Here is a 72089-nt window from a genome sequence, read left to right as displayed (position 1 = left end):
GGTAAGAACTTCTCACCCAAAATAGGCTGCAGTCTTGCTTCTAAGACATAGAAGGGCAGAAATACTGAGAAAGTCTCACTTTCAATGCCAAAATAAAAACTGTCTACCTATGACTGATCATATATGGTCATGTATGAATGTGAGAGTTGGACTATAAAGAAAGCTGAGCACAGAAGAATTGATGCTTTTGAACTGTGGTGTTGGAGAAGACTCCTGAGAGTCCCTTGGATTGCAAGGAGGTCCAACCAGTTCATGCTAAAGGAGATCAGTCCTGGGTGTTCTTTGGAAGTCCTGGAAGGACTGATGCTAAGGCCGAAGCTTCAATACTTTGGCCACCTGATGCGAAGAGCTGACTCATCTGAAAAGACCCTGATGCTGGGAAAGATTGAGGTCAGGAGGAGAATGAGACAACAGAGGATGATATCACTGACACAATAGACATGGGTTTGGGTGGCCTCCGGGAGTTGGTGATGGACAGGGAGGCCTGGAGTGCTGAGGTTCATGGGATCGCAAAGAGTCAGACACGACTGAGCGACTGATCCTGTGACTGATGCTGCTGCTGCTAATTCGCTTCAGTCGTGTCCAACTCTGTGTGACCCCATGGAATGCAGCCTACCAGGCTCCTCCGTCTGTAGGATTTTCTAGGCAAGAGTACTGGAGTGGGTTGCCATTTCCTTCTCCATGACTGATGCTAGACAAGCATACAAGAATATCCTAGTTTTGAAAGGTTGTTGCTGAATCACGCAAAGACGCTGGGGTTCTTGGCCTCCGGAGGAGAAGAATTCAATCCAGGGCCTGGACGAGGCTGGATCACTCAGAGCTTTTGTGTAATAAAGTTTTATTAAAGTATAAAGGAGTTAGAGAAAGCTTCTGACATAAACATCAGAAGTGGGTAGAAAGAGTACCCACTTGCTAGTGTTAGCCATGGAATTATATACTCTCAAATTAGTTATTACAGTGAATCAAAAGAATGTCTGGAGGTTGTAAAGACCTCACCAGACCTACTCCCATAATTTACAATTTGAGATAACAGAATTAGCCAGAAGGTTTTTTAGAGACTGTCCTCAAGCAGGATACATTATTGTTATATAATCCTAAGGAATGTAGAGTGGGAAAAAAGTTTGTCCTTTCTTCCTCCTTGAGAATTCCAGATCCCTCTCTCCATGGGGACCCCTAGACTTCTTATCAACCTGCCTAGGAATTGACTCTCTCAGTTTGCTTCCACAACAAACCTAGTACTGATTAACGAGCTACATCTGTCTGCTACTGAGGGGAAGGAAAAGAGTGTGGAAAGAGACTTCCACTTTGGCAAAGATGAGAAGGAATCACTGAAAGCCTATGTGAGGAACAGGAACATAGAGAAAAACCCTCTTGCATCTCAGTCTACACATCATGCACAGGGTAACAGGAACCCTAGTGGCTCAGACAGTGAAGAATCTATCTGTAATTCAGGAGACCTGAGTTTGATCCCTAGGTCAGAAAGATCCCCTGGAGAAGGAAATGGCTACTCACTCCAGTATCTTGTCTGGAGCATTCTAAGGACAGAGGAACCTAGTGAGCTACAGTCCATGGGGTTGCAAAAAGTCGGACATGACTGAGCAACTATCATTTTTCACTTTCAGTTTTCTTCACCAGCAGCCCACCTCTAGATGACTTTGAAACGTATAGTATACTGGAAGTTTTGCTAATAACAGCAAAGCAGCACAACTCTTAACTAGATTTACTCAACACTCTGAAAATAAAGTCCTGACCAAAAAATAGAAGTTCCTTTTACACAAGTAAATACTACTCACTTCAGTTTCTATTGTTCAGTATTTCAGCCTGTAATGTTCAGTATTTGATTTAAAATAAAAAATTACAAGGCGCACACAAACACACACAGAGAGAAAGAAGGAAAAAACCCATAATCAAGAAATAAATTAATAAACAGAACTGTACACAGAAGTTGGAACTATAATACAGGGTCTTTAAGCAAATTGGAAAAGATCCTAATGCTGAGAAAGATGAGAGCTGGAGGAGAAGGGGGCGACAAAGGTTGAGATGGTTGCATGGCATCATTGACTCAATGGACTTGGTTTGAGCAAACTCCAGGAAATAGTTAAGGACAGGGAAGCCTGGTATGCTGCAATGCATGGGGTCACAAAGAGTCAGAAATGACTGAGTGACTCAACAACAACAACAAACAGATGCATTAGGCAAAATTCTAAGATGACCCCTAATGATGCAAGCTCTTATATAATCTCTTCTTAAGTGTGGGCAAGACTGGTTGATTTGAGAGCATGACACACCCTTGCTTATTACATGTTTCCATTACATGGAAACATGAATTTTTTTCCAGATGTTATTAAGGTCTCAAACCAGCTGATTTCATCAAAAGGAAGATTGTTCTGGGTGGGCTTAACCTAATAAAGTGAGTTCTTAGAGGTAAGTCCAAACTTAAAAAAAGAAACAAGAGATGCAGTGCTGCTGGCATGAAAGAATATCATCTTGTGAACAGTCAAGGAACTGAAGGGGTTAAAAGACATTAAAAAGTTAATGATGAGAATGTTACAAAAGAAGGGAGGGAGAAATTGAAGTTATACTATGTGAAATTTTTTACACTATGCATAAAATACTGTATTATTTGACTGTAGATTTGATAAATTGAAGGTTCAGTTCAGTCGTTTAATCATGTCCGACTCTTTGTGACCCCGTGGACTGCAGCATGCCAGGCCTCCCTGTCCATCATCAACTCCCAGAGTCCACTCAAACCGGTGTCCATTGTGTCGGTGATGCCATCCAACCATCTGATCCTCTGACATCCCCTTTTCCTCCTGCCCTCAATCTTTCCCATCATCAGAGTCTTTTCAAATGAGTCAGCTCTCCGAATCAGGTGGCCAAAATATTGGAGTTTCAGCTTCTACATCAGTCCCTCCAATGAATACCCAGGACTGATCTCCTTTAGGATGGACAGGCTGGATTTCCTTACAGTCCAAGGGACTCTCAAGAGTCTTCTCCAACATCACAGTTCAGAAGCATCAATTCTTCAGTGCTCAGTTCTCCTTATAGTCCAACTCTCACATCTGTACATGACTGCTGGAAAAATCATAGCCTTGACTAAGACCTTTGTTGACAAAGTAATGTCTCTGCTTTTTAATATGCTGTCTAGATTGGTCATAACTTTCCTTCCAAGGAGTAAGTGTCTTTTAATTTCATGGCTGCAATCACCATCTGCAGTGATTTTGGAGCAGTGATTTTGGAGCCCCCAAAAATAAAGTCTGACATTGTTTCCACTGTTTCCCCATCTATTTCCCATGAAGTGATGGGATCAGATGCCATGATCTTAGTTTTCTGAATGTTGAGCTTTAAGCCAACTTTTTCACTCTCCTCTTTCACTTTCATCAAGAGGCTTGTTAGTTCCTCTTCACTTTCTGCCATAAGGGTGGTGTCATCTGCATATCTGAGGTTATTGATATTTCTCCCGGCAATCTTGACTCCAGCTTGTGCTTCTTCCACTCCAGCGTTTCTCATGATGTACTCTGCATAGAAGTTAAATAAGCAGGGTGACAATATACAGCCTTGACGTACTCCTTTTCCTATTTGGAACTAGTCTGTTGTTCCATGTCCAATTCTAACTGTTGCTTTCTGATCTGCATACAGGTTTCTTAAGAGGCAGGTCAGGTGGTCTGGTAGTCCCATCTCTTTCAGAATTTTCCACAGTTTATTGTGATCCACACAGTCAAAGCTTTCGCATAGTCACTAAAGCAGAAATAGATGTATTTGGAACTCTCTTGCTTTTTTCATGATCCAGCAGATGTTGGATTCCTCGCTGTGGCTGTGACGGCATACCAGCGCGGCCAAAAGGAGCTACCCCAAGTCCAAGATAAGGAGCAGCGACTGCACTTTGCTGGAGCAGTGGTGAAATATACCCCACGTCCAAGGTAAGAGAAACCTAAGTAAAACCATAGGCACTGAGAGAGGGCATCAGAGGGCAGACGGACTGAAACCACAATCACAGACAACTAGCCAATCTGATCACATGGACTACAGCCTTGTCTAACTCAATGAAACTAAGGCATGCCATGTGGGGCTACCCAAGACAGACGGGTCATGGTGGAGAGGTCTGACAGAATGTGGTCCCCTGGAGAAGGGAATGGCAAACCACTTCAGTATTCTTGCCTCGAGAACCCCATGAATAGTATGAAAAGGCAAAAACAGGACACTCAAAGAACTCCGCAGGTCAGTAGGTGCCCAATACGCTACTGGATCAGTGGAGAGAGAACTCCAGAAAGAATGAAGGGATGGACCCAACGCAAAAACAACACCCAGTTGTGGATGGGACTGGTGATAGAAGCAAGGTCCGATGCTCTAAAGAGTAATATTGCATAGGAACCTGGAATGTTAGGTCCATGAATCAAAGCAAATTGGAAGTGGTCAAACAGGAGACAGCAAGATTGAACATCGACATTCTAGGAATCAGCGAACTAAGATGGACTGGAATGGGTGAGTTTAACTCAGATGACCATTATATCTACTACTGTGGGCAGGAATCCCTTAGGAGAAATGGAGAAGCCATCATAGTTAACAAAAGAGTCCAAAATGCAGTACTTGGATGCAATCTCAAAAACGACAGAAGGATCTCTGTTCGTTTCCAAGGCAAACCATTCAATATCACGGTAATCCAAGTCTATACCCCGGCCAGTAACGCTGAAGAAGTTGAAGTTGAACGGTTCTATGAAGACCTACAAGACCTTTTAGAACTAACACCCAAAAATGATGTCCTTTTCATTATAGGTGACTGGAATGCAGAAGTAGGAAGTCAAGAAACACCTGGAGTAACAGGCCAATTTGGCCTTGGAGTACGGAATGAAGCAGGGCAAAGGATAATAGAGTTCTGCCAAAAGAACGCACTAGTCATAGCAAACACGTTCTTCCAACAACACAAGAGAAGACTCTGCACATGGACATCACCAGATGGTCAACACCGAAATCAGATTGATTATATCCTTTGCAGCCAAAGATGGAGAAGTTCTACACAGTCAGCAAAAACGAGACCGGGAGCTGACTGTGGCTCAGATCATGAACTCCTTATTGCCAAATTCAGACTTAAATTGAAGAAAGTAGGGAAAACCACTAGACCTTTCAGGTATGACCTAAATCAAATCCTTATGACTATACAGTGGAAGTGAGAAATAGATTTAAGGGACTAGATCTGATAGACAGAGTCCCTGATGAACTATGGACAGAGGTTCGTGACATTGTACAGGAGATAGGGAGCAAGACCATCCCCAAGAAAAAGAAATGCAAAAAAGCAAAATGGCTGTCTGAGGAGGCCCTACAAATAGCTGTGAAAAATTGAAGGTATATATTGCAAATCTTAGGTGAAACACTATAAGAAAATTTATTTAAAAATACACAATTAATAAGCCATTACTAGAGTTGAGTAGAATTACAAAATATAATGTAACATAAAGCAGGAAAAGAAAATAAGCAAATAATCAATCAGTACACAGAAAACAACTAGCAAGATGGTAAATTTAAATATGATCACATTAATAAATATAGCCAACGTGAATAGTCTAAATGCATCCACTAAAGGAAGAAAGAGATTGAGGATCACAGAAGAAAGCAATACTCAACATTATACCATCTATGCACAGCTATATACAAGAAAAGCACTTAAAATATAACCATAATCACAAATATGGCAATTAACATATTAAAATACTGATTCAAATTACTGAGTGAATGAATGAATATTTCTTTTACTTCTTCTTGTTGTCTGCTTGCTGTGGCTAGGATTCCCAAAACTATATTCAATAAATGTGGTGAGGGTGGGCATCCTTGTCTTGTTCCTGATCTTAGAGGACATGATTTCAGCTTTTCAATATTGAGTATGATGCTAGTTGTGGGCTTGTCATATGTGACCTTTATTATGTTAAGGTGAGTTTTTTGTTTGTGCAGGCATGCTCAGTCATGTCTGACTCTTTGTGACCCCATGGACGGTAGCAAGTCAGGTTCTTCTGTCTGTGGAATTTTTCAGGGACGAATACTGGAGTGACTTGCCATTTCCTACTCCAGGGATCTTCCTGACCCAATGACCAAACCCGCATTTCCTGTATTGGCAAGTGGATTCTTTACCACTGCATCACCTGAAAGGCCCATTATGTTGAGGTAGGTTCCACCTATGCCCAATTTCTGGAGAGTTTGTTATCAGAATTTTATCAGAATTTTGAATTTTATCAGAAGTTTTTTCTGAATCTCTTGAGATGATCATATGTTTTATGCTTCAACTTGCTAATGTGACATGTCACAGTGACTTGTGGACATAAAATCATTTTTGCATCTCTGAGTTCAGTTGAGTTCAGTTCAGTCACTCAGTCGTGTCTGACTCTTTGTGACCCCATGGACTGCAGCATGCCAGGCTTCCCTGTCCATCACCAACTCCTGGAGCTTGCTCAAACTCACGTCCATCCAGTTGGTGATGCCATCCAACCACCTTATCTTCTGGCACCCCCTTCTCTACCTGTCTTCAATCTTTCCCAGCATCAGGGTCTTTTCCAATGAGTCAGTTCTTCACATCAGGTGGCCAAAGTATTGGAGTTTCAGCTTCAGCATCAGTCCTTCCAATGCTAATATTTTGTTGAGGATTTTTGCATCCATGTTCATCAATGAATTGGCCTGCAATTTTCTTTTTATGTGTGATAACTTTTTTGGTTTTGATATCAAGGTGATGATGGCCTAGTAGAATGCATTGGGAAGCATTTTGAAGGGTACAGTTTGAAAAGAATTTGTGTTAACACTGCTATAAATGTTAAGTGTAAAATTCCCCTGTGAAGCCATCTGGCCCTGGACTTGTGTTTGTTGGGAGTTTTTATTTATTTCTTTATTCATACTGATTCAATTTCATACTGGTAACTGTTCTGCTCATATATTCTATTTCTTCCTCATTTGGTCTATGGAGCTTGTACATTTCTATGAATTTTTCCACTTCTTCTAAGGTTATTCATCTTATTGATATATATATATGTAGTTTTTCATTGTAACCTCTTACGATCCTTTGTATTTCTTTGGTGTCTATTGTAACTATTCCTTTCTAATTTCTAATTTTATTGATGTTGACCTTCTCTTTTTTCTTGATAAGTCTACTTTAAGGTTTATAGTTTTTCTTGTCTGTAAAACTTGAAAGAACCAGCTCTTAGCTTCATTGATCTTTTCTATTTTTTTTCAATCTTTATTTCATCTATTTCAGCTCTGATCTTTATGATTCTTTTTCTTTTACCAACTTTGGGTCTTATTTGCTCTTTGTTTTCTAGCCCCTTTAGTTGTCAGGTTAAGTTGTTTATTTAATTTTTTTATTTCCTGAAATAAGCTTGTATCACTTTAAACTTTCCTCTTAGAACTGCTTTTGCAGCATCCCATAGATTTTGGATCATGTTTTTGTTTTCATTTGTATGTAGATTTTTTTCTTTCCTCTTTGATTTCTTCAGTGATCCTTTGATATTTTATGTAGCCTCCACATGCTTGTGGGCTTTTTTGCAAGTTTTTATTGTAGTTGATTTATAGTCTGATATCATTTCAATTTTCTTAAATTTACCAAGGCTTGTTTTGTGATCTAGCATGGAGAATGTTCCATGTGCACTTGAAAAGAATATGTGTTCTGCTGCTTTTGGATAGAGTGTTCTACATGTATTTATTAATTCTTTTGTCTAATGTGTCACTTAAAGCCAATGTTATTTTATTGATTTTCTCTCTGAGTGATTTGTCCATTGCCATAAGTTGTGTGTTAAAGTCCCTTATTATCATTGCACTACTGTCAATTTCTGCTTTTTGTTCATTAGTATTTGCTTTATGTATTGAGATCCTCCTATGTTGGGTATATGTATATTAACAATTGCTATATCTTCTCCTTGGATGTATCCCTTAATCATTATGTAATGTTCTTCTTTGTTCCTTATAACAATCTTAATTTTTAAAGACAATATTGTCTGAGATAAGTATTTCTACTCCAGCTTTCTTTTGATTTCCACTTGCATGAAATATCTTTTTTCTTTTTATGATTGGAGTATAGTTGCTTTTGATGAAGTTGGATGAAGCAGAAGCTGGAATCAAGATTTCCAGGAGAAAATCAATAACCTCAGATATGCAGATGACAACACCCTTATGGCAGAAAGTGAAGAAGAACTAAAGAACCTTTTGATGAAAGTGAAAGAGGAGAGTGAAAAAGTTGGCTTAAAGCTCAACATTCAGAAAACAAAGATCATGCCATCCAGTCCCATCACTTCATGGCAAATAGATGGAGAAACAGTGGAAACTGTGTCAGACTTTATTTTTCTGGGCTCCAAAATTACTGCAAATGGTGACTGCAGCCATGAAATTAAAAGACACTTACTCCTTGGAAGAAAATTTATGACCAACCTAGACAGCATGTTAAAAAGCAGAGACATTACTTTGTCAACAAAGGTCCGTCTGGTCAAGGCTATGTCTTTCCAGTAGTCATGTATAAATGTTGAGAGTTGGATTACAAAGAAAGCTGAGCACTAAAGAATTCATGCTTCTAAACTGTGGTGTTGAAGAAGACTCTTGAGAGTCCCTTGGACAGCAAGGAGATCCAACCCGTCTGTCCAGTCCTGAATATTCATTGGAAGTACTGATGCTAAAGTTGAAACTCCAAACTTTTGGCCACCTAACACAAAGAGCTGACACATTTGAAAAGACCCTGATGCTGGGAAAGATTGAAGGCGGGAGGAGAAGGTGATGACAGAGGATGAGATGGTTGGATGGCATCACCGACTCAATGGGCATGAGTCTGAGTAAACTCCGTGAGTTGGTGAAGAACAGAGAGGCCTGGTGTGCTACAGTCCATGGGGCCGCAAAGAGTCAGACACGACTGAGCAACTGAACTGAACTGAACTGATACTTGCTTTAAATGGCTGTGTCTGTTTCTGCTGTGCAGGGAAATGAAGCAGCCCTACATATCAGCCCGTCTTTTTTGTGTTTCCTTCCCATTTTGGTCACCACAGAGCACCGAGTAGAGTTCCACATAATGTACAGTACCTTCTCATTTTATACATGATAAATATATATATATATATATATATATATATATATATATATATATATATATATATACCCATCCCAATCTTCCAATTCATCCCACCATTCCCCTAACCCCTTGGTGATCATACATTTGTTCTCTATGTCTGCCTCTATTTCCCCTTTGCAAATAGGATCATCTGTACCATTTTTCTAGATTTAACATATATGTGTTAACATATATGTGTTATATAATATGATAATTTTTTCTCTTTCTGACTTACTTCACTCTGCATGATAGTCCTAGGTCCATCTATGTCTCTGTAATTGATACTATTCCATTCATTTTAATGGATAAGTAATATTCTACTGTATATACACACCACATCTTCTTTATCCATTCCTCTGCTAATGGATATTTAGGTTTCTTCCATATCCTGGCTAATGTAAATAGTGCTGAAATGAATATTTATATACATGTATATTTTTGAATTATGGCTTTCTCCAGGTATATGCGCAGTAACAGGATTCCTGACTCAAGATAGTCCTATTTTTAGTATTTTAAATATCCCCCATACTATTCTCCCACTGTTTCAATTGTTTCCCCATCAGTTTGCCATGAAGTGATGGGACTGGATGCCATGATATTACTTTTCTGAATGTTAAGCTTTAAGCCAACTTTTTTGCTCTCCTCTTTCACTTTCATCAAGAGGCTCTTTAGTTCTTGTTCACTTTTTGTCATAAGGCTAGTGGCATCTACGTATCTGAGATTATTGATATTTCTCCTGGCAATCTTGATTCCAGCTTCTGCTTCACGCACCCACACATTCCACATGATGTACTCTGCATATAACTTAATTAAGCAGGGTGACAATACACAGTCTTGATGTAATCCTTTCCTGATTTGGAACCAGTCTGTTGTTCCATGTCCAGTTCTAACTGTTGCTTCTTGACCTGCATACAGATTTCTCAGCAGACTGGTCAGGTGGTCTGGTATTCCCATCTCTTTCAGAATTTTCCACAGTTTATTGTGATCCACAAAGTCAAAGACTTTGGTGTAATCAATAAAGCAGAAGCAAATGTTTGCTTCCAGAAAAACTTCTTGCTTTTTCAATGATGCAACGGATGTTGGCAATTTGATCTCTGGTTCCTCTGCCTTTTCTAAATCCAGCTTGAACATCTGGAAGTTCATGGTTCACATACTATTGAAGCCAGCTTGGAGGATTTTGAGCATTACTTTGCTAGCGTGTGAAATGAGTGCTACTGTGCAGTAGTTTGAACATTCTTTGTCATTGCTTTTCTTTGAGATTGGAGTGAAAACTGACCTTTTCCAGTCCTGTGGCCACTGCTGAGTTTTCAAAATTTGCAGGCATATTGAGTGTAACACCTTCACAGCACCATCTTTTAGGATTTGAAATAGCTCAACTGGAATTCCATCACCTCCACTAGCTTTGTTCATAGTGATGCTTCCTAAGGCCCACTTGACTTCACATTCCAGGATGTCTGGCTCTAGGTGAGTGATCACACCATCATGGTTATCTGGGTCATGAAGATCTTTTTTGTACAGTTCTTCTGTGTATTCTTGCCACCTCTTCTTAATATCTTCTGCTTCTGTTAGGTCCATAACATTTCTGTCCTTTATTGTGCCCATCTTTGTGAAATGTTTCATTGGTTTCTCTAATTTTCTTGAAGAGATCTTAGTCTTTCCCATTCTCTTCTTTTCTTCTATTTCTTTGCATTGATCACTGAGGAAGGCTTTCTTATCTCTCCTTGTTATTCTTTGTAACTCTGCATTCAAATGGATATATCTTTCCTTTTCTCCTTTGCCTTTCTTTTCTCTTCATTTCACAGCTATTTGTAAGGCCTCCTCAGACAACCATCTTGCCATGTTGTGTTTCTTTTTCTTGGGGATGTCTTGATCCCTGCCTCCTGTACAATGTCATGAACCTTCATCCATAGTTCTTCAGGCACTCTATCGATGTAATCCCTTGAATCTATTTCTCACTTCCATGGCACAATCATAAGGGATTTGATTTAGGTCATACCTGAATGGTCTAGTGGTTTTCCCCACTTTCTTCCATTTAAGTCTGAATTTGGCAATAAGGAGTTCATGATCTGAGTCACAATTGAAAGGCTGTTGCTGAACAATAAGATGCCGGGATTCTTGGCCTCCGGAGGAGACGAATTCAATCCTGGGCCAGAGACGAGGCTGGATCACTCAGAGCTTTTGTGTAATAAAGTTTTATTAAAGTATAAAGGAGACAGAGAAAGCTTCTGACATAGGCATCAGAAGGGGGCAGAAAGAGTACCCCCCTTCTAGTCTTCAGCTGGATGTTATATAGTCACTCACAGTCTGTTAATGAAAAGAAAGGAATGTCTTAGCATTTAAAATGGCACCAGATAATTCATCCCAGGCCATAAAACAATTGACTTGAATCTTGTAGAAGGGCAGATTATCAAACAAATAGTTTCATTTACATAGATTAGGGGAACAATATCTGAGTAAATAGGTTAGGCTATTTGGCGGAACCAACTTGAAGACAGAGTCTGGGGTACATTAACATAGCTTAAGACAAACATTTCCATAAAAAAGAAATGTATTGGTTAACGCAAGTTGAGAATAGTTAGCTTCAGGTGAAACCAGGTGTCATGGCAACACAGCACTTTAAGAGAAACCTTTTAAATTTGTATAGAGAAGAAAAAAATATCGCTGGTTTGTTTCCTCCTGCTGCTTAAGAGAGATAAAAATGTCTGGCACTTGCAGCCTATTTCCTCTGTTTGGAGACCCCTGGCCTTCCTGCCTGTTACCCTCTCACAATCAACTCCTGATCTTGTTTCTGCTGATTGTATAGAGCTTCTCCATCTTTGGCTGCAAACAGTATAAGCAATCTGATTTTGGTATTGACCATCTGGTTATGTCCATGTGTAGAGTCTTCTCTTGTGTTGTTGGAAGAGGGTGTTTGCTATGACCAGTGCGTTCTCTTGGCAAAACACTATTAACTTTCATTCTGTACTCCAAGTTCAAGTTTGCCTGTTACTCCAGGTAGCTCTTGACTTCCTACTTTTACATTCCAATCCCCTGTAATGAAAAGGACATCTTTCTTGGTGTTAGTTCCAGAAGTTCTTGTAGTTCTTTCATAGAACTGTTCAGCTTCACTTTCTTCAGAATTACTGGTTGGGGCATGGACTTGGATTACTGTGATACTGAACGGTTTGCCTTGAAAATGAAAAGAGATCATTCTGTCATTTTTGAGATTGCACCCAAGTACTGCATTTTGGACTCTTGTTAACTATGAGGGCTACTCCATTTCTTCTAAGGGATTCTTTTTCACAGTGGTAGATATAATGGTCACTGAGTTAAATTCACCCATTCCAGTCCATTTTAGTTCCCTGATTCCAAAAATGTTGAGGTTCACTCTTGCCATCTCCTGTTTGACCACTTCCAATTTGCTTTGATTCATGGACCTAACATTCCAGGTTTCTAGGCAATATTGCTCTTTACAGCATCTTGCCTCCATCACCTTGCTTCCATCACCAGTCACATCCACAACTGGGTGTTGTTTTCACTTTGGCTCTGTCTCTTCAATCTTTCTGTAGTTATTTCTCCACCTTTCTCCAGTAGCATATTGGGCACCTACCGACCCAGGGAGTTCATCTTTCAGTGTCCTATCTTTTTGTCTTTTCATGGTGTTCATGGTGTTCTCAAGGCAAAAATACTGAAGTGGTTTGCCATTCCCTTCTCCAGTGTACCACATTTTGTGAAAATCACTGCAGATGGTGACTGCAGCCATGAAATTAAAGACGCTTGCTCCTTGGAATAAAAGTTATGACTAACCTAGACAGCATATTAAAAAGCAGAGACATTACTTTGCTGACAAAGGTCTGTCTTGATTTTTCCAGTAGTCATGTATGGATGTGAGAGTTGGAGTATAAAGAAAGCTGAACACCAAAGAATTGATGCTTTTGAACTATGGTGTTGGAGAAGACTCTTGAGAATCCCTTCAACTGCAAGGTGGTCAAACCAGTCAATCCTAAAGAAATTCAGTTCTGAATATTCGTTGGAAGGACTGATGTTGAAGCTGAAACTCCAATACTTTGGCCACCTGATGGGAAGAACTGACTCATTTGAAAAAAACCTGATGCTGGGAAAGATTGAAGGTGGGAAGAGAAGGGAATGACAGAGGATGGCATCACCAACTCGATGGACATGAGTTTGAGTAAGCTCTGGGAGTTGATGATGGACAGGGAGGCCTGGTGTGCTGCAGCCCATGGGGTCACAAAGAATTGGACACAACTGAGTGACTGAATTTGAACTGATACTGTTCTCCATTGTGGTTATACCAATTTGAATTCCCACCAACAGTGTAGAAATTTTCCCTTCTCTCCACACCCTTTCTACCACTTATTGTTTATAAAATTTTTGATGATGGACATTCTGATGGGTGTGAGATGACACCTCATGGTAGTTTTGATTTGTATTTCTCTATGAAATACCTTTTTCCATCCCCTCACTTTCAGTCTAGTGTGTCTTTAGATCTGTAGTGAGTTTCTTGTAGGCAGCATGTATATGATTCCTGTTTTTATGTCTATTCAACCACTCTGTCTTTTGATCGGAGCATCTAGTCCATTTACATTTAATTACTGATTTCTATGTTCTTATTGCCATTTTGTTCATTGCTTTGGAGTTTTGTAGGTCTTCTTTTGTCTTCTTTTGTTCTCTTGTGATTTCACAACTGTCTCTAGTTTTATGGATGGATTCTTGGATTTCTTTTTTGTGTATTACCTATTATAGACTTATAGTTTGTGGCCACCATGAGATTTTTGAATAACAATCTATATTTATATGGGTTTGTTTTAAGTTGCTTATCTCTTAATTTCAAAAGTATTTTAGCTATCTTAAATTTGTCCTCATCTTTCCTCAAATTTAGTGTTTCTGATACTGTGTTTTATATCTAATTATTTTGTGCATCTCTTAACTGTTCATTGTGAATATTCATGATTTTACTACTTTTGACTTTCCAACTAGATTTGTGTGTGAATGCTTTCCTACCCTCACTGCATCTTTGCTTTTACTGATGAAGACTTTTCTTTCATAATTTTCATGTTTCTGATTATGGCCTTTTCTTTTTTTATTTAGAGAAATTCCTTTAGCATTTCTTGTATAACTGGTTGTGATGCTGAACTCTTAGCTTGTGTATGTCTGTAAAACTTTTGATTTCTCCATGAAACCTGAAGGAAAGCCTTTCTGGGTAGAGTATTCTTGACTATAGGTTTTCCCTTTCATCACTTTAAATATATCATGCTGTTCTCCTTGAGCCTGCAGTTTCTGGTGAAAAATCAACTGATAGCCTATGGGAATTCCCTTGTATGTTATTTGTTTCTTTTCCCTTGCTACTTTTAACATTCTGTGTTTATCTTTAATTTTTCTCATTTTGTTTGCAAAATGTCTTGGTATGGTCCCTTTGGGTTAATCTTATATAGGATTCTCTGTGCTTCTTGGGCTTTTATGACTGTTTCCTTTCCCAGGTTAAGGACATTTTTAGCTATTATGTCTTGAATATGTTATCAGCCCATTTCTCTCACTTTTCTTTCTGGGACTCCTACCATTCAAATATTGATGTGCTTGATGTTGTCCTTCAGGTGTCTTAACTTGTCTTCATTTCATTTTTTTTTTTTTTTTTTAAATTTATGTCCAGCTTCAGTGGTTTCCACTACTCTGTCTTCCAGTTCACCAATGTGCTCCTCTATATCATTTAGTCTACTGTTGATTCCTTTCAGTGTATTTTTCATTTCAGTTACTGTATGTTTCGTCTGTTTGATTGCTATTTATATTTTCTTACTCTTTTTATTTAAAGCATCTAACTTCTCATCCTGTGCATCCATTCTCCTCCCTAGTTATTTGGTTATCTTTATGGTCATACCCCGAATTCTTTCTTTGGTATATTGCCTATCTCCATTTCACTCAATCTTTCTTCTGGGGTTTTATCTTGTCCTTCATTTGGAACATGTTCCTCTGTTCCCTCATTTTGCCTAAGTGTTGCATTTCTTTTTATGAATCTGGTAGGTCGCTTACATTTTCAGGCTAAAAGATCTAGAAGTGGCCTTTGTAAGAGATGTTCTATGCTTCCCTCCACTTTCAGCACCTGAGCTGTATGTTCCAAGGGATTCCTCCTATAAGAGCTGCATGGGTTCTTCATTTAGTTTGCAGGAGGGAAGGGAGCATGTCAACAGGCTATGGCAGTTATGTTTCCTTATGACTGCAGTCTGCCCCAGATAGGTGAGACTTGTCTAGAAGCTAGAGATTCTAGGGTGGTTACTTGCCCACTAATGGGTGAAGCTATTTCTTGGTGCTCTTGCTGGTGTAAAGGCTGGCAGAGCTGGATCCTGGAGTCTGATTGCAGCACCCAGGGATCTCTAAGCTGTTGTAGATTGCTGGTGGGTGGGGTGTTTTCTGACACAGTTGGTTGTAGTTTCTGGGGTGTCCTGAAGCTTGTGGTGGCCTGATAGTGGGTAGGGTCAAGACCCAACCCATTCCACTGCAGGATCTGGCCTGTTGTTAGAGCGGAATGGGTCCACAGGCTGTGGAGCTGTTGCATTGTTGAGACTAATGTCTGTCCCTTGGTAGGTTCAGCTTGTCTAGAAGTTAGAAAGGCTTCCTGGAGGGTGGGACTACATACTTGTTTTTTACATAATGATGTGATATTGTAATTTATAAATATATATTTATATATAAATTCATCTCCATTTCTGGTACAGGGCTCTTGAAACCCTTGCAATTTTCTGAGTATTAAGATGTCTTTTGTTCTAATGAGGAGACTCTGAGTGGGCTCCTGGACAGCTCCTGGATGAATTGCCATTGACCAGAAAGACCAAACCATTATTAGAAACTTGGAATTTTCAATCCCACACTTATTCTCTTGAGACAGGCTGAAAATGGAGTTAATAATCCATCATGTCTGTGTGATAAAACCTCCATAAAAATCCTAAAAGTGTCTGTTGAGTTTCTAGTTCTTTGAATATCCATATGCTGAGAGTATGATACACCTTCCACAAGGCAGAAGCTCTTGTATTCAGGAGTCTCCCAGCCCTTGTCCTTTGTATCCCTTCATCTGGCTGTTCATTTGTATATCTTATCATATCCTTTGATAAACTGGTAAAGATAAGCATTTCCTTGAGATTATGAAATGCTCAGCAAATTATGAAGTTCAACTAGGAGCAGGCAATGGGAAGACCTCATTTGTAGCCAAGTCTAACAGAAGTTATGGGTAACTTGGGAGCCTACTATTTGCCATTGGCATCTGAAGTAGGGTGGTAGTGGTCTTACGGGGCTGAGCCCTTAAACTATGGGATCTGATACTCTCTGTCAGAGTTGAGTCAAATTATAGGATGTCAGCTGGTGTTGTGGAGAGTTGCTTGGTGTGGAGGTAAAAAAACCTGAATATTTGGTGACCAGACTATCAGAAGTAAAGTGTTCTGTGTGAGGAGTGAGAGAGACACATAGAAGGAAGACCACTATGCTTTTCTAACACATTAGTTGGCAGTTTCAGTAAAGTATTACCAATTAAATTCACTCATCAAAAAGCAATTTCTAGTGAGTATGAACTAAGAATGTGTGCTCCTTTAAATGAATCTACCTCCTTTTCCAAGGCCAATATTAGATTGAGATCAGTGAGGCATCTGCTTTAAGAGCAAAAATTAATAGGAAACCAAATAATTCAGTATTCAAGTTAAATAATATTTTATTGCAATATTGTTTAAAAATTACTGCAACATATTTTGATAAAAATATCAAAATTTTAAATAAGGATAATATTCAGAAAGTTCCATGCCAAACCATTAGGGACTCTGCGATAAAGAAAAAATGTCCCACCACACATGTTTTTTATTTGAATTGGCTACCTTTATTATAAAATATTAAGGTAGTTTAAAAATATCAAAAATTTAGAAAATAGATATATTAAACCAACAGTATTATTTTAGGTTAAAATATTTTATTCATTTCAATATTCAATTCATTTCAATGTATTCTCTTTTTACTTTCATCATTTTAATGAAGGCAAACACATAATATTTTCAAAATCAACTTCTTTATCTTCTTATCAATTGGGGAAATTGACATTTTTGGTACTTTTAAAAAATAAGTAAACATCTTCAGTAATTTTTAATCAATTTCATCTTACTGAAACTTCTTTTGCAAGGTGGCAAAGTATCATTTGTTTTACTATGTCACTTTTTAAATTTCAAATTTTCATATTTTGTTTATCAAGAATTTTGCATGAATTTTTATAAAAATACTGTGTTAAAATAAATGTATCAATTACTTATGTTTTTGGTTTCCCATTAAATTTTGCACCAGACCAAGTGCCACATTCTGTGCAACAGTGATAGAAAATCATTGTTCTACACCAAAGCATGACAAGAGTTAAGCTTCTGAGTCTTTCTCCATGCAGTAGTCTCTGGCTAAAAGCTTTTCTATGCTCTGTTTTCATCTTTCATTAAAAATTCTAAGACCCACTCCTTCTAGGAAACTTCCTGAACCAATCACTGAAAAACCAATCACTCTCTTCCTCAGGCATCACTAAATCTTGTATATGCTTCCATCATACTTATCATCTGCTTACTCCAAATGTATTCATTGCAAGCCAATTTTAAGGGTAGGAATGGTATCATATGATTTTGCAACCTTTATGCCAGCCCAGGCACTCAACAATACTTCATAAACATTGAATTAAGGGAAGAGAAGGAAACTAAAAGTGAGGAGGAAATGAGGGAGAGAAGAATGTAAGAGAATAAAGTTGTCTAATAAAAAAGAAAGAAGTGGACAGCTATCTGATAAGAATATCACTAAGGTGACTTACTTTTTTATTAAAGTCACCTGGATAAATAAGTTTTAAAACATGTTTTAAGTAACAAAAACTCCAAATCAAACAACTTAATTGAACTACCCTCCAAAATAAAGGAATAGGGGAATGGGAGTGCTCTAAAATTATACCTGGAATTTAATTTACAGAGGTATGGCTGAGTGACAACATGAAGAGGGGAAAGACCTCAAAGAAGATTTTTATTTCTTACATTTCCTAAAAGAAGGGAGCACGCCACACCATGCAGGGTTACAGAAGAAGTGTCAGGCCTTTGGCTGGAGGCAGAAGAGTAATTGAAAAGCCTGGTCAAAGTTTTTATTGGCGTTTCCATGGAAAAGGCACAGCAGGGAAGGTAAAACAACTTTGGATTGGCCAGTTTGAATAATGTTGCTTACCTGGTCCTGGATTTAAGGTAGAGGAATTAGTAGCTTGTTGTATTATAGCTTGATAAACAAGGTCCCTGAGACATATAGACTCAAGAGTAGTTGGCTTATATATGAAATGCATATGCCAGGCTATCTCTAAGAATTCACTAGTACTGAGAGAAGCAGTCTCTACCCAAAGAGGTAACAAAGAGACCCTGTGATGAATGTATCCCAAATAGACAAATGTAGAATCCAGGAAAGCACAGAACAGGGAGAAATTCTCTGGTTCATAAAACTAAAAATTCAGAATTAATCTCAATATCAAGTGAGGTTTTATTTGGGAGCTCAACTGATCTCATTAAGAGCTCAACTTTACATTCTCATTTCTATCTTCCCTGATAGGTTGCTTACAGAGACTTCCCAACTGTGCCATTCAATATAATAAAATGGCTTCAAACCTCTGCAGACGTCTCATCCCCATGGGAAACAGATGTCAAGAGGAAGAAGGAGGTTTCTTTCTCAGAAGTTTCAACAAATACCTTCTTCAGTTTCATTGGCTCTGAATGAGTTATGTGTCTGTCTCTGAAACAACCATTGTAGAAAGAGAATGAAATATATGGATAATTGAACTCATCTTACTACTTTCCTAGAGCTTGGGATCAAGTCAACTTTACTTGGACTACGAAAATGGGAAATTTAGTGAATTCTAGAAGAAAATCTATAAAGTCAGGAACGGATAGGAATTCCGGGTATACCAAAATATGCCTGTTAGTCAGAATTTTTCATATTTCTGGTACCAGTTTGCAAAAGTGCCAGATTCCTCCACTGGTACACAGTAGAAAAAGATGGGCGATTCCCCCTTCCTTTCAGGACAAAAGTGCATGGCCTTACCAGACAGTAATTGAAATAATTTGAGAACATTTAGAAAAACACACAATTTATTAAAATGTGTTTTAATAAGTGGAGAAACATATTATTAAAACCATTTTGATTAAACTGATTACTTTAAACTGATTGATTAAACATTACTTTTATTAATGCAGTCTTAATATGTTGGTCTACATCAAAACACTAACATTGTATTGAATATTGTTTTCTCCAGATATATGCCCAGGAATGAGATTATAGGGTCATATGGTAGGTCTATTTTAGTTGTTAAGGAACCTCATGCTGTTCTCTAAGAATGAAGGTATGGAGCCAAAGTAAAAACAAACCCAGTTATGGATGTGACTGGTGATAGAAGCAAGGTCCAATGCTCTAAAGAGCAATATTGCATAGGAATCCGGAATGTTGGGTCCATGAATCAAGGTAAATTGGAAGTGGTCAAACAGGAGATGGCAAGAGTGAACGTCGACATTCTAGGAATCAGTGAACTAAAATGGACTGGAATGGGTGAATTTAACTCTGATGACCAATATATCTACTACTGTAGGCAGGAATCCCTTAGAAGAAATGGAGTAGCCATCATGGTCAACAAAAGAGTCAGAAATGCAGTACTTGGATGCAATCTCAAAAACGACAGAAGGATCTCTGTTCGTTTCCAAGGCAAACCATTCAATATCACGGTAATCCAAGCCTATGCTACAACCAGTAACTGAAGAAGATGAAGTTGAATGGTTCTATGAAGACCTACAAGACCTTTTAGAACTAACACCCAAAAATGATGTCCTTTTCATTATAGGGGACTGGAATGCAAAAGTAGGAAGTCAAGAAACACCTGGAATAACAGGCAAATTTGGCCTTGGAGTACGGAATGAAGCAGGGCAAAGGCTAATAGAGTTCTGTCAAGAGAACGCACTGGTCATAGCAAACACCCTCTTCCAACAACACAAGAGAACACTCAACACATGGACATCACCAGATGGTCAACACTGAAATCAGATTGATTATATCCTTGGTAGCCAAAGATGGAGAAGCTCTACACAGTCAGCAAAAACAAGACCAGGAGCTGACTGTGGCTCAGATCATGAACTCCTTATTGCCAAATTCAGACTTAAACTGAAGAAAGTAGGGAAAACCACTAGACCATTCAGGTATGACCTAAATCAAATCCCTTATGACTATACAGTGGAAGTGAGAAATAGATTTAAGGGACTAGATCTGATAGACAGAGTGCCTGATGAACTATGGATGGAGGTTTGTGACATTGTACAGGAGACAGGGATCAAGACTATCCCAATGGAAAAGAAATGCAAAAAGGCAAAATGGTTGTCTGAGGAGGCCTTACAAATAGCTATGAAAAGAAGAGAAGTGAAAAGCAAAGGAGAAAAGGAAAGATATTCCCATTTGAATGCAGAGTTCCAAAGGATAGCCAGGAGAGATAAGAAAGCCTTCCTCAGTGATCAATGCAAAGAAATAGAGGAAAACAACGGAATGGGAAAGACTAGAGATCTCTTCAAGAAAATTAGAGAAACCAAGGGAACATTTCATGCAAAGATGGGTTCGATGAAGTTCAGAAATGATATGGACCTAACAGAAGTAGAAGATATTAAGGAGAGGTGGCAAGAATACACAGAAGAACTGTACAAAAAAGATCTTCATGACCCAGATAATCACGATGGTGTGATCACTCACCTAGAGCCAGACATCCTGGAATGTGAAGTCAAGTGGGCCTTAGAAAGCATCACTGCGAACAAAGCTAGTGGAGGTGATGGAATTCCAGTTGAGCTATTTCAAATCCTGAAAGATGATGCTGTGAAAGTGCTGCACTCAATATGCCTGCAAATTTGGAAAACTCAGCAGTGGCCACAGGGCTGGAAAAGGTCAGGGTTTTTTGTTGTTTTTTTTTTTTATTAGTTGGAGGCTAATTACTTCACAACATTTCAGTGGGTTTTGTCATACATTGATATGAATCAGCCATAGATTACACGTATTCCCCATCCCGATCCCCCCTCCCACCTCCCTCACCACCCGATTCCTCTGGGTCTTCCCAGTGCACCAGGCCCGAGCACTTGTCTCATGCATCCCACCTGGGCGGGTGATCTGTTTCACCATAGATAGTATACATGCTGTTCTTTTGTCAGTTTTCATTCCAATCTCTAAGAAAGGCAATCCCAAAGAATGCTCAAACTACAGCACAGTTGCACTCATCTCACATGCTAGTAAAGTAATGCTCAAAATTATCCAAGCCAGGCTTCAGCAATACGTGAATGGTGAACTTCCAGATGTTCAAGCTGGTTTTAGAAAATGCAGAGGAACCAGAGGTCAAATTGCCAATATCTGCTGGATCATTGAAACAGGAAAAGAACTCGAGAAAAAAATCTATTTCTACTTTATTGACTACACCAAAGCCTTCGACTATGTGGGTCACAATAAACTGTGGAAAATTCTGAAAGAGATAGGAATACCTGACCACCTGACCTGTCTCTTGAGAAACCTGTATGCAGGTCAGGAAGCAACAGTTAGAACTGGACATTGAACAACAGACTGGTTCCAAATAAGAAAAGGAGTACATCGAGGCTGTATATTGTCACCCTGCTTATTTAACTGATATGCAGAGGACATCATGAGAAACGCTGGGCTGGATGAAGCACAAGCTGGAATCAAGATTGCCTAGAGAACTATCAATAACCTCAGATATGCAGATGACACCACCTTTATGGCAGAAAGTGAGGAGGAACTAACAAGCCTCTTGATGAAAGTGAAAGATGAGAGCGAAAAAGTTGGCTTAAAGCTTAGCATTCAGAAAACTAAGATCATGGCATCCGTTCCCATCACCTCATGGGAAATAGATGGGGAGACATTGGAAACAGTGTCAGACTTTATTTTTGGGGGCTCCAAAATCACTGCAGATGGTGACTGCAGCCATGAAATTAAAAGATGCTTACTCCTTGGAAGGAAAGTTATGACCAACCTAGACAGCATATTAAAAAGCAGAGACATTACTTTGCCAACAAAGGTCTGTCTAGTCAAGGCTATGGTTTTTCCAGTGGTCATGTATAGATGTGAGATTTGGACTGTGAAGAAAGCTGAGCGCTGAAAAATTGATGCTTTTGAACTGTGGTGTTGGAGAAGACTCTTCAGAGTCCCTTGGACTGCAAGGAGATCCAACCAGTCCATCCTAAAGGAGATCAGTCCTGGGTGTTCATTGGAAGGACTGATGCTGAAGCTGAAACTCCAGTACTTTGGCCACCTCATGGGAAGAGTTGACTCATTGGAAAAGACCTGATGCTGGGAGGGATTGGGGGCAGGGGGAGAAGGGGACGACAGAGGATGAGATGGCTGGATGGCATCACCGACTCAATGGGTGTGGGTTTGGGTGGACTTCGGGAGCTGGTGATGGACAGGGAGGCCTGGCATGCTGGGGTTCATGGGATCGCAAAGAGTCGGACATGACTGAGTGACTGAACTGAACTGAACTGATAGTAGCTGTACCAATTTACATTCCCAACAATAGTGGAGGAGGGTTCCTTTTTCTACACATCCTCTCCAGCATTTATTGTGTTGACTTAAAAAAAAATGCACAATGTGAAAGCTGCAAGTTAAGTTTTGTTGTGGTTCATTTGCTAAGCCATGTCCAAATCTTTGCAACCCCGTGAACTGCAGCATGCCAGACTTCCCTGTACTTCACTATCTCCCAGAGTTTGCTCTCATCCTCTGTTACTCCCTTCTCTTCTTGTGCTCACTCTTTACCAGCATCAGGGTCTTTTACAATGAGTTGGATCTTTGCATCAGGTAGCCAAAGTATTACTCTCCACCAAAGCAGTGTCTGCTGGTACACCCTAGGAAAGTTAAAATCCATGCTTCAAATCCTGGTCTCCCACCAGAATTTTTGGTCTCTCAAAACCAGTGGGCAGCTTCAGACCATAAGGGGAATGCTTCCACACAAGGACACATCTTCAGGACCAGGATAGGTAACTGTTTTGCCTGCTTTCAAGAATAAAACTACAGAAAGTCAAACAAAATGAGATCAGAGGAATATGTGCCAAAGGAAAGAACAAGATAAACCCTCCAGGGGAAAAAATAATGAAATGGAGATAGGTAATTTATCTGATAAATACTTCAAAGCAGTAGTGACAAAAATTCTCACTGAATTTGGGAAAAGAATAGAAGAACACAGTAAGAACTTCACCAAAGAACTAGAAAACATCAAAAAGAACTGATCATAACAGAAAAATACAATAAACTGTCAGAAACCATCCAATTCAGAATGTCATATAGAAGAAAGTTTTACTTAGGATAGTTTAAGAAACCTCTAGGATAGAGTCAAGTTACAAATATTTGCATTATAGGGGATCCAGAAAAAAGAGAGAGAGAGAGAAAGGGGCAGAAAATGTATTCCATGAAAATATGGCTGAAAACTTTCCTAGCCTAACAGATATTAAGGGCCAGGAATCCCAGAGAGCCCCAAACAGCATGAATTCAGAGAATCACAAGAAGACATATCATAATTAAAAAGGCAAAAGTTAAAAATAAAGACAGAATTTTAATGACAACAATGACAACAACAAAAAGAAACAGAGTTACATACAAAGGAAACCCCATCAGGCTATCAGGGAATTTTTCAGTAGAAACTTTGCAGTCTAGAAGGGCATGGCATGATACATTTCAAGTATTAAAAGGAAAAAGCCTACAACCAACTCTTCCAGGCAAGGTTATCATTAAGAATTAAAGGAAAGATACAGAGCTTGCTAAAAAAGCAAACAAACAAACTTTATTACTACTAAATCAGCCCTACAAGAAATGTCAAAGGGTCTTTAGAGAAAAAGAAAAAGCCTTTTAAAAAAATAAGAAATATCTCACTGGTAAATGTAACTATATAAGAAATTCAATGGATCAACCACTTAAGTCAGTGTAAAGGTTAAAAGGCAAAAACTGTAAAATCAATTACAACTACAATCAACAACTAAAGGATATACATAGAGAGTAAAATATTACACCAAAACCTAAAATGTAGAGGAGAAAGTAAAAAATATAGAGCTTTTATAATGTGTTTAAACTTAAATGACTATTTCAAACAAGTAGATATATTTATAGGTCAATATACATGAAACTCATAGTAACCACAAATCAAAAACCTATAACAGACACACAAAAACAAAGAGGAAGGAACCCAAACATAAAACCAAAGAAAATCATCAAACCACAGGGAAAACATTAAAAGAAGAAAAAAAGAGAATTATGAAAACAATAAGAACACAAGTACCAAAATGACAATACATGCACGCCTGTCAATAATCACTTTAAATGTCAATGGGCTAAATGTTCCAATTCAAAAAGTCTTAAAAGACAAAGAAGGACATTGTTTAATGATAAAAGGGCCAATTCAAGAAAAGGATATAACATTCATAAACATACATGCAACTAATACAGGTGCACCTAAATATAAAGAAAATATTAACAGACAAAACAGAGAAATTGACAGTAATGCAAATAGCCACCTATATCAATAGATAGAGCATCCAAATACAAAATCAATAAGGAAACAGTGGTTTTAAATTATATGTTAGATTAGATGGACTTAATACATATCCATAGGACACTCCATCCAAAACCAGTAGAATACACATTCTTTTCAAATGCATATGGGTCTTTCTCCAGAATAGATAATACACTAGGCCACAAAACAAGTCATGATAAATTTAAGATGATTGCAATTATACCAAGCATTTTTACCAACTATAATAATAAGAAACTAAAAACCAATAACAGGAAGAAAGCTGTGGAGGGCGGGGCACAAAAATGTGGAGACTAAGCAACACACTACTAAAAAAACCAATGAGGCAACAAAGGAAACAAACAAAAAAGTACCTTGAGAAAATGAAAATAGAAACAAGTTTTTCCAAAATCTATGGGATATAGCAAAAGCTGTTCTAAGAGGGAAGTTTATACAGATATAGGCTCACCTAAACAGACAAGAAATATCTCAAATCCTTTCCATCTAATGGAATTATTAAAAAAAAAAAAAAAAAGCCTAAAATCAGCAGAAGAAAAGAAATAATGAAAAGAAGCAAATAAAATAAACAAACAAAAAAATCAGTAGAACTAAAAGTTTATTATTTGAAAATATAAACAAAATCAATAAACCTTCAGGAAGACACATTAAGAAAGAAGGAGGGTACAAATAAACATAATTAGAAATGAAAAAAGTTACAACCAATATCACAGAAATACAAATAATTATGAGATTACTATGAACAGTTATATGATAACAAATTGGTTTAATTTAGAAGCAATGGATAAATTGCCAGAAGCATACACTTGTCCAAGACTTTGTCAGGAAGAAATAGAAAAACTGAATGTACTGAATACTAGCATTAAACTGAAGCAGTAATCAAAAAAATCCCAACAAAAAAGTCCAGGACAGTAAGACTTCACAGAAGAATTTTACCAAATATTTACAAAAGAGTTCATACCCATTCTTCTCAAAGTTCTGCAAAAGCCTGAAGGAACTGGAATACTTCCAAAGGTATTCTACTATGGTCAGTATTACCCTGATGCCAAAAACAGACAAAGAAACTACAATAAAAGAAAATTAAAAGCCAATAACTCTGACTAACACTCACAAAATTCCTCAATGAAATAGTAACAGACAAAATTCAACCATACTTAAAAAGGATCATACATCATGATAAAGTGGAATTTATTTCAGGGATATAAGGATTATTCAATATCCGTAACAATCAACATGACAGAATAAAATTCACCTGATTACCTCAACAGATGCAAAAAAGTATTTGACAAAATGTAACATGCGTTTATGATAAAAATTCAACAAAGCTTGTATTAAGGGAACATATCTAAACATATGTTGAGGGAAGAGCAGAGAAATAGCTCCAGAAAGAATGAGGAGGTTGAACCAAGGCAGAAACGATGCCCATTTGCAGATGTGTCTAGTTGTGAAAGTAAAGTCTGATGCTGTAAAAAAAAAAACAATATTGTATAGTAACCTGGAATGTTAGGTCCATGAATCAAGGTAAATTGGGTGTGGTCAAACAGGAGATGGCAAGAGTGAAGATCAATATTTTAGGAATCAGTGAACTAAAATGGATGGGACAGGATGAACTTAATTCAGATGACCATTATATCAACTACTGTGGGCAAGAATCCAGTGGAAGAAATGGAGTAGCCCTCATAGTCAACAAAAAAGTCTGAAATGCAATAGTTGGGTGCAGTCTCAAAAATGACAGAATGATCTCGGTTTGTTACCAAGGCAAACTATTGAACATCACAGTAATCCAAGTCTATGCCCCAGTTACTAACACCGAAGAAGCAGGAAAACAATAGAATGGGAAAGACTAAGATCTCTTCATGAAAATTAGAGATATCAAGCAAATATTTCATGCAAAGATGGGCACAGTAAAGGACAGAAACAGCAAGGACCTAACAGATGCAGAAGAGATTAAGATGCAAAAGAGATTAAAACATGGAAGAACTGTTTTTGTTTTTGTTTTTTTTAAAGTCTTGATAATGCAGATAACCTAAATGGTATGGTCACTCACCTAGAGCCAGGTATCCTGGATTCTGAAGTCAAGTGGACCTTCAGAAACATTACTATGAACAAAGTTAGTGGAGGTGGTGGAATTCCAGCTGAGCTATTTCAAATCCTAAAAGATGATCCTGTTAAAATGTTTCACTCAATATGTCAGCAAATTTGGAAATCTCAGCAATGGCCACAGGACTGGAAAAAGTTAACTTTAATTCCAACCCTAAAGAAGAGGAATGGCAAAGAATGTTCAAACTACCACACAGTTGTGCTCATTTCACATGCTAGCAATGCAATGCAGAAAACCCTTCAAGCTAGGCTTCAACACTATGTGAAAAAAGAACTTCCAGATATATAAACTGGATTTTAAAAAGGCAGAGGAATCAGAGATCAAATTGCCAACATTTGTTGGATCATAGAAAAAGCAAAAGAACAGGAAAACATCTACTTCTGCTTCATTGACTATGCTAAAACCTTTGACTGTGTGGATCACTACAAACTGTGGAAAATTCTTCAAGAGATGGTAATACCAGACCACTTTACCTGGCTCCTGAGAAACCTGTATACAGGTCAAGAAGCAACAGTTAGAACTGGACAAGGAACAACAGACTGGTTCCAAATAGGAAAAGCAGTACATCGAGGCTGTATATTGTCACCCTGCTTATTTAACTTATATGCAGAGTACATCATGCAAAATGCTAGGCTGGATGAATCACAAACTGGAATGAAGTTTGTGCAGAGAAATATCAATAACTTCAGATATACAGATGACACCACCCTAGTAGCAAAAAGTAAGGAAGAACTAAAGAACCTCTTGATGAAGGTGAAAGAGGAGAGTGAAAAGGCTGGCTGAAAATTTAACATTCAAATCACTAAAATCATGGCATCCAGTCCCATCACATCATGGCAAATATATGGGAAAAAAAAATGATAACAGTGACAGACTTTATTTTCTTGGGCTCCAAAATCACTGTAGATGGTGACTGGAGCCACAAAATTCAAAGATACTTGCTCCTTGGAAGAAAAGCTAAGGCAAACCAGAGACATCACTTAGCCAACAAAGGTCCATATAGTCAAAGTTATAGTTTTTCCAGTAGTCATGTACAGATGTGAGAGTTGGACCATAAAGAAGGCTGATAGTTGAAGAATTGATGTTTTCAAACTGTGGTGCTAGAAAAGACTCTTGAGAGTCCCTTGGACAGCAAGGAGATCAAACTAGTGAACCTTAGATGGCATCACTGACTCAATGGGCATGCATTTGAGCAAACTCTGGGAGACAGTGAAGGACAGGAATCCTGACATGCTGCAGTCCATGTGACTGCAGAGTCAGACATGACTGAGTGACTGAACAACAACAACAATCTCAACATAATAAAGGTCATTTATGACAAATCCGTATCTAACATCATATTTAATCATGAAAAACAAAGTATTTTCTGAAAGATCAGGAACAAGACAAACAAGCCCAATTTGACTGCTTTTATTCAATATGTAATTGAAAGTCCTAGTCACAACAATCAGACAATTAGAAAAAAATTTTTTTAAGCAAAATGGAAAAAAGCTCACTGTTCGCAGATGATATTACACTACATATAGAACCTGAAACTGTCATGATATTTTTTGTTAATTGGCTATTTTTGGTGTTAGTTGCTCAGTCATGTCTGACTCTTCACAACCCCATGGACTATAACCCATGAGGCTCCTCTGTCCATGCAATTCTCCAGGTAAGGATAAGTTTTTCAGGATATGAGATTAATATACAGAAATTTATTGCTTCTCTATACACTAATAATTAACTACCAGAAGGAGAAATCAAGAAAATAATGTCACTTACAACTAAATCAAGAGGAATAAAATACCTAGGATAACTAAAGAGGCTAACTACAGAGGTGAAAGACCTATACTCTGAAAACTAGAAAACAATGATGAAGGAAATTCAAGACAATGCAAATAGATAAATATCCTATGTTCATAAATTGGGAGAATTAATATTGTTTAACTAGGCAATCTACAGCTTCAGTGCAATTTCTATCCAAATACCCATAATATTTTTTTACAGAACTAGAACAAATAATCTTAAAATTATATGGCACAACAAAATACCCTGAATAGCAAAAGCAACCTTGAGGAAAAAAGAAAAAAGCTAGAGGTATCAGGCTCCCTGGTTTAAGACTATACTACAAAGCTACAGTAAGCAAAACAGTATAGTACTAGCACAAAAATGGACACATAAATCAGAAGAACAGAGTGGAGAGCCCAGAAATAAACTCATGCACCCGAGGTAAAAAAGGCAAAAGTATACAATGGAGAAAACACAGTCTCTTCAATAACTGTGCTAGGAAAACTAGACAGCTACATGGTAAAAGAATGAAACTAGACTATTTTCTCACACTGGGTGCAAAAATAAAATGGATTAAAGAACTAAGGGTAAGACCTGTAACCATAAAACTCCTAGAATAAAATATGGGCAGTATGCTCTTTGACATCAGTTTTAGTCATAATTTTGAGGTACTCTGTCTCCTTAGGCAAGAGAACAAAAACAGAAATAAATGGAACCTAATCAAATGTGAAAACATTTTCACAGCAAAGGAAACCTTTAACAAAACTAAGAGGCAACCTATTGGATGGAAGAAGATATTTGCAAATGACATGTCTGATAAGAGGTTAACATTCAAAATATATTTTAAAATTATACAAGCAAATATTAAAAAATGAACAATTTAATTTAAAAAACAGCCTGGCACCCAGCCTGCCATGTCCCCAGAGCTCCAGACCAGGTGTGCAGCCATGGCTCAGAAGCATCACCCAGGCGGGCAGTCATTAAAGTGCGAAGATGTCTCTGTACAATGACCTGGGAGTGAAGACCAGTGACGCAAACACATAAGGCTGGTCCAAAACTTTCAAATTTCTGCAGTCTCAGCTCCAGATGAAGAAGGCAGCTCTCACTCAGACCAAGACCCAGAGGACAATATAAAGTACAGTCTTAGGTTCAGTAATCAATCTGAAGCGAGGTGATTCTTCAGATGAGCAGCAGATCCCCCTCTGCACTTAGCCACGGGACTCAAGAACCTTGTTCCCAGGTTGTTTTCTGCAGAAGGTTTGATCCTCTTATCTGATCAATATGAGCCCAGCTTTCCTAACGATTATGAGAAAGCAGTGAAGCACCAAAGAGAGGAGCAACAGATACAGTGGGAGCTGGAAAGACAGAAGGAAATAGAAGAGAGAGAAAAGAAATGTAAAGACAGGCATGAAGCTAGTAGGCTTTCCAGGCGACCAGAACCAGATTCTGATGAACGTTATGACCAAGAGAGGAGCAAGATGGGTGGAGCTGCCATCACACCATCCACTTCTCTTATTGAGAAGGACAAAGAGTTACCCTGAGACTTCCCCATGAAGAGGATTCAAGACCTCTCTCACAGTCTTCCAAAGATGCTATTCCTCCCACTGTGTACAAGGAACAAGACAAACCCAGATCCCCATTCAGCCTTAGCAACTCTTTCCTCATCAACATGGGGGTAGGGTAGCATATAAAATCATGCAGAATTTCAGCTTCTGGGAAGGCCACAGTCTTAGGAAGCACCAGCAGGGCCTGAGCATCACACTGTCAGTGGAGACCAGAAAGTGGGAGGTGGGGGGAGGCACGGCAAGATCATATGCCTGACACCATCAAGAAAGATTCAGCCAAGAAGTTGGATTTAAATCCATTAACTAAAATACTTGTGCCCTACCAAAGTGGTCCCACTCAAGAACATGATTGATGCAGGAGAGGTGGATGAAGACTTGGAAGTTGAAATCAAGGAAGAGTGAAAAATAAGGCAAAGTTGGAAAATGTGATATTTGAAATTCCCAGTACCCTTGATTGTAGGAGACAAGAAGAATAAAAGAAAAGCAGGCCCCTGCAAGGGCTGCAAAATAAATTTATAATTATTGATAAACTGGGTGCTATAAGGCATGAGACTCTTGGAACAAGTCAAGAGGGAACAGTTCATAATCTCAAAAACAAGATATCATCCTGGGGTTGGAAAACCGACCCCAGACTGTTTCTCAACTGGCGTCTCAGAGCCACATGTTTTACGTATCTGGTGGAAAATCTATAGATAAGAATATTAGTCTTAGTTATTGATTTGTTATTGATTACTTTTTCCTAATTACTCAATGATTAATGATCATTTTGTTCTTTGGCCCTGAAGGCCACATGAGTTATAGTTTCATTCACGACTGAAAGTATAATAAAGTATAATAAAGCTGGCTTGGATTCAGTTTCAGCACCTTCACCTCGGAGCAGTGTTGGTCCCCTGAGCCTCGCTTTTCTCTGAATTCTTGTGTCTTGTTTCTTATTCTCTTGCCGTATCACGCTTTGGAAACCCTGCTTGTCCAGCCGGTCTTGACACTTAATGATGAAGCAGTCTGAAAATTTTTAGAATTCCAGAGGGTTGAGTCTGTTGGTGATCTGAATGGGAAGTATTTTGGTGGACAGGTGCTCAAAACATGTTTCTACAATTTAGATAGATTCAGGGCCTTGGATTTGGTAGAACAAGTTTGATTTTAAAAACTAGAGCCTGAGTCATCTCCAGTGATCCTTCAGTGAGCTGCAGACTGAGCAGAGGAGAACAAGGTAACAGGAAGCCTTCATAGCTGTGGGCACAGGGAAGGACTTCTAAGACATATGTTGACTGATTCTTTTTTTTATTTTGTGGTTTTTTAATATAGCATAAAAATCCTTCTAAAACACACACACACATATACATATATATATATATATATATATATATATATATATATATATATATATATAGTCAATATGGCTATGTTCAACATCACTAATCACCCAGAAACAGACATAAAAAGCATGATGAGAGGAGAGCAGAAGACGGCAGAGGAGTAAGACGGGGATATTGCCAGCCTTCTCACAACACATCAAAACTCATCAAGATATAGAACAACTCATACAAAGCAACCTCTAGGTGACAGCAGAAGACCCCAGGCCTCCAGAGGGGTAGGCTACGCTCCCTGGAATGAAGTAGGAGAGCGGATGGAGACATTAAAAGGGAAAAGATGGAGAACTTCTAGACGGTTCCCATCCAGATGGTGCCCTGAAGGGAGGGAGGAATCATGAAGCAGGAAGAGTTCCTGGTGTACTAGGAAACTCCCTCATAGGCGGGCCAAAGGGGGAGCTGCAGAATCTTGGAAAACTGGGCAAAGCAGGGGCTTGGAGGGCAGAGAACAGAGAAAGCTGCACTTCTCAGCCCATAAACAGCTCACAGACTGTGCCCCCTGCCCCAGACAGTGGGTTTGGGGAACCAAGAAAGGCCCACAGAAGCCCGGTGGTACAGAGGGCGTGACCAGGGTGCCGAGAGAGGCGTGGCATACAAACCTCTCCAGCGCACACAAACCTCACGGCATGAGGGGGCGGGCTGGGGTGGGGGCCGTGAGCCTAAATAAGTGCACATAAGCCCCATGACATAAAGGGTGGGCCTGGGGAGCCGGGACAAGTGAACACAAGCCTTGCAACACAGAGGGTGGGCTCGGGGGGCTGAGGGAAGCCCACAAAAGCCTCCACAATGCAGAGGGCAGTATCGGGGAGAAAAGATCCGCATAAGCCTCTACCTAGCAGGTTTTGGCCTGCAGTGCAAGGTGGGACCAGGGAACAGAAGCACCAGCAAAGATTCCAGGGACAAGTAGGGGGCTGGTGGCAATGAAGATATGCTGAGTGGGCGGCTTTGATGCGGCTGCAGGAATAGAGGTGTCTAACACTGCCAAAGCCAGAAGGACTCCCCAGAGACATGCTAAACCCATGGACATCCCAAAACCTGCTACTGAACACTGCAATGCCCTTCAGAGAGATGAGATCCAACTCCACCAACCAGAAGAACACAGTCACAAGGTCCCCAAACCAGGAAAACATCACAGGATGCTAATCCAACCTCATCCACGGGGGCAGACTCCACAACCAAGAAGAATTGTGACCTTGAGAAAAGAATTTTTTTTTTTTTCCTTATAAATAATGCTGTTTATTCCTCCTACAGATTTCTACCTTCACATTAGTCTTTTGTGGTGCTGTGGAGTTTTCCTCTTTGTTTTTCTTCTTTAAAAATAAAAAATTCTCTTTAAGATTTTTTCTTTTTTTTTTTTTCTGATTCACCCTTTTCTGTGATTTTTTTTTTACTTTGTTTTTTATATATTTGACTGCTTTTCTTATAGTTCTTTACTGGCTAAAGCTATTCCTGAATATGTATAAATCTTTTTCACATACATCTATTTATCTTTGCTTTTCTGATTTTTCTGTTCTATTTTTTTACCCTCTTTTCCACCCCTTCTTTTTATCTCCCTTCTCTTTTTTTTCCCCTTTCTTTCTTTTCCATTTTTTCCTTCACTTTCTTTTTCATCATGTAAGTTAAATTGTTGAGCTCTCTTTGTTATATTGCCCATTGGCACTCTGCTCAGGCTCAGTTTTCCTGATTGAGCAGTAGCTAGCTCACTTTTGGTTTCCCTTGTTCACCCAAGTCAATCTCCCATACTTTTTTCTTTAGAATACTTTGGTTATAACTGTGTGTGGAAATGTGTGTATATGTCCTATTATTTCTGTAATTACATACTTGATCTCCTTCCACTAGAACACAGACACAAGTCACCCCTAACAAGAAGTCAACAGAAACCACTCAACCAACCTTTGCTTCCAAGGGCAAAAATCAAAAGGAAGAAGGAATACAATCCTAAAGCCTGGAAAAAGGAGACCTCAAGCAGAGCATGTTGGGGCAGGGGCAGGGGGGGCAGAATTAAAAGATAGAGAAATACAACACAAATGAAAGAACAAGGTATAAATTCATAAGACCAAATAAATGAAGAGAAAGTAAGTAATCTACCTGTAAGAGAATTCAGAATAATGATAGTAAAGATGTTCCAAGGACTTCAAAAATAGAATGGATAAAATGAAATAAACAATTCACACAATTAATAAAATCACCAATGACATAGATGAAAGAAAGAATAAGCAAACAGAGATGAATAACAAAATTACTGAAATTAAAAATATTCTAGAAGCAACCAATAGCAGAATAATTGAGACAGAAGAATGAATAAGTGAGCCAGAAGATAGAATGGTGGAAATAACTGCTGAAAGCAGAATAAAGAAAAAAAATGAAAAGAATTGAGGATAGCCTCAGAGACTTTTGGAACAATGTTAAATGCACCAAAATTTGAGTTATAGGGGTCACAGAGGAAGAAAAAGGCACTTAGAAAATTTTTTAAGAAATCATAGTTGAAAACTTCCCCAACATGGGAAAGGAAATAGTTAATCAAATCCAAGAAGCACAGAAAGTCACTTATAGGATAAGCCCAAGGAGAAACACATCAAGACACATATTAATCAAGCTAACAGAGATTAAACACAAAGAATATTAAAAGCAGCAAGGGAAAAGCAACAAGTAACATACAAGGGAAAACCCATATGATTAAAAGCATATCTTTCAGCAGAAACTCTGAAGGCCAAAGGGAATGCCAGGATATATTTAAAGTACTTAAAGAAAACAATCTACAACCAAGATTACTATACTCTACAAAGATCTCATTCAAAATTGATGGAGAAATCAAAAGCTTTACAGACAAGCAAAAGTTAAGAGAATTTAGCACCACTGAACCAGCCTTACAACAAATACTTAAGGGACTTACATAGCTAATAAACATTAGAGAAAGGAAAGACCTACAAAAACAAATACAAAACAATTAAGAAAATGCCGATAGGGACATATAAATCAATAATTACTTTAAATGTAAACAGATTAAATGCACCAACCAAAAGATACAGACTAACTGAATGGATACAAAAACAAGACACATATACATGCTGACTACAAGAGACCCACCTCAGACCAAGAGACATAAACAGACTGAAAGTAAAATGATGGGAAAAGATATTCCACGTGAATGGAAACCAAAAGAAAGCTGGAGTGGCAGTCCTTATTTCAGACAAAATAGATTTTAAAATAAAGAATATTTTAAGAGACAAAGAAGGACACTACATAATGTTCAAAGGATCAATCCAAGAGGAAGACGTAACAATTATAAATATTTATGCCTCAAACATAGAGCACCTCAATACATAAGGCAAACAATAACAGGCATAATAGGGGAAATTGACAGCATCACAATAATAGTAGGGGACTTTACTACCCAAATTACACTAATGGACAGATCACCAAAACAGAGAATCATCAAGGAAACACAAACCTTATATGAATCATTAGACAAAATGGACCTAATTTGTATCTTCAGTACTTTACATCCAAATGCAGAAGAATACACTTTCTTCTCAAGTCCACAAGGAACATTCTCGAGGATACACTACATCCTGGGCCACAGATTAAGCCTCAGTAAGTTTAAGAAAATTGAAATTGTATAAAGACACTTTTCAGAATACAACTCTGAGACTAAGTATCAACTACAGGGGAAAAAAAAAACTGCAAAAAATACTAACTCATGGAGATTAAACAATACATGACTAAATAAAGAAGAGATTACTGAAGAAATAAGGGAAATCAAAAGATCCCCAGAAACAAATGACAAAGAAAACATGATGACCCAAAACTTAATTCAGCAAAAGTAGTTATAAGAGGGAAGTTTATAGCAATACAATCCTACCTCAAGAAACAGGAAAAGCATCACATAGACAACCTAACTCTGCATCTAAAGAAGGAGTAAAAAGAAGAACAAAAAACGCTAAAGTCAGCAGAAGGAAAGAAATCATAAAGACCAGAGCAGAAATAAAAGAAAAAGAAATGAAGGAAATAATAGGAAAAATTAATAAAATTAAAAGCTGGCTTTTCGAGATGATAAACAAAACTGACAAACCTTTAATCAGACTCATCAAGAAAAAAAAGGATAAAAATTTTAAAAAATGAGAAATGAAAAAGGAGAGGTTACAACAGACAACACATAAATACAAAGGACCATAAGAGAATATTATGAGCAACTATATGCTAATAAAATAGACAACCTAGAAGAAATGGATAGATTCTTAGAAAAGTTCAACTTCCCAAGACTGAACCAGGAAGAAGTAGAAATTAGGAACAAACCAATTACAAACACTGAAATTGAAGTTGTGATCAAAAACTCCCTAAAAACAAAAGCCTGGGGCCAGATGGCTTCACAGGGAAATTCTAGCAACCATTAGAGAAAAGGTAATGCCTATTTTTCTGAAACTCTTCCAAAAAATTATAGAGGAAGGAACACTTCCAAACTCACTGTATGACGCCACAATCACCCTGATACCAAAACTAAGCAAAGACAATACAAAATACAAAACTACAGGCCAATGTCACTGATTAACATAGATGTAAAAATCTTCAACAAAGTCCTAGCAAACAGAGTTCAACAACACATTAAAAAGCTCATACACATGATCAAGTTGGATTTATTCCAGGGATGCAAGGATTCTTCAATATACACAAATCAATCAATGTGATACACCATATTAACAAATTGAAAAATAAAAACCATATGATCACCTCAATAGATGCAGAAAAAGCCATTGACAAAATTCAGTATGCATTTATGATAAAAACCACTTCAAAAAAATGGGCATAGAATGATACAACCTCAACATAGAAAAGGCCATATATGATAAGTTCACAGAAAACACTATTCTCAATGGTGGAAAACTGCAAGCACTCCCTCTAAGGTCAGGGAGTCAAGGGTGTTCACTCTCACCACTATCATTCAACATAGTTTTGGATGTCCTAGCTAAAGCAATCAGAGAAGAAAAAGAAATAGAAGGAACACAGATTGGAAAAGAAGTAAAACTCTCACTGTTTGCAGATGACAAGATACTACACATAGAAAACCCACAAGAAACTATCAGAAAAGTACTAGAGCCAATTTACTAGATTCAGTAAAGTCACAGGATAAACAGTCAATATACAGAAATCACTTGCATTCTTATATACTAACAATGACAGATCAGGAACAGAAATCAATCCCATTCACCACTGCAACAAAAAGAATAAAATATCTAGGAATAAACCTACTTAACACAGAAGGCAATGGCACCCCACCCCAGTACTCTTGCCTGGAAAATCCCATGGAAGGAGGAGCCTGGTAGGCTGCAATCCATGGAGTCGCGAAGAGTCGGGCACGACTGAGCGACTTCACTTTCACTTTTCACTTTCATGCATTGGAGAAGGAAATGGCAACCCACTCCAGTGTTCTTGCCTGGAGAATCCCAGGGATGGTGGAGCCTGGTGGGCTGCCATCTATGGGGTCACACGGAGTCGGACACAACTGAAATGACTTAGCAGCAGCAGCAAACCTACTTAAGGAGAAAAAAGAACTGTAAATGGAAACTCATAAGGCAATGATGAAAGAAATCAATGATGACATAAACAGATGGAGAGATATTTCATGTTCCTGGGTAGGAAGAATCAATATTATGAAAATGACTATACTACCAAACTCAGTCTACAGATTCAATGCAATCCCTAAATTGCATTACCAATGGCATTGTTCACAGAACTAGAACAAAAAAGTTCACAATTCATATGGAAACACAAAGGACCTCAAATAGCCAAAGCAGTCTTGAAAAATAATGGAGCTGGAGGAATCAACCTTCCTGACTTCAGGCTATACTATAAAGCTACATTCATTAAGACAGTACAGTACTGGCACAAAAGCAGAAATATAGACCAATGGAACAAGATAGAGAGCCCAGAGATAAACCCGTGCACCTATGGGTACCTCATTTTTGACAAAAGAGGCAAGAATATAAAATGGGGCAAAGATAGCTTTTTCAATAAGTGGTGTTTGGAAAACTGGACAGCAAAAGAATGAAATTAGAACGTTTCCTAACATCATACACAAAGATACACTAAAAGTGGATTAAATACCTAAATGGAAGACCAGAAACTATAAAACCTTAGAGGAAAACATAGGCAGAACACTCAATGACATAAATCAAAGCAAGATCCTCTATGACCCACCTCCTAGAGTAATGGAAAGAAAAACAAAAATAAACAAGTGGGACCTAATTAAATCTAAAAGCTTTTGCACAGCCAAGTAAATTATAAACAAGGTGAAAAGACAACCCTCACTTAGAATGGGAGAAAATAATAGCAAAGGAAACAACTGACAAAGGATAAATTTCCAAAATATACAAGCAGCTCATACAACTCAATACCAGAAAAACAAACCACCCAATCAAAAAGAGGGGAAAAGACCTAAACAGACATTTTTCCAAAGAAAACATACAGATGGCTAACAAATACATGAAAAGATGCTCAACATCGCTCATTATTAGAGAAATGCAAATCAAAGCTACAATGAGATACCACCTCACATCAGTCAGAATGACCATCATCAAAAAGTCTACAAGCAATAAATGCTGAAAAGGATGTGTTGAAAAGGGAACCCTCTTGCATTGCTGGTGGAATGGAAATTGATACAGCCACTAAGGAAGAAGGTATGAAGATTTCTTTAAAAAAACAAACAAGCAAACAAAAAAACTAGAAATAAAACCACCAAATGACCCAGAAATCCCACTCGTAGGCATATGCTCGGAGGAAACCAAAGCTGAAAAAGGCAGGTGCCCACTGTTCATTGCAGCACTATTTACAATAGCAAGAACATGGAAGCAATCTAGATGTCCATTGACAGATGAATGGATAAAGAAGCTGTGGTACATATACACAGTGGAATATTACTCAGCCATAAAAGGGAACGCATTTAAGTCAGTTCTAATGAGGTGGATGAACCCCGAGTCTATTAAATAGTGTGAAGTAAGTCAGAAAGAGAAAGATATAACACATATATATGGAATCTAGAAAGATGATACTGATGAATTTATTTGCAAGGCAGCAATGGAGAAACAGAACAGACTTCAGGGAGAGGGGAGGAGAGGGTGAGATGTATGGAGAGAGTAACATGGAAACTTACACTACCATATACAAAACAGATAGCCAACGGGAATTTTCTGTATGACTCAAACAGGGGCTCTGTAACAATCTAGAAGGGTGGGGTTGGGAGGGAGATGGGAGGGAGTTTTAAGAGGGAGGGGACATCCGTACACCTATGGCTGATTCATGTTGATGTTTGACAGAAAATGATAAAATCCTGTAAAGCAATTATCCTTCAATTAAAAAATAAATAAATTTTTGAAAAAAATCATATAGTCAAGAAAATACCAGCAAAAATCCTTATATTTCAGTAGATTCTTAAAGTAGGAGAGGCAGAATTATTCATAATGAGATTGCAAGTGAAAGGAAAACAAAGACAAAGACCCAAACAGCTTACTTGTCCTGTTAAAGTGGCAAAAACTTTGTGCCTAGAGCACTGTGGTGAAGGTGGACAGTAGCAGGAGAGGATATAAAAAGAGATTATGGAAGACTTAGGGGAAGGCAAGAAAAACAGTAGTTCTAATGGAATATCACTCAACCATAAAAAAGAATAAAACCCTGCTATTTACAATAAACATGGCTAGACCTTGAAAGTATTATGCTAAGATAAATCAGAGAGAGAAAGAAAAATGCCATTTGATTTCACCCATATGTGGAATCTAAAGGCAAACAAATGAACAAACAAAAATAAACAAAAAACAAACAGAACACATTAGTGATTGTTGTTGTTCAGCCACGCAGTCGTGTCCAACTCTTTGCGACCCCATGAATCACAGCACGCCAGGCCTCCCTGTCCATCACCAATTCCCAGAGCTTACTCAAACTCATGTCCATTGAGTCAGGGATGCCATACAACCATTTCATTCTCTGTTGTCCCCTTCTCCTGCCTTCCATCTTTCCCAGCATCAGGATCTTTTCCAATGAGTCAGTTCACAACAGGTGGGCAAAATATTGGAGCTTCAGCTTTGACTTCAGTCCTTCCAATGAACATTCAGGACTGATTTCCTTTAGGATTGACTAGCTTGATGTCCTTGCAGTCCAAGGGACTCTCAAGAGTCTTCTCCAACGTCACAGTTCAAAAGCATCAATTCTTTGGCACTCAGCTTTCTTTATAGTCTAACTCTCACATCCATACATGACGACTGGAAAAACCATAGCTTTGACTAGATGGACCTTTGTCGGCAAAGTAATGTCTCTGCTTTTCAACACTATGTCTAGGTTTGTCACTGCTTTAGATTAGTAGTTACCAGAGGGGAAATGAAAGAGAGTGGGTAAATTGGGTGAAGGAGATGATATATGGCAACTACATTTGTGGTAGTGATCACTCTGTAGTGTACATAGATGTCACATCATAATGCTGTACTCCTGAAACATTTTTTAAAAAGATAAAAATAAAATTTGCAAAATAATAAAAAAGAAATCATAAAATGTTTTGTTGAAGTTCTGAGAAAAGGGCATTGGTAATTTGATAGAGATTGTATTGAATTTGGGAATAATGTAGTCATTTTCACAATATTCATTCTTCAAATCCAAGAGCATGGTATATCTCTCCATCTGTTTGTGTCATCTTTGATTTCTTTCATCACTGTCTTATCGTTTTCTCCACAGGTATTTTGTCCCCCTAGGTAAGTTTATCCCTAGGTATTTATTTTTTTGCTGCAGTGGTGAATGGGATTGTTTCCTTAATTTCTCTTTCTGATTTTTTGCTGTTAGTGTATAGGAGTGTAAGAAATTTCTGAGTATTAATTTTATATCATATGACTTTACTAAATCCATTGATTCACTCTAGCAGTTTTCTGGTGCCACCTTTAGGATTTTCTGTAGTATCATGTCATCTGCAAACAGTGACAGAAGTTACAACTGACACTGCAGAAATGCAAGGATTCATAAGAGACTACCACAAGCAACTATGCCAATAAAATGGACAACCTGGAAGAGATGGACAAATTCTTGGACAACCTTCCAAAACTGAACCAGGAAGAAATAAAAAATATGACCATACTGTTCACAAGTATTGAAACTCTGATTAAAATCTTCCAACAAACAAGAGCCCAGGGCCCGATGACTTCACAGGTGAATTCTATGAAACATTTAGAGAAGATATAACACGTACCCTTCTAAAACTCTTCCAAAAAATTGCAGAGGGAGAAACACTCATTCTATGAGGCCACCAGCACCCTGATACCAAGACCAAAGAAACCATACCAAAAAAAGAAAATAACAGGCCAATATCATTGATGAACATGGATACAAAAATCCTCAACAAAATACTAGCAAACAGAATTCAACAATACATTAAAAGGGTCATACTCTATGGTCAACTGGGATTTATCTTAGGAATGCAAGGATTCTTCAATATATGCAAATCAATCAATGTGATACATCACATTAACAAACTGAAGGATAAAGGCATATGATATGATAAAATATGATAATCTCAATAGATGCAGAAAAAGTTTTAGACAAAATTCAACACCCATTTATGATAAAACTCTCCAGAAATGTGGCATACCTTTATTTAATAAAGGCCATATACAAGCACATAGCAAACATTATTCTCAATGTTGAAAAACTGAAAGCATTTCCTCTAAGATCTGGAACACAGCTAGGGTGCCCACTCTCACCACTATTAATTCAACATAGTTTTGGAAGTCCTAGCCATGGCAATCAGAGAAGAAAAATAAATAAAAGGAATCCAGATTGGAAAAGAAAATGCAAAATACTTTTTTTATCTTATATTGAAAATGCAACTTTCATATGGAGGCAGGGTTGCTAAAAGAAAGGCATATCTGACTCTGATATGAGTCAAGGAAAAGGAAAACCATTACATGACGATTTAAAGCAAGCAAGTGATGGATCTAAAACTGGAGAATTTAATGCTAGCAAAGGGTGGTTTAACAATCTTAAAAAGAGGTTTGGCTTTTTTTTTTTTTTTTTTAATGTCAAGACCATAGGAGGAGAACCTTATGCTGAGTGTGCTGGCTTGTTCCCAAATGCCATTAAGACAAGTTCCCAAATGCCATTAACAATGTCATTGAGGAGAATGGATGTCTTCCTGAATAGTTCTTTTTTTTTTTTTTTTAATACAGACAAAAGTGCCCTATTCTGGAAAGAAATTCCATGCAGGACATTTATTAGTAAGGAAGAGATATGAGCACTGGGATTTAAGGCAGGGAGGGATAGGCTAACTACTGACCTGTGCAAATACAATGGAGTTTACAATCAGCACTGCTCTTATTTATAAAATTGCTAACACTTGTGCCTTGAAGGGAAAAGATAAACACCAGTTGCTAGTAGTCTTTTAGTTGTACAACAAGAAGGACTGAAAATGAGAACAGTTTTTCTGGATTGGCTCCACTGACGCTTTGTCTTGAAGTTAGAAAGTATCTTGCCAGTAAGGAACTGCCCTTTAAAGTTATTTTGCTATTGGACAATGCCACTGGCCACCCAGAACCCTGTGAGTTCAAATATTGAGTTCAATATTGAAGGCATCAAAGTGATCTACTTCCCCTCAAACACAACATCTCTAGTTCAGCCTCTAGATCAGGGGACCCTAAGGACCTTTAAGACTCATTACACATGGTACTTTATGGAAAGAACTATCAATGCGATGGGCAAGAACCCTGATAGAGAGAACATGATGAAAGTCTAGTAAGACTGCATCACTGAAGACACCATGGTTATTTTAGAAAAAGCCATTAAGCCTGAAACTGTAAATTCCTGTAGCCAAAAACTGTGTTCAGATGTGTTACATGACTCCACAGGATTTATGATAGAGCCAATCGAGGAAATCATGAGAGAGACCGTGGATATAACCAAAAAAGGTTTGGGGGTGTGTGGATGGTTTCAAGACAAGGATCTTGGAGAAATTCAGGATCTGATAGACATCACATTCAGAGGAATTAACAGAAGACAACTTGATGAAGATGTGTGCTTTTGAACTAGATGAGAAAGAAGTTGTAGAAGCAGCAGAGCTAGAAAACAAATTGACATTAAACAATCTGGCAGAAAGGGTCCAATTATGCAAAACTGCATTTGACTTCTTTTATGACATGGACCCTTCTGTAATATGGGCAATGAAACTAAAGCAAATACTGGAAGGATTGGTACCATGTTAAAGCATTTTTAGTAAAAAGAAAAAGTAAAAAAGACAGAAATTACAATGTATTTCCATAAAGTTACACAGAATGTGCCTGCCTCTCCTGGCTTCCCTTAGACCTCCTCCACCTCTTCTGCCTCTTGCTACCTTGACACAGCAAGATTAACTTTCTCTTCATCCTCCTCCTCAGACTACTCAAGGTAAATACTATGAGAATGAAGACCTTTATTATGATCCATTTCACTTAATGAATAGTAAATAATCATCATGCTGTTAATAAACTTATCTGTTGTGTTTAAATGTCTTCATGTGACAATTTAATAACTGTACAGCAAGAACTGTAAGAGATGTTTCTGTGTCATGATCATCTCCTAAGTATTCATTATATAGAATACCATATGCAAGATTTGTATTTAAGTGGAAAGCCTATCTTTCTATAGGCATAAAGAGATATTTCATAAGATTCATAATGTGTTAATGCCCTTGCTACTTTATACCTTGTTTTCAAAGTATTATATTACTGTAGAGTATGCCTCTCTCTCATAACTGGGGAAACAGTATCAGCCTGTCATAAGTGATTTTTTAATGTAATGTTTCCAATTTGTACCATGAATATGACTGTATACTATATGCCATATAATTCTTATAATCATTCACTTTTATTTTTATTGAAGAATAATTGGTTTACAGAATTTTGTTGTTTTCTGTCAAAACTCAACATGAATGAGCCTTAGGTACACATATGCCCCCTCCCTTTTGAACCTCCCTCCCATCTCCCTCCCCAGCCCACCCCTCTGGGTTGATACAGAGCCCCTGTTTGAGTTTCCTGAGCCAGACAGCAAATTCCCATTGGTTATCTATTTTACATATTGTAATGTAAGTTTCTATGTTACTCTTTCCATACATCTCACCCTCTAATCCCCTCTCCCCATATCCACAGGTCTCTTCTCTATATCTGTTTCTCCATTGCTGTCCTGTAAGTAAATTCTTCAGTACCATTTTTCTGGATTCCATGTATGTGTGTTAGAATACAATATTTATCTTTCTCTTTCTCACTTCACTCTGTATACTAGATTCTAGGTTCAACCACCCCATTAGAACTGACACAATTGTGTTCCTTTTTATGGCTGAGTAATATCCATTGTGAATTTCCTCTCTGAACTTAATGATTTCTTTCCTTCTAATTGGGGGTGGGGGGGAGGTGTTCTTCTTTTTCCAGTTGCTTTAGGTGTAAAGTTAGGTTTTCTATTCATTGTTTTTCTTGTTTCTGAGGTAGGATTGTATTGCTATAAACTTCCCTCTTAGAACTGCTTTTGCTGCATCCCATAGGTTTTGAGTTGTCGTGTTTTCACTGCAATTTGTTTCTAGAAACTTTTTATCTCCCTTTTGATTTCTTCAGTAACCTGTAGGTTATTTAGAAACCTATTGTTTAATGTTCATGTGTTTGTATTTCTTACAGTTTTTTTTTTTTTTTTCTTGTAGTTGATATCTAGTCTCAGACCATTGTGGTTGTAGATGTTTTACTTTCAGTATTTTAAATATATCCTGCCATTCCTTCTGGCCTGCAGAGTTTCTGCTAAAAGACCAGCTATTAAACGTACGGTATTTCCCTTGTATGTTACTTGTTGCTTTTCCCTTGCTGCTTATAATATTCTTAATCTTTGTTTGATTAGTATGTGTCTTGGCATGTTTCTCCTTGGGTTTATTCTGTATGGGACTCTGCACCTCTTGGACTTGGTTATTTCCTTTTCCGTCTTGGGGAAATTTTCAACTATAATCTCTTCAAAAATTTTCTCATACCTTTCTTTTGCTCTTCTTCTGGAATCTCTATAATTTGAATGCTGGTGCATTTGATATTGTCCCAGAGGTCTCTGAGACTGTCCTTAGTTCTTTTCATTTTTCTTACTTTATTCTGCTCTTCAGAACTTATTTCCACCATTTTATCTTCCAGCTCACTGATTCATTCTTCTGCTTCAGATATTCTGCTATTGATTCCTTCCAGAGTATTTTTAATTTCAGTAATTGTGCTGTTTGTCACTGTATGTTTATTCTTTAATTCTTCTAGTTCTTTGTTAATTGATTCTTCCATGTTTTCCATTTTGTTTTCAAGGTTTTTGATCATCTTTACTATGATTATTCTGAATTTTTTTTCAAGTAGTTTGCCTATTTCCTCTTCATTTATATGGACGTCTGTGTTTTTAATTTGTTCCTTCATTTTTGTAGTATTTCTCTGACTTTTCATTATCTTTTTTTAATTTATTGTGTTTGAGGTCTCCTTTTCCCAGTCTTCAAGATTGTATTCTTTCTTCCTTTTGGTTTCTGCCCTCCTAAGGTTGGTCCAGGGGGTTGTGTAAGCTTCATATAGAGTGAGATTTGTGCTGAGTTTTTTGTTGGTGTTGTTTGTTTGTTTGTTTTTCCTCTGATTGGCAAGGCTGAGTGAGGTGGTAATCCTGTTTGCTGAAGATTGGGTTTGTACTTTTGTTTGTTGTTTAGATGAGGCGTCCTGAATGAGGTGCTACTGGTGGTTGGGTGGTGCCAAGTCTTACATTCAAGTGGTTTCCTTTGTGTGAATTCTCACTATTTGATACCCTCTAGGGTTAGTTCTCTGGTAGTCTAGGGTCTTGGAGTCAGTGCTCCCACTCCAAAGGCTCAGGGCTTGATCTATGGTCAGGAACGAAGATTCCACAAGTGGTTTGTTATGACATTAAGTGACATTAAAACAAATACCCAAAAATGAGAAACCAAAGATGAACCCCAGACAAATGACAGTTACAAAATCAGGCAAATAGTAATTAAAATAATGGAATATACACATATATACACACACCCATAAGCAAAGTCAAAACATCCGAATAAAATAAAGTACAGTAGATTGACCTGGCAAACAAAGGAAATCAAAAGTTATATTTACCAGTTAAGAACAAAATTAACTAAAACAAACTAAATCAAGATGCCAACTGGAGAATAAAGGAATGAAAACAAAAGCAACATATATGTTGAGAGGAAAGGAAAGAAAGAAAAGAAAGCAAGAATAGATATGCAAAGTTAAATAGAGGTAGAAGAAGATTTATATACGTTAAAGATTAACTTCAAGGGGAAAAGAACAGTAGGAAAAGCAAACAAAGGAGTAAATGTAGAAAAAGTATAATAGTTTTAAAAAATTAAAAGTTAAAATTATAAAAAAGAGGAAAAAAAAAAAAGGAAGAATAAAGAAGAAAAGGAAAACTGCAAAAGCCCAATGTAGAGGCAGAGGTTTGTAACAACTATAAAAAGTGTGACTGAATATACACATACACATATATGCCCATAAGCAAAATCAAAACTATCCAATGAAAATAAAGTACAATAGATTGACCCCATGAACAAAGGAAACCAAAAAGTATATCTACCAGTTAAGAACAAAACTAACTCAAGCACAAACTGGAAAACGAAACAAAGGCAAGGTGCCAATTGGGGAATAAAACAATGAAAATAAAACTAACAAATATGTTGAGAGGAAAGGAAAGAAAGAAAGAAAACTGATATGCAAAGTTAAATAGAGGTAGATGAAGAAGATTTATATACATTAAAGTTTAATGGCAAGGGGAAAAGAAAAGTAGGAAAAGCAAACAAATGAATAAATGTAGAAAATAATAGGATAGGTTTAATTTTTTTTAAGAGAAAAGAAAATAAATAAATAAATAAAAAGGTAAACTCCACAGAACTGCAAAAGCTCAATGTAGAGGCAGAGATTTATAACAACAATAAAGTGTGACTGAATATACACATATACATATATACCCATAAGCAAAATCAAAACAGTCCAACAATAATAAAGTATAACAGATTGATCCAACAAATAGAGGAAAACAAAAATTATATCTACCAGTTAAGAACAAAACTAACTAAAGCACAAACTGGAAAACAAAACTAAAGCAAGGTTCTCAGTGGGGAATAGAGCAATAAAAATAAAACTAACAAATATATTGAGACGAAAGGAAAGAAAGACAAGAAAGGATTGATGAAGATTTATATACATTAAAGTTTAACGGCAAGGGGAAAAGAACAGTAGGAAAAGCAAGCAAAGGAATAAAAGTAGAAAAAATAATAATAGGTTTAAAAAATTAAAATTAAACATAAAAAAAAAAAAATAAAGGAAAACTCCACAGAACTGCAAAAGCCCAATGTAGAGGCAGATGTTTATAACAACAATAAAAAATGTGACTGAGGGGAAAAAAAAAAAAAAAGCTCAAAAGCTTAATTAGATTTCATAAGATTTCAAAGTACTGGTAAAATCAACAACTGTAACAGGGCGGGGGGGGGGGGAGAAAGCAAAAGAATCTACAGAACAAGTCAAAACATAAGAATAATAAATGGCTTTCTGGAGTCACTGCTGTCAGAGTCCTTTCTCTCGCTGGGAGTCACTGTCCATCTTACTCCGTAGGAGACCCTCCAACACTGTGCTGGTCTCTGGACCTGCTGTGGGGGCAGCTCAGACTCTAATCTGGTCCTACTCCTGTGTGTTCTTGCCTCCCATGTCCACAGCTATCAGAACTAGTGCGTTTTCTTTTGTGGGAGCTTTCAATGACCTTTTATATATTCCACAGACACAGAGTCTGCCTAGTTGATTGTGTTTATTAAATCTGCAGGTTTTGGGTCTTCTTTGTTAGTCACACTGCCCCTGGGTTTCAACTGTGGTTTTATCTCCAACTCTGTATGTGGGTCATTCACTGGGGTTTGCTCCTGAGGCTGCTCTGGAGGCCTTGGGTTTGTCTCTGTGATGACCAGGGGTGGAGGTGGTGCAGCTGCTTGGGTCGCAGAGGTTCTGGCAGCACCAGGTATTCAGGGGGGCTGGCGGCTGGGGCAGCAGGAAATATAGTGCTCTAGAAGGGTGTGGACACCAGTGTTGGCCAACACGCTCCAGTATTCTTGCCTGGAGAACGACCCTCCCTGGCAGAGAAGCCTGGCAGGCCAGTTTACAGGGTCGCAAAGATTCAGACATGACTGAAGCAACCCTGCACACATAGCTGAAAAAATTTTTTTGCTTGTGGCAGTTCTGTCCTAGTCAGAGTTGAGCATGAAGGTGGCACAGCTTGACTTGCGGGACTTGACTTGGCACAAAGTGTGCAGGGACATGGACTGCCTCCACCCCAGGATTTATGGCTCTATCAGAGTCTTTTTTTGAGCTTCTTGTAGCTGGCCATCAGAAGGCCTCTTTGGCCAGTCTTTCTCTGTAGCTCTGCTTGTTCAGGCACTTAGAGGACTCCCTTGCCGGGGGTCTTTCTCTGTTGGGCGCATCAGGCACATAGAGGGTACCCCCCTCCCCCTGCCAGCTGGGGTCCTACTCTGTAGATCAGTGCATCAGGCACTTAAACAGGCACCCTGGGTGGGGTCCTACTGTGTGGTTCAGGGCATCAGGTGTTTGGCTGGCCAGCCTCTCTGCCTCTCTGTTGTTCAGCTGCTGATGCTGGCATGTGGGGAGAGAGACTATGGTGATGGCTCCAACCCCTAGGCATGACTCAGCAGTATTGCCTTACTTCCATGGCTGCCTGGCTTTCCTCCACAGGCATTTCCCATCACAGTCTCTTCCCTCACATCCCCTGGATTCATCTCTCCACAGTCAACAGCAGCCCTCATCCTGGGATTGTTCCACAATCCCTAAACTCCAGCTTCCAGCCACCGCGCCGTCTAGGGTACCTACGACTGCAGCAAGGACTGTCTGATTCTCATTCCATTTAGGCTGCCACAGATCAGCTGTTTCACTCTCAGCCTTAAATGTTTCTCCTCTAACCCAGACAATTGCCCCAATGTGGGAATCGGACCCCTACTTCAGTTCTCCCACCTGCTGAGGGCAGGTCCAGTCCTACTAACACTGTTTCTCCCCCTGTTTCCTTCATCTTACCGAGTTTTGTGTGGTTCTATATATTCTTTTCCACTGGTCAGGTACTCCTGTCTGCTCTCAGCTGGTGTTCTGCATGCATTTCTGTGTCTGAAGGTGTCTTCCTGATGTATCAGTGGAGAGAGATGTACTCCATATTCACCTACTTCTCCATCATCTTGTTCTTTCTAATGATTCTTTTTTTTTTTTTTTAATGTATAGGCTAGGCTACCATGAAGTAATTATATTGATTACACTAAGCTAGCATAAAGCAACCACATTGCTGCTTCTTTATTGTCAATACATGAATCATTATACCTGTAAATAAATTTTTCACATAATCTTTACACTTTTGATATCCAGTACTAATACATACAACATCTACAGTGACTTCTATTCATATAAGACAATATTGATGGAGATACTGCTAAGACAGATAACTCATCTTGTATGTAGATGATGTAAACTTAAGGTATAGATAAATACAATGTGGTACTGTTAAATGCATTTTCTTTTTTTCATTACTTTCTCAATAACATTTTCTTTTCTCTAGCTTACTCTATTGTAAAAACACAACATAATATATGTATAAAATATATTAACCAACTGTTTATGTCATCAGTAAAGCTTCCAGTCAAGAGTACATTATTAGTAAAATTTTCAAGGAGTCAAAAAGTATATGCAAATTTTCAGCTGCATGGGCAGAAGGGTGAGTGCCCCTAACCTCTGATATCATTTAAGGGGTCATCTGTATTTAAAAAATCAATTTATCGGGGGAAGTATAATGTTAAAGCAACTGTAGAGCAAACCAACGAAAATAATGTTTGTTTCAAAAAATTAAGGAGAGAGAGGAAAGGTAGCTATCAATTTAAAATAAAATATTCTGGAAATGCTATGATCTGCTTTTATTTTCAAGATTAAATGACAAAGCATGAAGAGGTAGAAAAATGAAAATACAGAGGCAAAGTAATTTTTTAAAAAATGACAAATTAAATAGAAAACAAAAAAAGTAAAGAATTCTCTTTTATAAGAGAAAATTTATAAGAAAAAGCCTGAAAACCCACCTTGTTTTTCTGCAAATTTATGGCCCCTATCTTCTTTTAAATCAGCATCCTTACAAAAGGTATTCTTCATGATCAGAATGACAATATAATTTAATGCCCATATTAGGATGTTTCTGTCTAGAACAAATGCTAAACCACATAAACTACCAATCCCACTGATATAATCAGGAGCATCCAGATTAACCAGAATGGTCATGTAGTAGATTATGAGAATGAACACAATTCCTCACCCCTCTCTGTATCCCCATCTTTTCAAAGAGACTTTCAGTTCAGTTCAGTCGCTCAGTCGTGTCTGACTCTTTGCACCCCACGAACCCCAGCCTGCCAGGCCTCCCTGTCCATCACCAACTCCCGGAGTTTATTCAAACTCATGTCCATTGAGTCAGTGATGCCATCCAACCATCTCAGCCTCTGTCATCCCCTTCTCCTCCTGCCCCCAATCCCTCCCAGCATCAGGGTCTTTTCAAATGTGTCAGCTCTTCGTATCAGGTGGCCAAAGTACTGGAGTTTCAGCTTCACCATCAGTCCTTCCAATGAACACCCAGGACTGATCTCCTTTAGGATGGACTGGTTGGATTTCCTTGCAGTCCAAGGGACTCTCAAGAGTCTTCTCCAACACCACAGTTCAAAAGCATCAATTCTTCGGTGCTCAGCTCGCTTTATAGTCCAACTCTCACATCCATACATGACTACTGGAAAAACCATAGCCTTGACTAGACGGACCTTGGTTGGCAAAGTAATGTCTCTGCTTTTTAATATGCTGTCTAGGTTGGTCATCACTTTCCTTCCAAGGACCAATCGTCTTTTAATTTCATGGCTGCAATCACCATCTACAATGATTTTGGAGCCCAGAAAAATAAAGTCAGCCACTGTTTCCCCATCTATTTGCCATGAAGTTATGGGACCGGATGCCATGATTTTAGTTTTCTGAATGTTGAGCTTTAAGCCAACTTTTTCACTCTCCTCTTTCACTTTCATCAACACTCATTAGTTCTTCTTCACTTTCTGCCATAAGGGTGGTGTCATCTGCATATCTGAGATTATTGATATTTCTCCTGGCAATCTTGATTCCAGCTTGGCGTCCTCCAGCCCAGCATTTCTTTTTTTTTTTTTTTTCCATTATTTTTATTAGTTGAGGCTAATTACTTTACAATATTGTAGTGGTTTTTGCCATACATTGACATGAATCATATATTACATATTCCCCATCCCGATCCCCTCCCACCTCCTCTCCACCCGATTCCTCTGGGTCTTCCCAGTGCACCAGCCGAGCACTTGTCTCATGCATCCACCTGGGCTGTGATGTTTCACTAATAGTACATTTTCGATGCTGTTCTCTCAAAACCACCACCTCGCCTTCTCCCACAGAGTCCAAAATTCTGTTCTGTACATCTGTGTCTCTTTTCTGTTTTGCATATAGGGTTATCATTACCATCTTTCTAAATTCCATATATATGCGTTAGTATACTGTATTGGTCTTTATCTTTCTGGCTTATTCCACTCTGTATAATGGGCTCGTTCATCCATCTCATTAGAACTGATTCAAATGAATTGTTTTTAATGGCTGAGTAATATTCCATGGTGTATATGTACCACAGCTTCCTTATCCATTTGTCTGCTGATGGGCATCTAGGTTGCTTCCATATCCTGGCTATTATAAACAGTGCTGCAATGAACATTGGGGTGCCCGTGTCTCTTTCAGATCTGGTTTCCTTGGTGTGTATGCCCAGAAGTGGGATTGCTGGGTCATATGGCAGTGCTAATTCCAGTTTTTTAAGAAATCTTCACACTGTTCTCCATAGCAGCTGTACTAGTTTGCATTCCCACCAGCAGTGTAAGAGGGTTCCCTTTTCTCCACACCCTCTCCAGCATTTATTGCTTGTAGACTTTTGGATAGCAGCCATCCTGACTGGCGTGTAATGGTACCTCATTGTGGTTTTGATTTGCATTTCTCTCATAATGAGTGATGTTGAGCTTCTTTTCATGTGTTTGTTAGCCATCTGTATGTCTTCTTTGGAGAAATGTCTGTTTAATTCTTTGGCCCATTTTTTGATTGGGTCATTTATTTTTCTGGAACTGAGCTGCAGGAGTTGCTTGTATATTTTTGAGATTAATCCTTTGTTGCTTCATTTGCTATTATTTTCTCCCAATCTGAGGGCTGCCTTTTCACCTTGCTTATAGTTTCCTTTGTTGTGCAAAAGCTTTTAAGTTTCATTAGGTCCCATTTGTTTATTTCTGCTTTTATTTCTAATATTCTGGGAAGTGGGTCATAGAGGATCCTGCTGTGATTTATGTTGGAGAGTGTTTTGCCTATGTTCTCCTCTAGAAGTTTTATAGTTTCTGGTCTTACATTTAGATCTTTAATCCATTTTGAGTTTATTTTTGTGTATGGTGTTAGAAAGTGTTCTAGTTTCATTCTTTTACAAGTGGTTGACCAGTTTTCCCAGCAACACTTGTTAAAGAGGTTGTCTTTTTTCCATTGTATATTCTTGCCTCTTTTTGTCGAAGATAAGGGTCCATAGGTTCGTGGATTTATCTCTGTAGCCCAGCATTTCTTATGATGTACTCTGAATATAAGTTAAATAAGCAGGGTGACAATATACAGCCTTGACATACTCCTTTTCCTATTTGGAACCAGTCTGTTGTTCCATGTCCAGTTCTAACTGTTGCTTCCTGACCTGCATACAGGTTTCTCAAGATGCAGGTCAGGTGGTCTGGTATTCCCATCTCTTTCAGAATTTTCCACAGTCTATGGTGATCCACACAGTCAAAGGCTTTGGCATAGTCACTAAAGCAGAAATAGATGTTTTTGGAACTCTCTTGCTTTTTTCATGATCCAGAGGATGTTGGCAATTTGATCTCTGGTTCCTCAGCTCTGCATATCAAAGGTGACACTCTCCCCCACCTTTCAACTCTGGTATGACCCAATGATTTGTTTTGGCCAATATCATGCAGCAGAAATGAAGTGCCAGTCCTGAGCCTTGGCCTCAAAACACCTTGAGCATCACTTCTTTCATTCTTGAACTACTGCTATCATCCCCACTAAAATAAGTCCTGTTAGAGGATTAAACACCATAAGGAGAGCTGAGACAAAACCCTCACCCCAAACCTATATCCAGTTAACACCCCCAGAAGCTGAACAGCCCAGCCAACCTGCAGCTGACCATGAGAAGCCAGCCAAGATCAGAACCACCCAACTGAGTTCAGCCTGATTGCCTCTAAAATCACAAGCAACATGAGCCACTAAGTTTTGGAGTGGTTTATTACATAGAAACATCTCACTAAAATAATTTTGAGCTCCAAATCACTGAGAATGGTGACTGCAGCCACGAAATTAAGACACTTGCTCCTTGGAAGAAAAGCTGTGACAAACCTAGACAGCAAATTAAAAAGCAGAAACATCACTTAGCCAACAAAGGTCCATATAGTCAAAGCTATGATTTTTCCAGTAGTCATGTACAGATATGAAAGTTGGAAAATAAAGACTAAGCACCAAAGAATTTGTTTTCAAACTGTGGTGCTGGAAAAGACTCTTGAGTGTCCCTTGGACAATAAGGAGATCAAACCAGTCAATCCTAAAGGAAATTAACCCTGAATATTCATTGAAAGGACTGATGCTGAAGCTGAAGTCCCAATACTTTGGCCACCTGATGCAAAGAGCCAACTCACTGGAAAAGACCCTGACTCTGGGAAAGATTGAAGGCAGGAGGAGAAGGGAGTGACAGAGGATGAGATGGTTGGATAGCATCACTGACTCAACAGAGATGAGTTTGAGCACTCTCCTGGAGATAGTGAAGGACTTGGAAGCCTGGTGTGCTGCAGTTCATGGGGGTCACAAAAAGTCAGACATGACTTAGTGACTGAACAATAGCAACAACAAATTACACAGAAACAGCTAACTAAAATGACTCACTCCAAGTGTGCCTACCACTTCAAAAATGCAGCAATGAACTTTCCTACTACACTGAACCAACTGAATCCATCTATACCTGGGACAGTGTTAAGAAATTCAAAGCTCTTCAACCGAAGCCCTGGAAGATAGTAAGCTGATGCTTTTATTTTTTTAGGTCTCTTACTTTTAGGAACCAAGAATGCTCCATTCATAAATAATACTGGCTATCTTCAATGCTTACTTCCAGGAAGTTAAAAATCTATTGATCTTAAATGTTAACACTAATATCAACTTGCCTTTAAAATAGCATTTTACTTTACATATTATTAACAAAAAAAGAACTATGAAGCATACACAGAGCAGATATCATTACACTCATTTTACAGATGAGAAAATCAAATCATAGTGTAAGTGAAATGACTTTCACAAGTAGCAAGTGACCAAGCTACAATACTTACAACTACATCTATAAACTTTCAGTACTCCTTCTCCTTAGAGCTTTTATGCTAAAATCTTGGGTCAGTATTGGCATTATCACTTTTTAATGTATTCTTTAATTAAACTGATGAAGTACTGTTTCCTTCCTTATAAAAGTCAGGCTAAAATGACTCAAGGCTTAAGAAACAAAATAATGCATGAAAAGCAAATAGCATAATCCCTAACACAAATGTTAGGCCCCTTGCCCCCACTCACCATGATACAGCTCTCTTCCAGACTTGACAATCTCAACCCTCACGGCATTAAGCATCACTTGAAATGATAAACGTTCACACAATTAGTATCAGCAAATTCATTTCTATGGTAGAAGCATTTATTTCAATTATACAAAAATAACACTATTCCAAACTCAAGGTAACTAAGATGTATATTTTTGCCTTATATACCCATACTCAAATGTTACATATGGTTTCAAGACATTCTCAAATTAACAAGAATCAATTTAGAATCAAGGTAGTATCTGTCAATAAAAGAGACGTACTAAGGCTACATATACTGGAAATGGGAAAATACAAAATGATTTCATGCAGTGATTCTCAATTTTAGTGTGCATCAGAATCATCTGGACAGTGGAAAAAGTACCTTTAGGAGACTGAAGGCAAATCACCAGATTAAGTAAACCCTCAGTCTCAGAATAAATACCAAAACGACTGACTAAAGATACAAACTTTGTTTCACAGGGAAGAACAAAGACAAAATACATCATGATATATGAAATCAGTCATTTAAGTGAAGTGTGAATTCTCTAAGCCTCAGGTTCAGGAATACTACTACTCTCAAGACTTTTTCTACAGATTAGGTCAGATAGTGTGCAATAGTGCTTCCCTAATTCATAAAACACCACTACTATCATTATTTCATCACCATCAATACTATTGGATACAGAGGACATTCTCCCCCACCCCCACTCCCAGTTCCAAATAGTTATTATCTATTTTAAAAATCAAATGACCACTTACTGGGTTCCAGTTCATTGACTACTGGCACCATTTTTAAACTGGTAACATTCTTACTAGCTTCAACCAAGTATATTAAGATTTCAGTACACAGTTGAAATGACAATTTTTGTCTAAACTACTGGCTTAGTCAATGGAGTCACAGAAGAAAGCATAAAGTTTACAAAAATGTGTGCTGTTTCTAAAGCACCAAAGCCTAAACGAATGAACTGCTTTGGAAAGTAACCCACTTTAGACAACCTCTGATGTTGCCTATATCGTTTTCTGACTCTCATATTATATACAGATGGAAACAAAGGAATAAAACATCTATAATCTTCATCACTTCCTATAGTCGATATACTATACAGACTCGATAGGCATGAGTTTGAGTAAACTCCGGGAGTTTGTGATGGACAGGGAGGCCTGGTGTGCTGTGATTCATGGGGTTGCAAAGAGTCAGACACGACTGAGCGACTGAACTGAACTAAACTGTTTCATAGTTAAAGTTTTGGGCCACTTAAGTAATTCCCACATAAATATCTGTGGTTTTAACATTCTGAAACTGAAACATATCTAAAGAGGTGCTCAGTCAGGCTAAGACAGGGTTCTTCCATTTCAGCAATATTGCTATTTTGGTTTTGATCTTTTTTTTTTTTTTTTTTTTGGTGGAGAGGAGGGTGGAAACTGTCCTGTGCATTGCAGGATGTAGGCATCCCTAGCCTCTACCTACTGCATGCCAGGAGCAATGTGCCCAACTTTCCAATTCTGACAACCAAAAAATGTTGCCAGATATTGCCAAATGTCTTCTGGGGGCCAAAGTCACCCCCAGTTGACAACTACTGAGCTAGAATTTTACACAGACATAATTGTAAACTCTGACTCCATAGATTATACAAGACTGTGTGTAATTTTACTAATTTAAAGAGTATAGTACAACAATTTCTGCTATACTATTTATGCTAGGGCACATAGTTTTCCTAGAAGACTTAAGCATATATTTACCCACAAATAATCATCTTTTTCCTATGGAAAACACTAATGTTAAACAGGGAAGAAAAACAACAATACAGCTAATCCTGCAACCATTTTTAAACCTAAACTTATGGTTTACAAACATTTGATAAAATGGAGACCTAGATAAATCACTGCAAGTGTCCTTCCTTCTGAATTCGTAGTCTCTCTTTCTCTACTTGTAAGCGTTCCTTTTCAATCTGCAGCTTCTCTGATTCAAATTTCAAAAACTGCAGCCTATCTTTTTCCAGTTGTAAGCGTTCTCTCTCAAGTTTTAACTTCTCGGTTTCTATATCCTGTGGTTGATGTATGGACTTTTCCCCTTGACCAAGTTCACTTTCCAAAGATGGCTTCTCTGAGTTGACTATCTGTAACCTCAGCTTCTCTCTTTCAATCTGCAACCGCTCCTTTTCCAGCTGAAGTCGCTCATGCTCCATGTCTAAATGTCGCAGCCTCTCTTTCTCAATCTGTAGGCGTTCCTTCTCTACCTGCAGTCTTTCAGCCTCAATATCAAGCCTTCGTTTTTCCAATTCTAGTTTCTGTTTCTCTATGTTTACAAGCAAATGGGGCTCATCATATGCAGACCTAGACGGTGTTGAGTTCAGAGTAAAAAATTCATCAATGTGGGGGAAATCAGGAAGTTCATTTTCCCTCCTGGAATCTGGTATGACTGATGACAACATTTCTTCTTCCTCTTCAATCTCAAACTAAAAGAGAAAAGTAGTTCTCAGTATTTATTGATATTAATGGTTGTTAATTTGTCTAGGCATTTCTTTAAAGCATTCTGTATTTGAGCACACAAAACCATTTACTTTGAATTTTGAAAAATACTTACAATTGTGTGACATCATTAATATGTACAGTTAAAAGAGTACATTGAGGTAAGAAGAGATTAATTACAGTAAGACAGTAAAAAATGGAGTGATTCTGTTATGTACTATTTTTAAGTTAGCTTGAAAATCTGGGAATTTCTTAACTGTTCTTGGTCTATAACAAACTCTCATATCAGAAATGAAGAAATAAAAAGAGGGTTCACATAGGCTAATACTTACTTCAGGACTCTGGGGATCTCTTTCTTCCTCTTCCACCTTGACCTCAGTTAAGGAACCACCTGCATCCCTGAAATCTGCCACATTTTGCCAATCAAAATTTGTATCACTTCGGAATCCAATCTTTTCATCTATCTCTTCAGTGAGAGAGTCATCTAAATCAGATGTGGGAAGGGGAAACCCTGAACCAACTAGCTTAATGTTCGCCTTCATCTTCTTTCTCTTCATAAGGGCTCGCCAGTCAAGGTACCTTCTCTTCACTTCTGTCCCTGTTCTCTGCTCTCCTTCTCCTACAGCATTCACACACTGTGCAATCTCCTCCCAAGCCATTCGCTTCATCACATTAATTGTTGTATTGAGTTGCTTGGAAAAAATTACTTCTTTCCTTTTTGTAATTTCTTTCAAAAGTGTCTGAGTTTCTTGTACACTGAAATTGCTTTTCCTTTTCCTCTTCAATTGCTTCATTTTCAAACTTAAATGCAGTTTTTACAATAAGGAAAAATGTGAAAAGAATTTGAGGAATGCTACAAAGTACAAAAATCAAGGACAATTCCTTGTAAGTACTTTCTTTAAATCAGAGTTTTCCATTCATCTAGTAGCACAGGCAGGCTGGATGATTCCTAAAGAGAAAAAAGTAAAAATCAATCAACCTGCAACTTTTACAATATACTTCAACCCAATAAGTTATATAATTTAAAAACAAACAAAAGCCCTCTTAATATGGCTCAAAACTGACTACATTTCTGTCTCTGCCAGCACTACCACAGTCCAAGCTACCATCTTCTCTTACCTAGGCTGCTGTAAAGGTTCCTAACTAACTGCCAGTATTCACTCTTGATCTGCTCCCTACTTCTGCTCTCCCCAATTCATCCTTTGTACTTTAACTGCAAAGGCCTTCTTTAAGTCACCCACTGTTGTCAATCTCTTTCCCTATTCAGGGTTTTTGTACACACTATTCCCTCTGCCTAGAAAATGGATTGTTCCCTGCTTGGCCTACTTAATCCCTCCTCATCTTTCAGCTTGCAGATTAGACATCTGCTCCTCAGTGAATCCTCTTCTGACAAGTAAATTACTCGTTTTCCTCATCTAAATGTTACACTGTGCTAATATACAACTAAGACTGTCTCTTTCCCATTTCACTAGAAGTTCTAGGAAACAGCACCATTTCTGCTCACCATCATGTCTCCAGAGTCTAGCAGAGATTCTGGCACATGGCAGGCATACATACTATAAACACTTTTGAATGAATAAATGAGTCAACCTGCCAAAGTGACCACTAGACATTAAAAAGCAAAAAAAAATAAGACTGAAAGAAGGTGTACCTGAAACTTGTTAGAAAGGTAAACTTTTCAGGCCCCACCCCAGACCATTTGAATACAGCACTCTGGAGGCAAGATCTGGCAATCTATGTTCCAATGTCTTCCAGATGATCCTAATACATGCTAAAGTTTGAAAACCATGGTGCTGACCCACACCAGTAAAACAAATGCTTTACACACCTGATTCTCTCTCACACTTTGATTTCAAGTCTTATGTATCTCTTTGGTGGAATCTAAAGCACATTCAGATCCTCAATACAATAGCTGGGAAATGCAGCTTTTCTGCTATTTAACCTTTGCATTATGGGAAGGCACACAAACAAACTGGAAAAGACGCTGAATGGGTCTTCTCCTTGGAAAAGAGATTTTAAATGTATGTAATGAGGAACAAGGGCTTCCCTGGTGGCTCAGCAGTAAAGAATCTGCCTGCCAATGCAGGAGACAAAGAGATGTGGGTTTGATCCCTGGGTTGGGAAGATCTCTTGGAGAAGAAAATGGCAACCAACTCCAATATTCTTGCCTGGAGAATCCCATGGACAGAGAAGCCTGGCGGGCTAGTCCACAGGGTCACAAAGTTGGACACGACTGAAGTGACTTTGCACGCACGCATTCACACAAACCACGTTTTCTGACTTCAAATTTACTCACTGATCACTGCTACAGAGCTTCTTTTTTCCCTCCTTTACAAAATGAGAGGGTAGGCTGATAAGGTGCCTTCCAGCTCTATCATTGTAGGATCATAAACATTTCCTGCCAATAGAAAGAAAAATACCAATATCCATTAAATTCCATGTCCCATCATTAAGTCTGAATAAAGTTCTATATGTAGCCAGAAAACTCTCCAAAGTTTCAACCAGTTATGTTTCACTCTACCACAAAAACTTCAATATTTGCTAGTTTAAAATTTTACTAGTAGAGTGAAAAATATTTCTCTGGTAATTGACAATACAAATAGTATTTTCTACTGAAGCAAAAGTATAGTAATTAAGGTAACTAAATTTAATCAGTAAATGCACAAGTCTTTTCTATCACTGTTAATACTCTTCTCTCCAGGGTTTAAAAGTGGATGCAAACCCCTTATTTCTAAACTCTAATAACAATATATTTTTTAGTAAGATTTTACTGCTTGTACGCATTTTTCAAGTTTCCAGTAATACTTATTCAACTGATCTTGTGTGTGTCTAGTAACATCATCAAAAAAATGCCCACCAATGCATCTTTTTGTTTCTAACCATTGAGGTACAGTAACCATCTCCTGAACTACTCCTTGATGCTAAAATGAAGACTAGAGAGAACTAAAAACTTAAAAGAGCAGAAAATAAACTCTCAAAAAGTCACTGTCAATTTTGTACACCCACAAAAAGGGCAAAGCAGGAAAAAATAGGGGAAAAAAAAAAGACCGCAGCAAACTATTCTAAAACAGACTTCCAATTACTTGAGACATTTAATAATAAAATTGAAATCCACTAAATTAGAATGTATAATCAAACAGTGGCAGCACTTTTGATCTTCTCTCAGGCAAATACTGCCATTATAGTCAAATATAAGCCTCTTGTCACTAGAGTATAAGCAAACATATTCATACATTCAAAAAGCATCAAAACAGGCTGTGGCTCAATGGTAAAGAATCTGCCCGCCAATGACCCCCTGGAGGAGGAAATGGCAACCCACTCCAGTATTCATGCCTGGAGAATCCCAAGGACAGAGGAGCCTGTCAAGTTACAGTCCATAGGGTTGCAAAGAGTTGGACATGACTGAGCATGCACACATTCAAACGCACAGTGTAATGGTTATAAGCACAGGTTGTGCAGTCAGATGCCTGGTTGGAATCCTGGCTCCGGAACTTCCTAGCTGTGTGCCTTAGTTATTTAATTTCCCTACATGCAATTCCATTTGTAAAATAATATTACTTCATAGAGATACTATAAGGATTAAAGGATTTAGTAAAATAATGGAGAATAGTTCCTGGCGCACAGCAAGTTAAGTTCACTATTATTGCAAGAAAGGCAAATCTCTAAAGGAAGAGAAAGACCACAATAATATTGGTGCTGTTCTAGTTCATAGGTCAAGTGGTAAGTCTGTTGGTCTTTATTACTATGCTTTATAACATTAGGAGTATATTGGAACCTGCTGATATGACCTGGTAAAGGTCATTGTACACTCCCCAACTACATATTCAGTAATGTCATGTTGGGAACTAGAAACCGGCCAAGATGGCAGTATTTACAACACAGAAATGGACAAATGTTACAAACTACAATGTTTTTCTTTTCAGTGGTCAAGGAGCTGGTTTACTAGTATACTTAAAGCTACATGATTTTTTCATATTTCAAATATTACCTAATAAAAAATAAGAAAATGGAATGTTTTAACATCTGATCCTACAACAGTTTAGTGAACATTCCAGAAGCCTTGTAATTTTAGAGGATCTAATTTAATTAGCACTGATCTAACATGGGAGTTGGTGATGGACAGGGAGGCCTGGCGTGCTGAGATTCATGGGGTCACAAAGAGTCAGACATGACTGAGCGACTGAACTGAACTGAACTGAACATTCCTTATGTAATTCAAGTTCTCAGTTGAGCTGGGCAAGTATACTGCTTTTCTCTAGAGGCAACTGAAGAATAATCATGAAATACTATATTTATGGGGCTTCCCTGATAGCTCAGACAGTAAAGAATCTGCCCACAATGCAAGAGACCTGGGTTCGATCCCTGGGTCAGGAAGATCCCCTGGAGAAGGGGCTGGCAACCCACTCCAGTCTTCTTGCCTGGAGAATTCCAAGAACAGAGGAGCCTGGTGGGCTACAGTTAATGGGGTTGCAGAGTCAGACACAACTGAAAGACTAATGCTTTCTTTCTTCACTATATTTATAAGCAACATAAAAAAGGAACCGAAGAAAACTGATTTACACATCATTTGCACATCATTAAACCAGCCCCAATATACTTCTCTTTAGTACCTATAGAGCCACTGCATCACATTTCAAAGAATTAGTGCAGTCAAACTTCATTTCCTCCTTCCTCTACCATTTGCTCCACCATTATGAGGATCTAGAAGATGGTACCCCACCTGCTCCAAAAGCAGTATCTTCAATACATAACACTGTGCCTAATAGGAGGTAAAAATGCAACATAAAATAAGAAAGTGATTGGGGGAGGGGAAAGAGCAGAAAATGAAACAGACAATAACTTAAGTAAGGTAAGCTAGCAAAACAAACTGCTATGGGCAAAGTATATATTTAAAAGAAAAAGGCAGCCCAAGTCAATACAGGCAAGAAGCAGTTTATGAAATTAAGTGAAGACCTTAAACTACCTACCCTATAACTATGCTAAAGAATATAACAGTTAACAAGTTATACAAAATTCTGAAAAGAAAATTTTAAATGAATAGGCTATGAAGAACTACTTAGGCAGTATGAACCAATGAGGAGCAGATTATTAAAAATATACTTTAAAAACAGAATCAGCAGGTCAGATGCCCTTAAAAATAGAAAAGATTACTAAAGTTACATCAAATTCCATATCAAATTAAGGATGACTTTTTGTTTCCAAAAGATACAGAATGTTTCAGATATTTAAATAGCTTCTTGAACCATTTTAAAAGCACTGTCATATTTAAAAGGTAGAAGTATGGTAAAAATATAAATATTCAACAAGGGCTTAGATGAATAAACTGCAGTACAGCCACATAATGGAATATAATACCCAATTAGAGTATGAATATGACTTAGCATAACATTATTAGTATGTTAATGCAAGCCGACAAAATCAGAAAAGGAATATGTATGTATGTCTATGCTGTATACATATTTACAGAAGCTCAGTTTTCAACCTAAGAACATTTCTAGACAGAACATGCTATGCTCTACAAGTTCACTCACTCTGTCCACCATCATTCACCAGCTCTAGAGATCACATATATAGTCATTTATCTTGGTCATATAGCTGTTTGTTGGCCTAGCCACATGCTTCCACTAACAGGCTGTTATAATCACTTACTTTACATTGGAAGCAATAAGGGATCAAAGATGAATATACTGTTTCTAACAAATAACCTATAATCTATTAAAACATATATGCATAAAATTTACATGAAAAACTTATAATGGAGACTATAAACGTAAAGTTTTGAATAGAGACTACCAAGGCTTGTATATTAACTCCACTACTTAGAAGCTCTATGATCTGAATACATTACTTAACCTTTTAAATTGATTTCCTAATTTATAAATGGGAAAAATAATAGAATACTACAATATTTTGAGGAGTAAATGAGACAATCCAAACAAAAAGCTTATAATATCTAAGACATAATAAGCCCTTAACAAATATCAGCTATTATCCACTTCCTAATATAGTCTGGTGGAGAAGGCAATGGTACCCCACTCCAGTACTCTTGCCTGGAAAATCCCATGGACGGAGGAGTCTGGTAGGCTGCAGTCCATGGGGTCTCGAAGAGTCAGACATGACTGAGCGACTTCACATTCACTTTTCACTTTTATGCATTGGAGAGGAAATGGCAACCCACTCCAGTGTTCTTGCCTGGAGAATCCCAGGGATGGGGTCGCACAGAGTCGGACACGACTGAAGTGACTTAGCAGTAGCAGCAGTATAGTCTCAACACAGTAAATGAATACGTGTTTACTCAATGAATAATGTGAATGTAAGAAAAGTGCACAAAGAGAAATACTAACAAAATAACCTGGGTGTTCAGAAGGCATAATCTTTGGTGGAATCAGGGAAAGTTGTCAGAAGGAATTGGCATTTGATTTGAACTGACAGTAATACATGGCAGAAGTATCAGGAATCAAAGTTAAATAACTAGGCTGGGGCCAAATGTCAGGTTGACTTGAAAGGCCCTACTCTTTGCTAAGAAACTTACTGTAAGAGGCAAATATATCTGAAAATTCATATTTTTTTTTAATTCAAGCAATATGCCTTTTATATGGAACCACTGTTACACAAACTACAACATACAAAATACTAGTGCATAATAAACGACGATTGCAGTTGCCAACAGAATCCTAATTTAGACAAAAATCTGTAATCAGATTTTGTTGCTCTTAGAATGCGAGATCAATTTTGTAATGATAGAAATAACAATCCTCTTAAAACTATGCCTGAGTCAATATATTCCTAAAATTTGGGCAGCAGTTTCTATTATTTGCATATTCTGTGCACCCCCAACAATTTGCAACTCCATATCTCTATCCTACGAAAGTGGCATCCCTTTGTCTTTGACCTATGTTCCTAACCCTTTGCTCTATGCCAAACTGATGAACTAGTTCACTGATAAAATGCACTTTTTAAAAAAATTTTTGGCTGACAGGCATGGCTTGTGGGAATTTCCCAACCAGGGAATTCTGGGCCACAGCAGTGAAAGCACAGACCCTAACCACTAGACCACTGAGGAATTCTAGACAAAAGGCATTTGCATTTTAACACACATTCTCTACCTCACTGAAATTGATATCAAAATGTATCTTAGACTTCCAGTCAGCCATGGCTTAATTGTGTGAAAATCTTTGACACCTTCTGATTAATGTAAGGTAGTACCCAAATCAAAGCAACCTTGAGTTGACATTTGGTAGCTATGCTTGCGTGAACAGAAACTAAGCTATGTTTCCAGGAATTTTTTTTCTCTCTTCTCCTTTACATTTTTGTACTCATGTAACCGTTTGGGTTTTCATCATCCATTACCCAATAATTTTACTCAAATATATCAAGCTCCTACTATGTGCCAGGCACATATTCTTGGTGTCGGGGCTAAATACCTCACAAAATATTTCAAAAAGCCATTTTAGATGTGAAATACTATCCCTTTCATATTGGTTGTCTTCTCTATCTTTACAAAAGGGAATTTAGTAGTTGCAACCTCTAAAAATCCATAGTTCTTCCACGCCCAATCACAGAGAACAGCCATTTTCCTGAAATCCCATTTCACAATCATTCTTTATTGGGTGGAAATAGGTGTAAGTAGTTCACTTACATAATCCTTGTGAAGATGGTGTACCACCAAAGGCGTATTACACCTGGGCAATTTTTTTCCAAGGACTAACACTTGAGAATGAAGTTCCTAAATACTGCACGATAAGACAGAATTAAGAGGTCTAAGGAAAATCGGGTATAAATTCTGGGTCCAAAATTTTTTTTTAGGTAAATTCATTAGATTGTTCGAGAAGAAAAACATCACAAAATCTACAAACTTCCCTCAATCCTCTTTGAAGTGGGCTTCCCACCTCCCACCAACACCGGGCCCTACTGTCGCCACTATACTCTTAGAAGACATTCAACTCCCTGCCTGTAACTTGTGGTAGGTAAACGACTAAAGTTTACTTAAGCGTCCCCTGTTATCACATTAATAAAGTACCTCTCACTCCCGTCCTCTCTCTTTGGAACAGCCCCTTGGGAGAATCCAGGAAGGCTGAGTTCCCAGGAGGCCAGCCAGGAGGAGGGGGCACGCCGCAGACTCCACCACAGCCACGGCTGCACCTGACAGGCTACAGGGCAACCTGGAAGAAAGTGCTCGCTCCGCAAATCAGAGCCCTAACAGGGGCCCGGAAACTTTGCCAGCCTTGCTGCAGAGGCCTGAGCCCTCCCCACCCTCCCAGGTCAGGCTGCAGAGGCGACTGCGATCTCTCCTGAGCGTTGTGGTCCGCGACGTTGCGAAGCCAGGTCCAAAGCCAGCGGCGAGGTGACCGCGGCCTGACGCCGCCCCGCTGACACCTACCGTCCGCGGAGACGCCGCCCCCCTCACAGCCTCTTCCGCGGCACCGCCGCTCACCTGCAGTTCGGGCGGCGGCTCACCGCCGTCGCCTCTGGGGTGTGTGTGGGGCGGGGTGGCAGAGATGCTTTATCAATTCCCCGCCCACGGACTCGGCCCGCCCCTGCCTCTACGCCATTGGCTACCGCGGCAGCCGCTCGTCTAACGAGGCTCGCCCGTTGGCCAGGAGGAAGCTGCCGTTCTGGCTGAGGGCCCGCCCGGGTCCGGCCTCACAATGGAAAGCGCGTCCCAAGCCGTTCCGGGTTAGTGCCCTGACTCCGCCCCCCGTGACTCGGCCTCCCGCCGGAGCTCCTTGGCGCCGGGACCCGTCAATCTAGAGCGCTGTGGGGAAGGATTGGCCCCTCGCGGTCGCCCGCTGCGCCGTTCTGCCCGATTGGAGCACAGTCAGCTTCATCTCCAAACCGTTCCTGTCCTTGACCCAAACCTGTTAAAAGGGCAAAGAGGAAGTGGAACCCTCGCATTTCCCAGCTGGTTCCGAACTCAGCATCACCTTCTGCTCAGCCAACGGTGACCTAATTTTGCCTCAGTCATTCCCTCTAAAACTACCCCGCCAAAGGTCACTCACTGGTGATTTCCTTGCGGCTAAATCTAATCATCACTCCTCAGCGCTTATCTTACCTCCTCATAAAATATTTGACTTACTAACGCATATATATGGAATTTAAAAAGACCGTGACGATAACCCTATATGCAAGACAGAAAAAGAGACATAGAACAGACTTTTGGACTCTGGGAGGAGGCGAGGGTGGGATGTTCTGAGAGAATAGCATTGAAACAAGTATAGTATCAAGTGTGAAAGAGATCACCAGCCCAAGTTGCATGCATGAGACAAGTGCTCAGGGCAGGTGCACTGGGAAGACCCAGAGGGATGGGATGGGGAACACATATAAATCCATGGCTGATTCATGTCAATGTATGGCAAAAACCACTACAATATTGTAAAGTAATTAGCCTCCAACTAATAAAAATCAATGAAAAAATTTTAAAAAAAAACTCGAAAAAATAAATAAAATGAAATATTTGACTTGTTGACCTTTCTTTATTTGATTTCCATAATGCTTCCCCTGGTTTTCCTCCCTCTCAGTTCTCTTCTCTATCCCCTTTGCAATTGCCGAGGCTTTAGCTGCCATCTCAAGTTCTAGTTCTGGTGTTACTAATGGGTCTGTCTTTCATTGCCTTTGTTCAGGCCTCCATTGAAATCCTCAGTTACAGCAGTAGCATCTTTACTGGGCTGTCAATCATACTGCCAAGAGGACTGTAGTCTATTCTTCGTACTGAGCTAAGACAGGTCTGAGCTGCTTACAGATCTCTAGTGGAACCATACTCATGATAAAGTACAAACTCTTTACAAGAGTGTCTTCTATTTTTTTCTCAGGCTTCATCTTTCATCAACATTACCCCTCTTTCATTTACCTTCTTCCTTACCCCAATTACTTTGGCTTCTTTCAGTTCCTGGACTTAACTTAAAAGCCTTGAAACTTTTAGTTTGCATTGCTTTGTTTCTACCCAGAATGATTTCTCCCTGCCTATTCCCTGCTATGCCCAGAATTTGTTTTAGAAATTATTTTCCAAGTAAGCCTTCCTTTCTCTCCATTCACCCTATCTCCACTTACAAATTGTCCCTCTAATGTAGGTTTACCAGATAAAAGACAGGATACTCAACTAAATTTGTAGTTCAGATATGTAACAAATAATTTTCAGTATAACTGTATCCTATGTAATATTTGACATCCTGTATTTTTATTTGGTAAATCAGCCAAACCTACTTCAGAATGCTTTCCTCTGACAGCTTTTATCACATATTCCAGATGGGTAGGTCTTCCTTATCCACTGCTGAAATTTCTTTTCAGTGCCTAAAATATAATAGGCACTCAAAAGACTTTTGGTAAATAAATAAAGGAATATTCTGGGTGAATTGTGAATACTTGCTCAATATTCCTTAAGGAATTCTCTTCCATAAAATAGAAGTACTTATGAAATAATGCTCTTTTGAAATGTAAACAGTTTTGTTTTTGAAAAAATATGACATCTTGTGTTTTATAGTTTGAGGTTTTGTTTGTAGTGGTCATTTTCTGTGTGAGTGTAGTGAGAAGGCAAAAGAATTATGCATCCTTATTATGACCAGACTCTTTCTGTCCTTTTCAGAGTCTGTCTACTATGTAAACCTATTTATTTACATAAGTGAAAGGGTTAAGGCCTAGTAAGTCAGTAAGTATTAAGAACTTTCTACGTTTATGTCATGAAGTCTTTAAGCTTCCTCCGATTACCTCAGTCTCTTTGCTGATTGAGAGATCTTTTCCAGATACCTTCTCTTTTTTTGTTCACATCTGTATCTTGTCTGAGTAGACACAGATCAACAAGGGAGAGATGAAAGGTAATCCAAAATGCCTAACATTAATATTAGCACCCCAGTTACTAACCTGATAGTCTCCTTGCGAGCTTGATTTTTGAGATAGTAATTTCAGGCTAAAAAATTGACCTAATACTTATTTTAGAACTGTGTTTGTTCTGCAGCAGGAGCCACTTGATAGATGAGCCCTTGAGATTTGGCTACTACAACTGAGTAACTGAATTTTAATTGTATTTAATTTTAATGTAAAAACTGATACTCAATTCAGTTAATGCATAATGTCTAAGTATGTTTGGGAAACGAGTGATGTGAATCTACTTTTTCAATTATAACCTTTTTGATATATAAGTACAGATTGAATATTGCTGATAAAGAATAACTAAATTGAGATGTGCTCTAAGTTTAAAATATATACATGATTTTGAAGATCTAACATAAAATGTAAAATATCACACTGATCATTTTATATTGATTATATTGAAAAGTTGGAATTATAATATATTGCATAATTATGTTAAGCAAATATATTATTAAAATTAATTATACCTTTGAATTTTTTTTTACTTTTTAAAATGAGTCTAATAAGAAATTTAAATGTATATATGTGGATAGCATTATATTTCTCAGAAAATGCTGTACTAGACTGTGCCTGGCCATAGCTTATCAAAAATTTCAGAATGGAAATATAATTGTTAACTAGAATCTATTTCATTCTGTATTATTTAACCAAAAAAACCACTTTTCCTGCTCTTCCAAACATGCCGCTGCTGCTGCTGCTAAGTTGCTTCAGTCGTGTCCAACTCTGTGCGACCCCATAGATGGCAGCCCACCAGGCTTCTCTGTCCCTGGGATTCTCCAGGCAAGAATACTGGAGTGGGTTGCCATTTCCTTCTCCAATGCATGAAACTGAAAAGTGAAAGCAAAGTTGCTCAGTTGTGTCCAACTCTTCACAACCCTTTGGACTGTAGCCTACCAGGCTCCTCCGTCCATGGGATTTTCCAGGCAAGAGTACTGGAGTGGGTTGCCATTGCCTTCTCCTTTCCAAACATAACTTAAGATAAAAAGCCAGTGAACATATATATGTTCTTAACTGTACTTGACTGTATCAGTGCTGTTATCAGTCTCCCTTTTTGCCTTTGCACACGCTATTTCCTTTTCCTTAGCACATGTACTGCTTCCTGCTTGTCTTGTCCTTATGACATACTCTTATTACCCTTTAAAACGAACTCTTCCCTGACAATGTTAGGGGTCAACATTTCCTTTTTTCTATGAGTTTTACACTCATACTGTTGCTATTATTGTTGTTCAGTTCCTAAGTCCTGTCCGACTCTTTGGACCCCATAGACTACAGCAAGTCAGGCTTCTCTGTCCATCACCATCCCCTGGAGTATGCTCAGATTCATGTCCATTGGGTTGGTGATGCCATCCAAGCATCTCATCCTCTGTTGTCTGCTTCTCCTCCTGCCTTCAGTCTTTCCCAGCATCAGGGTCTTTTCCAATAAGGCTCTTCACATCAGGTGGCCAAAATGTTGGAGCTTCAGCTTAAGCATCAGTCCTTCTCATGAATATTCAGGGATGATTTCCTTTAGGATGGACTGGTTGGATCTCCTTACAGTCCAAGGGACTCTCAAGAGTCTTCTCCAACACCACAGTTCAAAAGCATCAATTCTTCTGCACTCAGCTTTCTTTATAGTCCAACTCTCACATCCATACATGACTACTGGAAAAATCATAGCTTTGACCATATGGACTTTGTCAGCAAAGTAATGTCTCTGCTTTCTAATATGCTGTTGAGGTTTGTCATGACTTTTCTTCCAATAAGCAAGCATCTTTTAATTTCATGGCTGCAGTCATTTTGGAGCCCAAGAAAACTGTTTCCAATGTTTCCCCATCTATTTGCCATGAAGTGATGGGACCAGATGCCATGATCTTAGTTTTTTGAACGTTGAGGTTTAAGCCAGCTTTTGCACTCTCCTCTTTCACCTTGATCAAGAGGCTCTCTAGTTCCTCTTTGCTTTCTGCCATAACGGCAGTGTCATCTGCATATGTGAAGTTATTGATATTTCTCCTTGCAATCTTGCTTCCACCCTGTCCTTCATCCAGCTTGTGATTCATCCAGCCCAGCATTTCTCATGATGTACTCTGCACATAAGTTAAATAAGCAAGGTGACAATATACAGCCTTGACATACTCCTTTCCCAATTTGGAACCAGTCCGTGTTACATGTCCAGCTCTAACTGTTGGTTCTTGACCAACAGTTTCTTGACCATACAGGTTTCTGAGGAGGTAGGTAAGGTGGCCTAGTATTCCCATTGCTTTAAGAATTTCCCACAGATTGTTGTAATCCACACAGTCAAAGGCTTAGCGTAGTCAATGAGGCAGAAGTAAATGGTTTTTTTTGTTTTGTTTTGTTTTGTTTTTTTTTTCTGGAATTCTCTTGCTTTTTCTATGATCCAATAGATGTTGGCAATTTGATCTCTGGTTCCTCTGCCTTTTCTAAATCCTTCTTGAACATCTGGAAGTTCACAGTTCTTGTACAGCTGAAGCCTAGCTTGTAGAATTTTGAGCATTATTTTGCTAGTGTGTGAGATGAGTGCAAGTGTGTCGTACTTTGAGCATCCTTTAGCATTGCCTTTCTTTGGGATTGGAATGAAAACTGACCTTTTCCAGTCCTGTGGTCACTGCTGCATTCCCCAAATTTGCTGGTATATTGAGTACAACCCTTTCCCAGTACCATCTTGAAGAATTTGAAATAGCTCAGCTGGGATTCCATCATCTCCACTAGCTTTGTTCATAGTGATGCTTCCTAAGGCCCACTTAACTTTGGACTACAGGATGTCTGGCTATAGGTGAGTGATTACACCATCATGGTTATCTGGGTCATTAAGATCTTTTTTGTATCATTCTTCTGTGTATTCTTGCCACCTCTTCTTAATATCTTCTGCTTATGTTAAGTCCATACAGTTTCCGTCCTTTATTGTGCCCATATTTGCATGAAATGTTCCCTTGGTATCTCTAATTTTCTTGAAGAGCTCGCTAGTCTTTCTCATTCTATTGTTTTTCTCTATTTCTTTGCATTGATCACTTAGGAAGGCTTTCTTATCTCCTTGCCATTCTTTGGAACTCTGCATTCAGATGGGTATCTCTTTCCTTTTCTCTTTTGCCGTTAGCTTCTCTTCTTTCCTCAGCTATTTATAAGGCCTCCTTAGACAACCATTTTGCCTTTTTGCATTTCATCTTCTTGGGGATGGTTTTGATCACCGCCTCCTGTACAATGTTACAAACCTCCATCCTTAGTTCTTCAGGCACTCTATCTATCAGATCTAATCCCTTGAATCCATTTATCACTTTCACTGTATAATCATAAGGGATTTATTTAGATCATACCTGAATGGTCTAGTGGTTTTCCCTAGTTTCTTCAATTTAAGTCTGAATTTTGCAATACAGAGTTCATGATCTGAGCTATAGGCAGCTCCTGGTCTTGTTTTTGCTGACTCTATAGATCTTCACCAACTTCGCCTGCAAAGAATATAATTAATCTGATTTCAGTATTGACCATCTGGTGATGTCCATGTGTAGAGTCTTCTCTTGTGCTGCTGGAAGAGGGTGTTTGCCATGATCAATGCATTCTCATGGCAAAACTGTTAATCTTTGCCCTGCTTCATTTTGTACTCCAGGGCCAAATCTGCCTGTTACTCCAGGTATCTCTTGACTTCCTACTTTTGCATTCCAGTCTTCTGTGATGAAAATTACATCTTTCTTTGGTGTTAGTTCTAGAACACCTTGTAGGCCTTCATAAAACCATTCAACTTCAGATTCTTCAGTATTAGTAGAGTGAACATAGACTTGGGTTACTGTGATATTGAATGGTTTGCCTTGGAAATGAACAAAGATCATTTTGTCATATTTGAGATTGCAACCAAGTACTGCATTTTGGACTCTCTTGTTGAGTATGAGGGCTGCTCATTTCTTCTAAGGGATTCTTGCCCACAGTAGTAGACACAATGATCATCTGAATTAAATTTGCCCATTCTGATCCATTTTAGTTCACTGATTCCTAAAATTTGATGTTCACTCTTGCCATCTCCTGTTTGACCACTTCCAGTTGCCTTGATTCATGGACTTAGCATTCCAGGTTCCTATGCAATATTGTTCTTTACAACATCAGACTTTATTTCCATCACCAGTCATATCCACAACTGTGTGTTGTTTTTGCTTTTGCTCAGTTTCTTCATTCTTTCTGGAGGTATTTCTGCACTCTGCTTCAGCAGCATATTGGGCACCTACCGACCTGGGGAGTTCTTCTTTCAGTGTCATATCTTTTTGCCTCTTCATACTGTTCATGGGGTTCTCAAGTCAAGAATACTGAAGTCGTTTGCAGTTCCCTTCTCCAGTGGACCACATTTTGTCAGAACTCTCCACCATGACCTCTGTCTTTGGTGGCCCTACACAGCATGGCTCATAGTTTCATTGAGTTATACAAGGCTGTGATCCAAGTGATCAATTTGGTTAGTTTTCTGTAATTGTGGTTTCCATTTTGTCTACCCTTTGATGGATAAGGATGAGAGCCTTCTGAAAGCTTCCTGATGGGGGGGACTGGCTGTGGGGGAACCTGTGTCTTCCTCTGATATGCAGGGCCATGCTTAGTAAATCTTTAATCCAGTTTTCTGTTGATAGG

The 72089-nt window shown here is 38.5% G+C and overlaps 1 protein-coding gene and 1 pseudogene across 8 annotated transcripts; one reads left to right on the top strand and one right to left on the bottom strand.

Annotated features, from left to right (window-relative positions):
- Nucleotides 1-29499: 29499 nt before the first annotated feature.
- LOC122449438 lies at nucleotides 29500-31209 on the top strand (annotated as a pseudogene).
- A 23031-nt stretch (nucleotides 31210-54240) lies between these two features.
- Nucleotides 54241-65246, bottom strand: MSANTD4 (Myb/SANT DNA binding domain containing 4 with coiled-coils). Of its 8 annotated transcripts, XM_043482175.1 has the most exons (7): nucleotides 65008-65246; nucleotides 64648-64789; nucleotides 64267-64360; nucleotides 61238-61386; nucleotides 58924-59025; nucleotides 56960-57576; nucleotides 54241-56614 (listed from the first exon to the last, which is right to left on the bottom strand). In XM_043482175.1, the coding sequence occupies exons 6-7, from the start codon at nucleotides 57419-57421 to the stop codon at nucleotides 56039-56041; spliced, it is 1038 nt and encodes a 345-aa protein (XP_043338110.1). In that variant the 5' UTR covers nucleotides 57422-57576; nucleotides 58924-59025; nucleotides 61238-61386; nucleotides 64267-64360; nucleotides 64648-64789; nucleotides 65008-65246; the 3' UTR covers nucleotides 54241-56038. The 8 variants fall into 8 exon arrangements, with proteins under 8 accessions (XP_043338110.1, XP_043338111.1, XP_043338112.1 ...); XM_043482176.1 differs by lacking the exon at nucleotides 64267-64360; XM_043482177.1 differs by lacking the exon at nucleotides 65008-65246 and having other exon boundaries at nucleotides 64648-64972.
- Between the last annotated feature and the right edge of the window lie 6843 nt (nucleotides 65247-72089).

The sequence above is a fragment of the Cervus canadensis genome, chromosome 11 (assembly GCF_019320065.1).
Source record: "Cervus canadensis isolate Bull #8, Minnesota chromosome 11, ASM1932006v1, whole genome shotgun sequence".
NCBI classification, from domain to species: domain Eukaryota; kingdom Metazoa; phylum Chordata; class Mammalia; order Artiodactyla; family Cervidae; genus Cervus; species Cervus canadensis.
The sequence above is the reverse complement of the archived record's forward strand: the minus strand, read 5'-3'. Positions and strand labels throughout refer to the sequence as shown.

Coding starts and splice junctions, on each gene's coding strand:
- MSANTD4 (XM_043482175.1), bottom strand. CDS start 57,421: ATGAAGCAATTGAAGAGGAAAAGGAAAAGCAATTTCAGTGTACAAGAA. Junction 56,615..56,959: donor GAGATCCCCAGAGTCCTGAA/GTAAGTATTAGC, acceptor TTTCTCTTTTAG/TTTGAGATTGAAGAGGAAGA.